Source organism: Triticum dicoccoides, chromosome 1B, assembly GCF_002162155.2.
Source record: "Triticum dicoccoides isolate Atlit2015 ecotype Zavitan chromosome 1B, WEW_v2.0, whole genome shotgun sequence".
Classification (NCBI taxonomy): Eukaryota; Viridiplantae; Streptophyta; class Magnoliopsida; order Poales; family Poaceae; genus Triticum; species Triticum dicoccoides.
The window spans coordinates 200,824,575-200,886,379 of NC_041381.1; the positions used below are offsets into that span (position 1 = coordinate 200,824,575).

At 44.8% G+C, this 61,805-nt stretch overlaps 1 protein-coding gene, 1 long non-coding RNA gene and 1 pseudogene across 2 annotated transcripts; 1 reads left to right on the forward strand and 2 right to left on the reverse strand.

Annotated features, from left to right (window-relative positions):
* Positions 1 to 25,491: 25,491 nt before the first annotated feature.
* Positions 25,492 to 28,905, forward strand: LOC119328284 (annotated as a pseudogene).
* A 168-nt stretch (positions 28,906 to 29,073) lies between these two features.
* LOC119303719 (uncharacterized protein At2g34160-like) lies at positions 29,074 to 30,470 on the reverse strand. The gene is made up of 5 exons (XM_037580859.1): positions 30,145 to 30,470; positions 29,987 to 30,035; positions 29,591 to 29,653; positions 29,444 to 29,508; positions 29,074 to 29,335 (listed from the first exon to the last, which is right to left on the reverse strand). Exons 1-5 carry the CDS (start codon positions 30,271 to 30,273, stop codon positions 29,240 to 29,242), a joined length of 402 nt encoding a protein of 133 aa, XP_037436756.1. The 5' UTR covers positions 30,274 to 30,470; the 3' UTR covers positions 29,074 to 29,239.
* Positions 30,471 to 45,587: 15,117 nt separating this feature from the next.
* Positions 45,588 to 50,334, reverse strand: LOC119328295. The gene is made up of 7 exons (XR_005158912.1): positions 50,220 to 50,334; positions 50,053 to 50,149; positions 49,897 to 49,965; positions 49,728 to 49,817; positions 49,526 to 49,614; positions 45,886 to 45,983; positions 45,588 to 45,721 (listed from the first exon to the last, which is right to left on the reverse strand). It is a non-coding gene; the product is annotated as an uncharacterized LOC119328295 (long non-coding RNA).
* Between the last annotated feature and the right edge of the window lie 11,471 nt (positions 50,335 to 61,805).

Below are 61,805 nucleotides of genomic sequence, written 5' to 3' on the forward strand. Positions count from 1 at the left end.
CCTTTATATACGGAGGAGGGGGGCACCTCTAGAAACACAAGTTGATCTTCGTGATCGTTCCTTAGCCGTGTGCGGTGCCCCCCTCCACCATATTCCACCTCGGTCATATCGTTGCGGTGCTTAGGCGAAGCCCTGCGTCGGTAGAACATCATCATCGTCACCACGCCGTCGTGCTGACGAAACTCATCCCCGACACTCTGCTGGATCGGAGTCCGGGGATCGTCATCGAGCTGAACGTGTGCTGAACTCGGAGGTGCCGTACGTTTGGTACTTGGATCGGTCGGATCATGAAGACGTACGACTACATCAACCGCGTTGTCATAATGCTTCCGCTTACGGTCTACGAGGGTACGTTGACAACACTCTCCCCTCTCGTTGCTATGCATCACCATGATCTTGTGTGTGCGTAGGAAATTTTTTTAAATTACTATGTTCCCCAACATGTATCTTCACGCTTCAATAGTCCGGACAAAGTATATAGTCCGGCTGGCCGGATACCCCCTAATCCAGGACTCCCTCAGTAGCCCCTGAACCAAGCTTCAATGACGATGAGTCCGGCGTGCAGTTTTGTCTTCGGCATTACAAGGCGGGTTCCATCTCCGAATACTCCAAAGTAATGATTGAACACTTAGACCGTGTCCGGATCTGCAAGATGATCTTCACATACCACCATAGGGAGCATGATATTTCACAAGTGCTATCTGCTGACAACTTTAGACAAAGCGACGTGATACTACGGTCGAGTCATTATTCGAACCGTTTTTCCACAACCAGTCTTAGTGCATATCGTGAGGAGGTTTCCTCTGCATGTCTTGCCGAAGCAGAGATCGTGTCCCTTTATTGCGGGATTCTCATCAATACGGGTACGGGTAACCCAAACGCACCGCTAATTGCGGTGAGTGGAGAATGAGCAGGTTCCACCAGGCAAGTGGGGAGGGGCAAAAGCTTTTACCGCCCCTATAAAGAGATAAGATCTCTTCCTCTCTACCCATGCCTTTTCCCTCTGCTAGTCCATTCCCCTCTGCTCGAGCCCTAGCGCCCAAGCACTCTTCTTCTCCACCGAATAGAGGTTCTCCGAAGATGTCCAGATCTAGAGCAGGAGGCAAATGGATGGCCTCTACCGTCCAGGAGAAGGATATCAAGAGGCTCCGAGAGGCCGGGTACTTGGCCAAAAAGATCGACCACCATCTTCCGCCGGCGGGATAGATTCTCCCTACTCCGGAGCCCCACGAGAGGGTCGTGTTTCTTCCTCATTTTGTCCGTGGGCTCGGGTTTCCCCTTCAACCATTCGTTCGCGGTATCATGTATTACTACGGGATTGACTTTCATGATCTTTCCCCCAATTCTTTCCTTAACATCTCGACGTTCATCGTCGTGTGTGACGCTTTTCTCCGAATTTTGCCTCACTTTGGCCTGTGGCTGAAGATTTTCAATGTGAAGCCCAAGGTGGTGAGTGGCGAACACGCCGAGTGCGGTGGCACCATGGTGAGCAAGATGCCCAAGGTTATATGGCCGACGGGCACCTTCAATGACTCCGTCAAGGAGTGGCAGCAGCAGTGGTTCTATATCACCAAACTGCGCGGCAAAAAGTGGGCTGCGACTCCTGAGTTCAGATCCAGAGCCCCACTGCGACTCACGTCCTGGGCCGAGAAGGGCCTGAACTGGTCCTTGTCCGATGAGCTGTCACTGCTCTAGACGCGCGTCCAGAGTGTGGTCGACAAGGACGTCAAACTCGTCGACGTAGTCCAGGTGATGTTAGTTCGCCTGGTTCTCCCTTGCCAGCGTCGAGCCTGCAACTTGTGGGAATACGACCCAACCGAGCACCAGACCCTTCGGGAGCTCTATGGTTCCTCCCACAAGGATATCTGGAAGGTGCTCTTTAAGTCCGGCAAATCATGGCCGGGCTCCGCCGAGGACCGTGGGTATCAATTATCCCATTCTGCAAGTTCGGTAAGTTATTGCTTTGCTATGTCCATCCATTCTTCAGCTGGCATGTCCTGAGGGAGACACTTTTATCATGCTTTATCATAACCCCAGGGATGGATAAAAAAGGTGGAGCGGATACATTGTCCTGCCCCGCTGCCGGAGGAACCGACCGGACCTCTTTTAACGAAGATGCTGGTCCCGGCACCTTATGAGGCGCCAAAGAAAGAGGCCTCCAAGAAGGTCAAAAAGACCCGGAGCGGCCTCCGTCGTCGCGATGCTTCGGACGCAAAATCCGAAGACTCCAGCGACCATCCTTCTTCCGAAGACAAAGAGGAGGAGGCGGAGGAAGACGAGCCTCCCACAGGAGGTGGGAAGAAAAGGACGGCTTCCTCATCCCTGGAGGCCGAGTCGCCAAAGAGGGGGAGAGGTTCCCTCCCAGAGGTATCCACCACGGCTGCCGATAGCAGCCCGGAGTGGGATCCCATGGCCCAGCCCCTGGAAAAGTCGTAAGTATATGAAACCCGAACACGCGTACGCGCCCAGGGTTGTTTGAATGTTGTAGTTTTAACTGTTGCCATATTTCGTACAGCCCCGGGGGGGTCCCACGCCGGACAATCCTCATCGGAGGATTTACTGAGCTCAGATGCCCTGGCGAGCGAGACGCCTCTAGAGGCCCCTTCCCCGAAGCCTAGGCGCGACACCGAGGTGTCGTCTCAGCGGGACCTGGACCAGGGGGCATATCCCTAGGGCCGGACACACGGGAGCAGTGGCTCCTATGCGTGTCGATGGCGGGAGTGATCTTCGGTCCGGACCCCAGCCGGACACAGTCTTGGAGACCTTTAAAGCTCCAGGATCAGGTAAGCAGCCGCCTTTGGGGGGCTTGCCTGTTCCACCAGCGGCCTATGCCCAAGAAGGGCTGCCGGGCGGCCTATCGACAGCGCTAAGAAGCACGTCTATCATCGATGAACATCATGCCCTCATGGGCGCGGTGATTGAAAAGATTCAGTGCGCTGAGAGCGGACCGAACGAATCCTGCCTTAGTCTTATAAAGGGCTTGTATGTTTCTTAAGAGACCCTTGAGAGGTTGTCATAATATGAGTAGTAGCCCCTGATACACTGTCCGGCGAAAGAGAGCCGAACAGGGGATCAAATTTTTCCATTTGTGCAGGAGACTCAGCTAATGACGTGTATCCCTTTGTTTGAAAACAGGCATCTGCAGGAACGACCGCCGCGCATAGTGCGAAGGTGTCCGAACTAAAGCAGCGTCTGGAACGGGCCGAAAGGGAATTTGACCACATGAAGAAGCAGTTGGAGGACAAGCAAGGTATGTCGGAACCTTGCTCTAAGTAGAGCATAAATTAGAAGTTGTGCCTAATTAAGATATTCGCATTGTATGCTCTAGGGGTGAGTGCCGAGATTGAGGCACTGAAAAAGGCTGTGGCCGAAGATGATAATAAGGCCGCCGCCGAATAGGCTCTTCGTGAGAAGCACGAGGCTAGGGTCATTGAAGCTGAGCGAGAGCTCCTGGAGGCCGTGAAGAAAAGCAAGGGCTTGGAGCAGAGTCTAGTAGGGAAAGAATCTGAACTCGCCCAAGCTCTCCAAGCCGCGGAGGATGCTCGGGAGGTGCTTTGAGGGACATTCAGGAGGCTCGGAAGGTTGCGGCTAGTAAGGCCTTTTGTATTCATGGCCATTTTTACATGATAATGGGGGGAACTCTAAGCGATAAGCTGAATTCTTGTTTTTCCAGGGGCGTTTGCGGATCTGCCTTGCAGCATATCAGATGCCGCCCAATTCTACCGGATCGAGGAGAAGAAGTCTGCGGAGAGGGATTTCTGGTCGCAGTATTTGGCGCCGAATTATACGGTGCCCTTTATCGATCAGCCGAACAGCTGGTCGAACTGCACCAGGCGGCCGAACTAGCCATGAAGGACTTGGTCGTCCGGCTGTGGCCTGTGGAGCCAATTCCAAGCAGTTACTTCAGACTCATGAAGCGGATTGTTGGCGCTTGCCCTCGGCTTGATGTCATTAAGCGGTCGGTCTGCATAGAAGGTACGCACATGGCGTTTGCCCATGCGAAGGTGCATTGGGGGAAGCTTGATGCTGAGAAGCTGATGACTGAGGGGCCGCCGGAGGGTAAGGAGCATTGCAAGACCGAGTTGTACTATGAAGGTGTACTAAAAGGAGCCCGCCTTGTGGTGGATAAGTGTACCAAAGACATTATATTTCCCTGAGGGCAGTCTTGCCCTTCTTTGTAATGTGGGATAATGGCACTTTTATTATATGTTGCCTGTTTTGTTTGAACGTTTGTTCTTCCTGTGCGGCTGTTTAGTGTATGTAAATCCTGAGAGTTGGCCACTCGTCGGCTTCTGCCTCCACGTAAAAAGTACGGGGGTGTTCGGGACATACCTGAACACTCTTTATCCCATTGTTGGGTCCTTTTAAGGAGGTGTTCCTCACCACGAACCAGGCCATCAGACTATAGGGCTTTATCACTCTCACTTAGCCATAGGAATTCGAGTATGGTGGGCGCAGCCCCTAGTGTTCGGAAGGCCGAACTAGGGGCTCTATCGGCGCCTGATCGGAAGACCGATTCGTCGCACTTTGCATTGATAATGGCATTATGCGGAATAAATCTTTAAAGATTTTACAACCTCTTGAACAGCTGACCAGCTCTCGTTGTATCGTGACAGTTAGTTTTCGGCTTTCTCTACTGAGGTGCTCGTCCGGAAGAATCGGGACACAATCGCAGTAGTTCTTCCAGCGCTACCTTAGCCGATGGGGTGGAACGTAAGGTACCAAAACATGGGAGCCGGGCAAACCCAACTAATGACCCGAGACATGATTCAGAGCTGATGCATATAGTTCTATAAGTTCGGGGTGCCGAGCGACCGAAAAGGTGGTCGGACTTTATTGCCGTACTATGAAGCCCCTGGCATAATCGGGCGTAACATAAGGCGTGGGTGCCGTTTGTGACAAAGAGGCGTCAATGAGAAAAGACGGCCGATAAGTGTTATTTAAGTCTACGCATTGTAGTAAAATGACATGTCTATGCATATGAGTGCGGTGTATGCTTATGAAAAGGAGTATTTTTGGCGGAACCTATCATGGCCGGACTGGAGGAGGCTGTGTGTGGATCTGAGGTGTATCCGGACTGCCTGCCTTGTGCGTCCGAGCTGATTCCACATCGCCAGTCCTGTTCTGCGCCAAAGTTAGTCTGTAAAGACAAATGCTTAATGGCAGCTGCATATACCGTTGTGGTTGAACTGCGGGTGCCTGAGCGGAGCCTGGCTGAACCACGCCATAAAGTAGTTCAGATTCCTCAATTGGTGTCCGGGTGTTTGGCTGCCGAATCAAAATTTGATAAACGGGCACGACTCGCTATTTCAGCGGTGGTATGATTTCCACTCTAAGGGCGGGGTTCGACCTTGCCCATGGCTGTGACTATGTCACGCGGGACTGGCCTGATGTTGTACCTCGTTGAATCTAGACGACGTGGTTCGTCCCGATAGTATGTGGTAATTACTATATAAGGGGATAAGGCCAAAGACTTATTCTTCGGTGTGGTATTTGTTTGGTGATCCGAAAACAACCATTAGTATGGTGGGTCGGTTAAAACTTGGCCTTTGCACCTTGCATCTTTGAGGAGATGTTATTGATAGTTTTATGCCTGTGGGGGCTCATGTAAAATGGAGCCCCCAAGCTACTGGGTAGATAGTGAGTGCAATAAAATTGCTATGGCTGGTGTTATCTGGACGGTCAATGTGATTAGAGACGATCGGCCATATTTTTGTGCTGTGAGGGGATCTTCCGCACCATGTTTGACTGGTCCTTTGTCGTTCGAGACCTCCCTTCATTGTTTCCGGCGCAAGATCGGCCGTTTTGTTTGGAAGATCCTGCATTCTCTATTGGTATGCTTGGCCGCCCTTCTGGGGGTACCATGAATTTCACATGGTTGATCGAGTATGCTGCCTGGGCCGGATGGGCCTGGGCTGTTCTTGTTCCGTTGACCGGGCTGGGGACTGCTGAATTCGGCACCAACTTCCCTGACTTGACGTTTATAACGATTGCGCCGAGGCTTGAGGATGCCTCCTCGTGTATTCTTCGTATTGTCTTGGACCGTGGTGGTATGTTGACGTCGGGGTATGTGCCTTAGGTTCTCCTTCTTAGGTTGAGGTAGCAAATTATGCTGTGTGTGCCCTTTGTCGGGGCGGTCGAGTCCGCATTCCTCGGTGGCCAGGACCTTGGTCCATCTGTCCACGAGCAAATCTTGGTCAGCTTTGAGCTGCTATTGCTTCCTTTGCAGGCTCCTCGCAGTGGCCATGAGCCGTTGCTTGAAGCGAACTTGTTCCACGGGATCTTCAGGCACGCCGAATTCGGCATCGCTGAGGCTTACCTCGTCTTCGGAGGGGGCATATAGTTGTTCCTCTCCAAGTATCCAACCGTGGCCAGTCCGGCCTTCTTGAAGGTAGGCTGATCAGGGTTGCATTCATCTTTGGCACCATCCGGATTGTTTTCGTCTCTTGTGCCGGTATTGCTGTGGCGGGGCTTGGAGCGGTGCCAACGACGCCCATGCTTTGCTTTCTTCCCTGAGGTGTTATCCTCCGTTGCCTCGTCGCCATTGGTTTCCTTCGGAGTGTCCACCATATATATATCATATGAGGAGGTGGTTGTCCACTGCCCCGTGAGCGGTGGTTCCTGTTCTTCTCCTGCATCGTCGTCCATACCGTTGATGTCTTCGGAGTCGAAGTCAAGCACATCGGTTAAATCATTGACCGTGGCAATGAAGTGGGTGGTGGGTGGGCAATGAATTCCTTCGTCGCCTGCTTCCCACTCGAGCCGGACATAGTTCGGCCATGAGTCTCCTGACAAAGAGAGAGACTTTAACTAGTTCAGCACGTCGCCAAGGGGCGAGTGCTGGAAGATATCCGCAGCGGTGAACTCCATTACCGGAGCCCAACCAGGCTCGACAGGCTCGGGAGCGCGCGGACTGGAACCTACAGCCGGATACGAGTTCGGGGGTCCGGCGTCACGGGCTTCTTTAGGGGTGAGGCCTGTGTTCGGCTCTACCACCGATGAGTGTGCGGCCTGCGGGACGGGGTCCATCCACCCATCCTTGGGCAACGCAGTCTGCTCCGGATTTAGGTCCGGGGCTACTGGAGGAGTGATATCCCGAGCATTATCCGACAGCAGGTCTAAGCCGCGCTCATCGTGACTGTCCGGCGCTCCTGGCACAGGCCCGAATCCGTTGAAGATCAAGTCTCCGCGGATATCCGCCTTGTAGTTCAGGTTTCCGAACCTGACCTGGTGGCCAGGGGCGTAGCTGTTGATCTACTCCAGTTGGCCAAGCGAATTGGCCCGCAGCGTGAAGCCGCCGAACACGAAGATCTGTCCGGGGAGAAAAGTCTCACCCTGGACCGTGTTGTTGACGATTGAAGGATCCATCAAGCCTTGCAACGACGACACAGAGGAACTCTCGATGAAAGCACCAATGTCGGTGTCAAAACCGGCGGATCTCGGGTAGGGGTCCCGATCTGTGTGTCTTAGGCTAATGGTAACAGGAGGCAAGGGACACAATGTTTATCCAGGTTCGGGCCCTCTCGATGGAGGTAAAACCCTACTTCATGCTTGATTGATATTGATGATATGAGTAGTACAAGAGTTGATCTACCACAAGATCATAGAGGCTAAGCCCTAGAAGCTAGCCTATGATGATTATGATTGCGATCGTCCCTCTAAGGACTAAACCCTCCGGTTTATATAGACACCGGAGGGGGCTAGGGTTTACATGGAGTCAGTTACAAGGAAGGAAATATAATATCCGGATTGCCAAGCTTGTCTTCCACGCAAAGGAAAGTCCCATCCGGACACGGGACAGAGTCTTGAGTCTTGTATCTTCAGGCTTCAATAATCCGGACAAAGTATATAGTCCGGCTGCCCGGATACCCCCTAATCCAGGACTCCCTCGGCTGCTTCATCTAACAATACCGCTGAATCAAAGTATGACATGCTGGTAAGCAGTATGACTTGTATCGCCCACAAGTCACTTGTGTTCTACTCGTGCATATAACATCTACGCATAAACCTGGCTCTGATACCACTGTTGGGGAACTTAGTAATTTCAAAAAAATTCCTACGCACACACAAGATCATGGTGATGCATAGCAACGAGAGGGAAGAGTGTCATCCATGTACCCTCATAGACCATAAGCGGAAGCATTATTTCAACGCGGTTGATGTAGTCGTACGTCTTCACGATCGACCGATCCAAGTACTGAACGCATGACACCTCCGTGATCTGCACACGTTCAGCTCGGTGACGTCCCACGAACTCACGATCCAGTAGATCTTCGAGGGAGAGTTCCGTCAGCACGACGACGTGATGACGGTGTTGATGAAGCTACCGACTCAGGGCTTCGCCTAAGCACCGCTACGATATGATCGAGGTGGATTATGGTGGAGGGGGGCACTGATACGTCTCCAACGTATCTATAATTTATGAAGCATTCATGCTATTATATTATCTGTTTTGAATGTTTATGGGCTTTATTATACACTTTTATATTATTTTTGGGACTAACCTATTAACCGGAGGCCCAACCCATATTGATGTTTTATTGCCTATTTCAGTGTTTCGAAGAAAAGGAATATCCAACGGAGTCCAAACGGAATGAAACCTTCGGAAAAGTTATTTTTGGAACAGAAGCAATCCCAGGAACTTGGAGTGCAAGCCAGGGAAGCGTCGAGGAAGCCACGAGATAGGGGGGCGCACCCACCCCCTGGGCGTGCCCTCCACCCTCGTGGGCGCCTCGAGGCTCCCCCGACCGACTTCTTTCGCCTATATATTCCGATATACCCTAAAAACATCGAAGAACAAGATAGATCAGGAGTTCCGCCGCCGCAAGCCTCTGTAGCCACAAAAAACCTCTCGGGAGCCCATTCAGGCACCCTGCCGGAGGGGGGATCCCTCACCGGTGGCCATCTTCATCATCCCGGCGCTCTCCATGACGAGGAGGGAGTAGTTCACCCTCGGGGCTGAGGGTATGTACCAGTAGCTATGTGTTTGATCTCTCTCTCTCTCTCTCTCTCTCTCTCTCTCTCTCGTGTTCTCTCTATGGCATGATCTTGATGTATCGCGAGCTTTGCTATTATAGTTGGATCTTATGATGTTTCTCCCCCTCTATTCTCTTGTAATGGATTGAGTTTTCCCTTTGAAGTTATCTTATCGAATTGAGTCTTTAAGGATTTGAGAACACTTGATGTATGTCTTGTCGTGCTTATCTGTGGTGACAAGGGGATATTCACGTGATTCACTTGATGTATGTTTTGGTGATCAACTTGCAGGTTCCGCCCATGAACCTATGCATGGGGGTTGGCAAACGTTTTCGTCTTGACTCTCCGGTAGAAACTTTGGGGCACTCTTTGAAGTACTTTGTGTTGGTTCAATAGATGAATCTAAGATTGTGTGATGCATATCGTATAATCATGCCCACGGATACTTGAGGTGACAATGGAGTATCTAGGTGACATTAGGGTTTTGGTTGATTTGTGTCTTAAGGTGTTATTCTAGTATGAACTCTATGATAGATCGAATGGAAAGAATAGCTTCATGTTATTTTACTACGGACTCTTGAATAGATCGAGCAGAAAGAATAACTTTGAGGTGGTTTCGTACCCTACCATAATCTCTTTGTTTGTTCTCCGCTATTAGCACTTTGGAGTGACTCTTTGTTGCATGTTGAGGGATAGTTATATGATCCAATTATGTTATTATTGTTGAGAGAACTTGCACTAGTGAAAGTATGAACCCTATGCCTTGTTTCCTACCATTGCAATACCGTTTGTGCTCACTTTTATCATTAGTTACCTTGCTGTTTTTATATTTTCAGATTACAAAAACCTATATCTACTATCCATATTGCACTTGTATCACCATCTCTTTGCCGAACTAGTGCACCTATACAATTTACCATTGTATTGGGTGTGTTGGGGACACAAGAGACTCTTTGTTATTTGGTTGCAGGGTTGTTTGAGAGAGACCATCTTCATCCTACGCCTCCCACGGATTGATAAACCTTAGGTCATCCACTTGAGGGAAATTTGCTACTGTCCTACAAACCTGTGCACTTGCAGGCCCAACAACGTCTACAAGAAGAAGGTTGTGTAGTAGACATTAGGCAGCGCACACGGCTAAAGATCAATGATTTACTTGTGTGTCTTGGGGTCCCCCCTCGCCCCCGTATATAAAGGATCTAGGGGGGGAGGCGCCCGACCAGGAGGAGGGTGCGCCAAGGGGGGAGTCCTACTCCAACCGGGAGTAGGACTCCTCCTTTCCTAGTAGGAGTAGGAGAAGGGGGAAGGAGGAGAGAGGGGGGAAGGAAAGGGGGACGCCGCCCTCCCCCTCCTTGTCCAATTCGGACTAGAGGGGGAGGGGGTGCGAGGCCCTGCCTTGGCCGCCCCTCCTCTTCTCCACTAAGGCCCAATAGGCCCAGTACACTCCCCGGGGGGTTCCGGTAACCCCCCGGTACTCCGATATATGCCCGAACTTGCCCGAAACACTTCCGAAGTCCAAACATAGTCATCCAATATATCGATCTTTATGTCTTGATCATTTCGAGATTCCTCATCATGTCCGTGATAATATCTGGGACTCTGAACTACCTTTGTTACATCAAAACTCATAAACTCATAATACCGATCGTCACCGAACGTTAAGCGTGCGGACCCTACGGGTTCGATAACTATGTAGACATGATCGAGACACGTCTCTGGTCAATAACCAATAGCGGAACCTGGATGCTCATATTGGCTCCTACATATTCTACGAAGATCTTTATCGGTCAAACCGCATAACAACATACGTTGTTCCCTTTGTCATCGGTATGTTACTTGCCCGAGATTCGATCGTCGGTATCTCAATACCTAGCTCAATCTCATTACCGTCAAGTCTCTTTACTCGTTCCGAATGCATCATCCCACAACTAACTCATTAGTCACATTGCTTGCAAGGCTTATAGTGATGTGCATTACCGAGAGGGCCCAGAGATACCTCTCCGACAATCGGAGTGACAAATCCTAATTTCGATCTATGCCAACTCAACAAGTACCATCGGAAACACATGTAGAGCACCTTTATAATCACCCAGTTACGTTGTGACGTTTGGTAGCACACAAAGTGTTCCTCCGGTAATCGGGAGTTGCATAATCTCATAGTCATAGGAACATGTATAAGTCATGAAGAAAGCAACAGAAACAAACTAAACGATCAAGTGCTAAGCTAATGGAATGGGTCAAGTCAATCACATCGTTCTCTAATGATGTGATCCCGTTAATCAAATGACAACTCATGTCTATGGCTAGGAAACTTAACCATCTTTGATTCAACGAGCTAGTCAAGTAGAGGCATACTAGTGACATTATGTTTGTCTATGTATTCACACATGTACTAAGTTTCTGGTTAATACAATTCTAGCATGAATAATAAACATTTATCATGATATAAGGAAATATAAATAACAACTTTATTATTGCCTCTAGGGCATATTTCCTTCATAGGTGTCTTCAATCATCAGTATGCATGACCACTACGCGTCTCCCATTTGAAAGGGTTACATCTATAAATATGCATGCATTTGCATATTTATAACTGTGATTCTTTCATATTGTCCAACGTTATCTATGGACAGCCCAAGTATGTGTAGTTTGGGTTCGTTTTCACATATGCTCTACTCCGGATCCGATGCAGAATTTCGTCAGTGCCTCCCTGTTGTTCTCCGGGTACACGTCCTCTCTGCTTATTGCCGAGACATGTATCAGGAGAACAGCGGGGAGGTGCTGCCGAAATTTTGCGTCAGATCCGGAGCAGAGCATGGGATAACGAACCCAATCTACACATACTCAGGTGGGATTAGGACCTATCTTTACCTATTAGCGTCTAGGTTGCATGGACGTAATAAAAATGACAAACTCCATTAATTGATGAATATATACATGCTGATTAATTTATATATATATTTATTATGTGTCCAGTAGCTAGGCAAGCTGAGTGATCGTGCGTGGATGTACACCGGTCACACTAGTCAAAAAGACATGACCATTGAATGGTTAACAAAAACCAAGGGGTTTCTGAGAGCCGCATTTGCAAATGGCCAGAGGACAACCTGGTGCCCCTATGCCGGGTGCAACAATTAGCACAAGAGGACAGAGGATGAAATGGGCAAACACTTGCAGAAGAGGGGTTTTATGCTAGATTATATGGTGTGGACATTTCATGGCGAGTCTAGCCAACGTGCCAGAGTTGAGGTGCTTCGTCGTTGCACCGACGAGCATGGTACCAGGATGCAAGACATGGTTCAAGACTTTGATGATGCTCGGGACTCGGACGATGAGATGGAGGAATCTGCAAAGGCCTTCAATGAAATGTTGGAGTTTTCAAAACGTCCTCTCCACGAGCACACTGAGCTTTGTCAGCTGGATGCCATCTCACAAATAATGGCTCTGAAGGCTCAATTCAACTTGGGCGGAGAATGCTACGACACGATGATGCCAGTATTTGGACGTTTTCTACCCAAAGGCCATGTACTACCTGCAAACCTGTACCAATTAGACAAAATCCTCCGTGCTCTTAAGATGCCCTATGAGAAGATACATGCCTGTGAGAATGGATGTGCCTTATTTAGGCTTCAGTATGCGGACTTGAACTATTGTCCCATTTGCAAGTCATCCAGGTATGTTGTGGTAGACAACGGTATCGGTGAGAAGACGCGGACCAAAATCCTCGTTAATGTTCTTTGGTATATGCCAATTGTACCAAGACTTCAACGTCTTTTCATGGTCGAAGAGATGGCAAGACAGATGACATGGCACAAAACGAGCAAAAGAACCCAACTAGATGCAGATGGGAAGCTGATGATGGTGCACACATCCGACGGTGAAGCGTGTAAGCGCTTCGATGCATTACATGACGACAAAGCGGCAGATCCGAGGCATCCTCGAGTCGCCATCAGCACGGATGGGTTCAGTGTGTTTGGTCTGATGGCAACCCAATACAGTGGTTGGCCCATATTTGTCATTCCACTCAATCCCCCACCCCCTCGGGCAGATTATACAAAGAAAGAACATTTTCCTGACGTTGATAATTCCAGGGCCCAACTATCCGGGAAAAAAATGAATGTGTACATGCAGCCGCTGAAGGACGAATTGCAAGAAGCCTGGGATAATGGGTTCAAGACATACGACGCCTTTAGCAAAAAGAACTTCATAATGCGTGTGTGGTACATGTACTCGACGCATGACTTGCCGGCGTATGTGCTATTCGTTGGCTGGTGTATGCATGGAAGGTTCCCGTGCCCCACATGCAAGGGAGCTCTTCATTTTTGCTGGCTTCAGGCTGGTCGCAAGTTTTCTTGCTTCGACATGCATAGATCGTTCCTGCATCCTCGCCATAAGTTCAGGAAAGACAAGCAGAACTTCATCAAAGGTAGAGTTGTCAAAGACTCTACACCACCTCCGTTGACAGGCCAAGAGATCATGGATCACTTAAACGCTCTTGAGCCAGATCCAGAGCGTCCAGGGTATTTCATGGGGTATAATTCGCAACACGCCTGGACTCACGAGACATGCTTGTGGGATCTGTCTTACTTCAAAGACCTCCTTTGCCCACACAACATCGACGTGATGCACACTGAGAAGAATATCGCCGAGGCACTTTTTGATACACTGTTTGGCATAGATGGGAAGTCAAAGGATAATCCCAAGGGAAGAGTCGATCAGGAGGCACTATGTCATAGACCGTTACAAAAAATGCAACCACCAAAAGGAAAGAAGAACTGGACAAAGCCAAAGGCATGGTTCAATCTTGGAAGGCCAGCTATGAGGGAAATTGTTGGGGAACGTAGTAATTTCAAAAAAATTCCTACGCACATGCAAGATCATGGTGATGCATAGCAACGAGAGGGGAGAGTGTGTCCACGTACCCTCGTAGACCGGAAGCGGAAGCGTTAGCACAACACGGTTGATGTAGTCGTACGTCTTCACAATCCGAAAGATCAAGCACCGAAAGCACGGCACCTCCGAGTTCTTGCACACGTTCAGCTCGATGACGTCCCTCAAGATCCGATCCAGCCGAGCTTTGAGGGAGAGTTCCGTCAGCACGACGGCGTGGTGACTATGATGATGTTCTACCGACATAGGGCTTCGCCTAAGCACCGCTACGATATTATCAAGGAGGACTATGGTAGAGGGGGGCACCGCACACGGCTAAGAGATCAATGATCAATTGTTGTGTCTATGGGGTGCCCCCTGCCCCCGTATATAAAGGAGCAAGGGGGGAGGCGGCCGGCCTAGGAGGAGGGCGCGCAAAGGGGGGAGTCCTACTCCCACCGGGAGTAGGACTCCTCCTTTCCTTGTGGGAGTAGGAGAAGGGAAGGGAGAAGGAGAAGGAAGGAAGGGGGTGCCCCCCCCCCCTCCCTAGTCCAATTCAAACTAGTCCATGGGGAGGGGTGCAGCCACCCTTTGGGGCCTTTCTCTCCTTTCCCGTATGGCCCATTAAGGCCTAATACGAATTCCCATAACTCTCCGGTACTCCGAAAAATACCCGAATCACTCGGAACCTTTCCGATGTCCGAATATAGTCGTCCAATATATCGATCTTTACGTCTCGACCATTTCGAGACTCCTCGTCATGTCCCCGATTTCATCCGGGACTCCAAACTCTTTTGGTACATCAAAACACATAAACTCATAATATAACCATCATCGGACTTTAAGCGTGCGGACCCTACAGGTTCGAGAACTATGTAGACATGACCGAGACACTTCTCCGGTCAATAACCAATAGCGGAACCTGGATGCTCATATTGGCTCCCACATATTCGATGAAGATATTTATCGGTCAAACCGCATAACAACATACGTTGTTCCCTTTGTCATCGGTATGTTACTTGCCCGAGATTCGATCATCGGTATCTCAATATCTAGTTCAATCTCGTTACCGGCAAGTTTCTTTACTCATTACGTAATGCATCACCCCGTAACTAACTCATTAGCTACATTGCATGCAAGGCTTATAGTGATGTGCATTACCGAGAGGGCCCAGAGATACCTCTCCGACAATCGGAGTGACAAATCCTAATCTCGAAATAAGTCAACTCAACAAGTACCTTCGGAGACACCTGTAGAGCACCTTTATAATCACCCAGTTATGTTGTGGTATTTGATAGCACACAAAGTGTTCCTCCGGTAAACGGGAGTTACATAATCTCATAGTCATAGGAACATGTATAAGTCATGAAGAAAGCAATAGCAAAATACTAAACAATCAAATGCTAAGCTAACGGAATGGGTCAAGTCAATCACATCATTCTCCTAATGATGTGATCCCGTTAATCAAATGACAACTCGTGTCTATGGTTAGGAAACTTAACCATCTTTGATTCACGAGCTAGTCAAGTAGAGGCATACTAGTGACACCCTGTTTGTCTATGTATTCACACATGTATTATGTTTCCGGTTAATACAATTCTAGCATGAATAATAAACATTTATCATGATATAAGGAAATAAATAATAACTTTATTATTGCCTCTAGGGCATATTTCCTTCAGTCTCCCACTTTCACTAGAGTCAATAATCTAGTTCACATCGCCATGTGATTTAACACCAATATTCACATCTGTATGTGATTAATACCCATAGTTCACATTGTCATGTGATCAACACCCAAAGGGTTTACTAGAGTCAATAATCTAGTTCATATCGCTATGTGATTAACACCAAAAGAGTACTAAGGTATGATCATGTTTTGCTTGTGAGACAAGTTTAGTCAACGGGTCTGTCACATTCAGAGCAGTATGTATTTTGCAAATATTCTATGTCTACAATGCTCTGCAAGGAGCTACTCTAGCTAATTGCTCCCACTTTCAATATGTATCCAGATTAAGACTTAGAATCATCTGGATCAGTGCCAAAACTTGTATCAACGTAACCCTTTACGACGAACCTTTTGTCACCTTCATAATCGAGAAATATATCCTTATTCCACTAAGGATAATTTTGACCAATGTCCAGTGATCTACTCCTAGATCACTATTGTACTCCCTTGCCAAACCAGGGCAGAGTATACAATAGGTCTGGTCCATAACATGACATACTTTTATAGAACCTATGACTGATGAATAGGGAATGACTTTCATTCTCTTTCTATTTTCTACCGTGGTCGGGATTTGAGTCTTACTCAATTTCACACCTTTGCAACACAGGCAAGAACTCTTTCTTTGACTGTTCCATTTTGAACTACTTCAAAATCTTGTCAAGGTATGTACTCATTGAAAATCTTATCAAGAGTCTTGATCTATCTCAATAGATCTTGATGCTCAATATGTAAGTAGCTTCAATGAGGTCTTTCTTTTAAAGAACTCCTTTCAAACACTTCTTTATGCTTTCCAGAAAAATTCTACATCATTTTTGATCAACAATATGTCACTCACATATACTTATCAAAAAGTTTGTAGTGCTCCCACTCACTTTATTGTAAATACAGGCTTCACTGCAAGTCCGTATAAAACTATATGCTTTGATCAACTTATCAAAGCGGATATTCCAACTCCGAGATGCTTGCACCAGTCCATAGATGGATCGCTGGAGCTTGCACATTTTGTTAGCACCTTTAGGATTGTCAAAACCTTCCGGTTGCATCATATACAAACTCTTCTTTAAGAAAACCATTAAGGAAAGCAGTTTTGACATCCATTTGCCAGATTTCATAAAATGTGGCAATTGCTAACATGATTCGGACAGACTTAAGCATCGCTACAGTTGGGAAAATCTCATTGTAGTCAACACCTTGAACTTGTCGAAAACCTTTTTTTTCCGACAAGTCAAGCTTTGTAGATAGTAACACTACTATCAACGTCCGTCTTCCTCTTGAGGATCCATTTATTTTCTATGGCTTGCCGATCATCGGGCAAGTCCACCAAAGTCCACACTTTGTTCTCATACATGGATCCTATCTCAGATTTCATGGCCTTCAAGCCATTTCGCGGAATCTTGGCTCATCATCGCTTCCTCATAGTTCATAAGTTCATCATGGTCTACTAACATGACTTCCAGAACAGGATTACCATACCACTCTGGTGCGGACCGTACTCTGGAAGACCTACGAGGTTCTGTAGTAACTTGATCTGAAGTTTCATCATCATCATCATTAGCTTCCTCACTAATTGGTGTAGTAATCACTCGAACTTATTTCAATGATGAACTATTTTCCAATTCAGGAGAAGGTACTATTACCTTATCAAGTTCTACTTTTCCCCCACTCACTTCTTTCGAGAGAAACTCCTTCTCTAGAAAGGATCCATCTTAACAACGAATATCTTGCTTTCGGATCTGTGATAGAAGGTGTACCCAATAGTTTCCTTTGGGTATTCCATGAAGACGCACTTGTTCGATTTGGGTTCAAGCTTATCAGATTGAAACTTTTTCACATAAGCATCACAGTCCCAAACTTTAAGAAACAACAACTTTGGTTTCTTGCCAAACCACAGTTCATAAGGCGTCGTCTCAAACGGATTTTGATGGTGCCCTATTTAAAGTGAATGCAACTGTCTCTAATGCATAACCCCAAAACGATAGTGGTAAATCGGTAAGATACATTATAGATCGCACCATATCCAATAAAGTGCGGTTATGACGTTTGGACACACCATTACGTTGTGGTGTTCCATGTGGCGTGAGCTGTGAAACTATCCCACATTGTTTTATATGAAGGCCAAAACTCGTAACTCAAATATTCTCCTCCACTATCAGATCATAGAAACTTTATTTTCTTGTTACGATGATTCTCCACTTCACTCTGAAATTCTTTGAACTTTTCAAATGTTTCAGACTTGTGTTTCATTAAGTAGATATACCCATATCTGCTCAAATCATCTGTGAAGGTCAGAAAATAACGATACTTGCCACGAGCATCAACACTCATTGGATCGCATACATCGGTATGTATTATTTTCAATAAGTCAGTAGCTCGTTCCATTGTTCCAGAGAATGGAGTTTTAGTCATCTTGCCCATAAGGCATGGTTCGCAAGCATCAAATGGTTCATAATCAGGTGATTCCAAAAGTCCATTTTTATGGAGTTTCTTCATGCACTTTACACCGATATGACCCAAACGACAGTGCCACAAATATGTTGCACTATCATTATCAACTTCGCATCTTTTGGCATCAATATTATGAATATGTGTATCACTACGATCGAGATCCAACAAACTATTTTCATTGGGTGTATGACCATTGAAGGTTTTATTCATGTAAATAGAACAACAATTATTCTCTTACTTTAAATGAATAACTGTTTTGCAATAAACATGATCAAATCATATTCATGCTCAACGCAAACGCCAAATAACATTTATTTAGGTTTAACACTAATCCCGAAAGTATAGGGAGTGTGCGATGATGATCATATCAATCTTGGAACCACTTCCAACACACATCATCACTTCACCCTCAACTAGTCTTTGTTTATTCTATAACTCCTGTTTTGAGTTAATAATTTTTAGCAACCGAACAATTATCAAATACTCAGGGGCTACTATAAACACTAGTAAGGTACACATCAATAACCTGTATATCAAATATACCCTTGTTCACTTTGCCATCCTTCTTATCCACCAAATATTTAGGGCATTTCCGCTTCTAGTGACCATTTCCTTTGCAGTGTAAGCACTCAATTTCATGCTTTGGTCCAGCTTTGGGCTTCTTCGCGGGAGTGACAACTTGCTTGTCATTCTACTTGAAGTTCCCTTTCTTTCCCTTTGCCCTTTTCTTGAAACTAGTGGTCTTGTCAATCATCAACACTTGATGCTCTTTCTTGATTTCTACCTTCGTCGATTTCAATATCACGAAGAGCTTGAGAATCATTTTTGTCATCCCTTGCATACTATAGTTCATCACGAAGTTCCAGTAACTTGGTGATGGTGACTAGAGAACTCTGTCAATCACTATCTTATCTGGAAGATTAACTCCCACTTGATTCAAGCGATTGTAGTACCCAGACAATCTGAGCACATGCTCACTAGTTGAGCAATTCTCCTCCGTCTTTTAGCTATAGAACTTGTTGGAGACTTCATATCTCTCAATTCGGGTTTTTGCTTGAAATATTAACTTCAACTCCTGGAAGATCTCATATGGTCCATGATGTTCAAAAACGTCTTTGAAGTCCCGATTCTAAGCCGTTAAGCATGGTGCACTAAACTATTAAGTAGTCATCATATTGAGCTAGCCAAATGTTCATAACGTCTGTATCTACTCCTGCAATAGGTCTGTCACCTAGCGGTGCATCAAGGACATAATTCTTATGTGCAGCAATGAGGACAATCCTCAGATCATGGATCCAATCCGCATCATTGCTACTAACATCTTTCAACACAGTTTTCTCTAGGAACATATCAAAATTAACATATGAAAACAACAACGCGAGCTATTGATCTACAACATAATTTGCAAAATACTACCAGGACTAAGTTCATGATAAATTTAAGTTCAATTAATCATATTACTTAAGAACTCCCACTTAGATAGACATCCCTCTAGTCATATAAGTCATCACATGATCCAAATCAACTAAACCATAATCGATCATCACGTGAGATGGAGTAGTTTTCAATGGTGAACATCACTATGTTGATCATATCTACTATATGATTCATGCTCGACCTTTCGGTCTCTAGCGTTCCGAGGCCATATCTGCATATGCTAGGCTCGTCAAGTTTAACCTGAGTATTCCGCGTGTGCAAAACTGGCTTGCACCCGTCTTAGATGGACGTAGAGCTTATTACACCCGATCATCACGTGGTGTCTGGGCACGACGAACTTTGGCAACGGTGCATACTCAGGGAGAACACTTTTATCTTGAAACTTAGTGAGAGATCATCTTATAATGCTACCATCAGTCAAAACAAAATAAGATGTATAAAAGATAAACATCATATGCAATCAAAAATATGTGACATGATATGGCCATCATCATCTTGTGCCTTTGATCTCCATCTCCAAAGCATCGTCATGATCTCAATCGTCAGCGGCATGACACCATGATCTCCATCATCTTGATCTATATCAATGTGTCGTCACATGGTCGTCTCGCCAACTATTGCTCTTATAACTATTCCTATCGCATAGCGATAAAGTAAAGCAATTATTTGGCGCTTGCATCTTATGCAATAAAGAGACAACCATAAGGCTTCTGCCATTTGCCGATAACTTCAAAAAAACATGATCATCTCATACAACAACTTATATCTCATCACGTCTTGACCAAATCACATCACAACATGCCCTGCAAAAACAAGTTAGACGTCCTCTACTTTGTTGTTGCAAGTTTTACATGGCTGCTACGGGCTGAGCAAGAACCGTTCTTACCTACGCATCAAAACCACAATGATAGTTCATCAAGTTAGTGCTGCTTTAACCTTCTCAAGGACCGGGCGTAGCCACACTTAGTTCAACTAAAGTTGGAGAAAGTGACACCTGCCAGCCACCTGTGTGCAAAGCACGTCGGTAGAACCAGTCTCGCGTAAGCGTACGCGTAATGTCGGTCCGGGCCGCTTCATCCAACAATACCGCCTAACCAAAGTATGACATGCTGGTAAGCAGTATGACTTGTATCGACCACAACTCACTTGTGTTCTACTCATGCATATAACATCAACGCATAAAACCTAGGCTCGGATGCCACTGTTGGCGAACGTAGTAATTTCAAAAAAAATCCTACACACACGCAAGATCATGGTGATGCATAGCAACGAGAGGGGAGAGTGTGTCCACGTACCCTCGTAGACCGAAAGCGGAAGCGTTAGCACAACGCGGTTGATGTAGTCGTATGTCTTCACGATCCAAAAGATCAAGCACCGAAAGCACGGCACCTCCGAGTTCTTGCACACGTTCAGCTTGATGATGTCCCTCGAACTCCGATCCAGCCGAGCTTTGAGGGAGAGTTCCGTCAGCATGACGACGTGGTGACGATGATGATGTTCTACCGACGCAGGGCTTCGCCTAAGCACCGCTACAATATTATCGAGGAGGACTATGGTGGTGGGGGCACCGCACACGGCTAAGAGATCAATGATCAAGTGTTGTTTCTATGTGGTTCCCCCTGCCCCCGTATATAAAGGAGCAAGGGGGGAGGCGGCCGGCCTAGGAGGAGGGCACGCCAAGGGGGGAGTCCTACTCCCACCGGGAGTAGGACTCCTCCTTTCCTTGTGGGAGTAGGAGAAGGGAAGGGAGAAGGAGAAGGAAGGAAGGGGGCGCCCCCCCTCCCTAGTCCAATTCGGACTAGTCCATGGGAGGGGTGCGGCCACCCTTTGGGGCCTTTCTCTCCTTTCCTGTATGGCCCATTAAGGCCCAATATGAATTCCCGTAACTCTCTGGTACTCCAAGAAATACCCAAATCACTCGGAACCTTTCCGATGACCGAATATAGTCGTCAAATATATCAATCTTTACGTCTCGACCATTTTGAGACTCCTCGTCATGTCCCCGATTTCATCTGGGACTCCGAACTCCTTCGGTACATCAAAACACATAAACTCATAATATAACCGTCATCAAACTTTAAGCGTGCGGACCCTACGGGTTCGAGAACTATGTAGACATGACCGAGACACGTCTCCGGTCAATAACCAATAGCGGAACCTGGATGCTCATATTGGCTCCCACATATTCTACGAAGATCTTTATCGGTCAAACTGCATAACAACATACGATGTTCCCTTTGTCATCGGTATGTTACTTGCCCGAGATTCGATCGTCGGTATCTCAATACCTAGTTCAATCTCATTACCGGCAAGTCTCTTTACTCGTTATGTAATGCATCATCCCGTAACTAACTCATTAGCTACATTGCTTGCAAGGCTTATAGTGATGTGCATTACCAAGAGGGCCCAAAGATACCTCTCCGACAATCAGAGTGACAAATCCTAATCTCAAAATATGTCAACTCAGCAAGTACCTTCGGAGACACCTGTAGAGAACCTTTATAATCACCCAGTTACGTTGTGAAGTTTGGTAGCACACAAAGTGTTCCACCGGTAAATGGGAGTTACATAATCTCATAGTCATAGAACACGTATAAGTCATGAAGAAAGCAATAGCAACATACTAAACGATCAAGTGCTAAGCTAACGAAATGGGTCAAGTCAATCACATCATTCTCCTAATGATGTGATCCTGTTAATCAAATGACAACTCATGTCTATGGTTAGGAAACTTAACCATCTTTGATTCACGAGCTAGTCAAGTAGAGGCATACTAGTGACACTCTGTTTGTCTATGTATTCACACATGTATTATGTTTCTGATTAATACAATTCTAGCATGAATAATAAACATTTATCATGATATAAGGAAATAAATAATAACTTTATTATTGCCTCTAGGGCATATTTCCTTCGGAAATTATCTTGTGGGTGAAAATGCAGTTGATATTCCCCGATGGGCATGCACTGAATCTAAAGAGGGGAGCGAGTCTTGAAAAATTGAAGATATTTTGTCTCAAGAGTCATGATTGGCACATATGGATTGATCGGATAATGCCCGTGATGTTGCATGGATTCATCCCTGAGGATGAATAGCTAATACTGGCAGAGTTGAGCTATTTCTTCCATGTTCTTTGTGCGAAAGAACTATCGCCTAACCTAGTAGAAGAAATGGAAGAGTTGGCGCCGGAGTTGATCTGCAAGTTAGGGAAGATATTTCCGCCGGGCTTCTTTAATCCAATGCAACACTTGATTTTGCATCTCCCGACCGAGGCACGATTGGGGGGGCCTGTGCAGAATCGTTGGTGCTGCGCAACTAAGAGGATGCAGAAGACGCTTCAAGCAAAATGTAAAAATAAACGTAGAATTGAAGCATCGATAGCCAAGGCATTCATTACTGAGGAAGTGGCAAACTTCGTGACAGCACACTACGAAGCCAAAAATCGTCATTTGCATAATCCGAAGCCTCGGTACAATGCTGGTGACCCTAAAAAGGGTCGATCCAACCTTAGCCTATTCAAAGGGGATCTGGCACCAGTCGATGCTTCTAATTCCTTAACGTTGGATTTCGAAGAATGGCAGACCATTTCGTTGTATATCTTCAACAACCTAACAGAAGTGCGGCCGTACATCGAGTAAGTTCTCGGTACATTGTTTCACAACTTCTAATTCCTTTGAACTGCCCTTATTCCCGGATAAATTTGATACAGTTGATACGTCGCCAAATTCTCGTATGGAGCGGTGATCTAAAAGGATTCCATCGAAGAGTATGAGTTTCTGGCAAAGCATGGAGGCGGCTATCCCGGTTTCATCTCTTGGTTCAAACAAACGGTAATTTCCATTAAACCATTTCATTTCTTCGTCTAATTTGTGGCTAGTGCAACAATCCCTTTTGTATTAAACTTGTAGGCTAATTCAGAGCTTATGGACGCCGAATTGAGACAAGTCATTAATGATTTTGACTTTAAGGTCCGTTCATTTGACAAATACGACATCAACGGATAACGCTTCATACCTATGGCAAAGAGCTATCTATGGACGACCAAAAGTCTACAAATTGTTGTGTCTCTGCTATCGGCGAAGGAGATACCGAGTATTATGGAAGAGTTGAAGCAATTTATGAACTTCAAGCTCAAAAGGGATTCTTGCGGCCAAGTTTCTTTCTCTGGTAAGCAAAAGTGCATGACTGCTCTAAGAATGCTTGTACTTGGTACTGCCGCAGATGCGTTGATGAGATGGTCAGAATGGGGGAGAACACATGCCTGAAGACTACTGTCAAGTTTTCACGTGCCGTGGTGCAAGTGTTTAGAGCAAAGTATGTGAGAGAACCAAATGTGCACGACATAGAAAAGTTGTTGGCTATTGGAGACGCCAGAGGGTCTTTAGGAATGCTTGGATCAATTGATTGCATAGATTAGCAATGGAAAATCTGCCCGCCTTCTACATGCCGAGGGGCCTATAGAACCGGGTGTAGTGGTCGCCGCCGCCGTCATCGTCGTCGTCATCGTCGCCGCTGCCCTGCGTCCCGCTGGCGCCACTGTCGTCCGTGCTGCACCCCTGACCAGGGTCGTTGACGCGCGGGGGGTAGGACGACCCGGGCCCGTCCTCGTCATCGCTGCCGAAGACGACGACACCGCCCACCTCGCGTCCGCGACACCAAGCTTTGATCTTCACGTAGGCCCCGCGCTGGCGCTCCACCTGCTCGCGGACGTAGTCCGCCTTCGCCCACTTGATGGACGTCTCGTCGGCGGCGGCCATGTCCTCGTGCTCCTTCTTCATGTGGAGCAACCCCGTCTCGGTCTTTGGCCGGACGAGGCGGTAGGAACGAGGGGAGGGGCGGCCGCCCTCATTGATGACGAGGGCGCCGATGCGGGTGCGGCGCCCAAGTGGCGTCTCCTGCGTCTCCGGCTTGACAGGGCGGAGCGCCGGCGAACCGGAGGAAAGAGAGCCAAACCCCGATGATGAGGAGGTCACCGCCTCCATTCGCCGTGGCGTCCAGGAACTATCGCGGCGGCGAGAGAAGGACGGGGGGCGCCGGGTACTACAGGCGCGGCGTGTTGCCGGCCTCAATGTGGTCCAGGACGGCTTCAAGGGTGCGCCCGGGCACGCCCCCCCCCCCCCATTCGCGTCGTCCGTCAGAGTTGAGGCGACTGCGGGGCACGACGCCGTTTGTGGAGGCGACCTGGTCGTCGTGGCGGCGGTCAAAGTACATTGTCCACAGCGTGTGGCTGTCAGTGGCGTACCTCGGCTCGTTCCGCTTCTCCTCCGACAGCGGCGAGCGGATGCGTGCTATCTCGGTGCGCTGTTCTGCACCGGTTGGCACCGAGGGCACCAGAACGCCACCGGCGCTCAGTCCCCACATGTCCGGGGGCGTCGGGTAGTCGGCCTCGTAGAGGAGGCGTGCCTCGTTCTCGCGCAGATGGCTTTGGCCGACGCCATTCGCCGCCGCTGCGTCGCCTGGGTAATGCTCGGCCATCGCTCGTTGGCGGGGGAAGACCAGGGAAAGGGGCTTCAGTGGCGAGAAGGGCCTCGACGGCGAGTTGTGGCGAGAGAGGCGTCAGTGGAGTTTGTGGCGTTTACCGGCGGGGAGGCCGGCTTTTATAGCCGAGGATGGGCGGTGGAGAGGCTGCCCGCCGGTGCCGCGTGGCGGGAGTGGGCGGGACGCGCCACGCGTCCCGCGTGGCTTCACTGCGCCGTCCGTGATGCATCAATGAAAGGCTGACCGGCGCGGTAGCCTTGACATTGATTCTTGCGGGAACCGAGGCGATGAGGACGACGAAGCGGCGAGTCACTGATACGGCGGGCCCATTCCCGTTCGCGCCAAAATCTGTTTCCCGGCGCCCCAGCGTGCCGGATTCGGCCTGGGTTTGCGGGCGTGAAAATAGGACCGAACAGGCGAAAATTGGGCTTTTGAAACGCGGTTGGGCCGAATTTTCGGTACCGGCGACCAAAAGAAAAAGGCCCGGCGGGGCATGACCGGAGATGCTCTAACGGGAGAAGTAAGTAGGAGGGAGGGTAGGTACAACGTCGCGAGAGGGAAAAGTGCAGCCTTGTTGCCGTGCTGCCCATTTTGACTCCTTTCCTCACCCGCCACCCTGCATCTTCACCTCCCGCGGCGGCGACCAAGAAGCGCGTGGTCGGGACAGTAACGCGGCGAGTTAAATGCGTGCTCCCAGGTAACCGCTCCCGTTCCTCCGGCTCCAAATCGCGCCGTGGAGAAAGGGCCTCCGAATCTTTATTTATTGAATTGCGTTTTTCTCTCCCAACATGCAGATTCCTTTGACTGCTCTGCCGCCATCACCGGGGCCAATTGATCCGTCCGGCGAGCCGCTGAAAATCGCGCCCTTTATCCGCCACCAAGATTCCCCTAGCCTTTCCGCGTCTCTTCCACGCCCGGCCGGTTGAACCCCCGCTTGATATCCGTCGCTGTCGGCTTTCATTCCTTTGGGACAAGTGCCAGCCCCTTTTGGTTCTTGGGGTTGAGGAGGGCCGGAGCCCTACCGAGACCACCGTAGGCGGCAATCCCTCCCTGGAGACCAGCCGAGGCGATGAGCAACAAGAGCGGCGGCGTGCTGTTGCAATGCGCGGAGGCGACGGCAGCGGATTGGGGCTGCTGCTTCCTCTCCCTCTCCGTGCCACCACCTCCACCTGCTGCGCCCTGTGATGCAGATAGCAATGGTGGATTCAACCTGGCATGGACCCTCCACCAGTCCTTCCACCCACCCGCTGGTCTCTTTGCCAGCGTCGGCCACAAGGTGGGGGTGGGCCTCTCGGCCTCCTCCTCCGGCGCCACATCGTCGGGAAAACCCCCAGACCCGTACAGAAAATACGTTTCACCGCAGGCCGTCGAAACATCCCTGCCGGTGCCGGGTGACGGAGTGGGGTTCTGGGGGAAGGGGAAGAAGAAAGCGGTGAAGATCAAGATAAAGGTTGGGAATTCCCACCTCAAGAGGCTCATCAGCGGGGGGATTGCAGGTGCAGTGTCAAGGACAGTTGTCGCGCCTTTGGAGACGATTAGGACACATCTGATGGTCGGCAGTAATGGGAATTCATCCACGGAGGTGTTTGAGTCCATCATGAAGAATGAAGGATGGACTGGATTGTTCCGCGGCAACTTTGTTAATGTCATTCGAGTCGCCCCGAGCAAAGCAATCGAGGTAACTAATTGATCCATGGCTGCCCTGTTTTCTTTATTGTGCACCATGGTTCCCTTGTTTTGGATATTGATTCTATTATTGTAATTTTTTGTGATGTACTAGCAGGAAACTTATTTACCATAATGTTAAGAGTCCTTGCCTATGTTTTTTCTTTTGATTAGCATATAAATGCACATACCAACTCACATACAAAAATTAAGCGTCACTTGTTCTAGATCAGTGCCCGTTTCTGTCCAAGTTTCGGCTTTTTTACTATTGTCTTAGGTCCTTTTCGGCAAAGTGCCTACATATATTCTTCAACTAAGTTTACTATTTAACCCTGGCTAACTTCTTCTTTTTTGTTTACAACTGAAGTACTATTAGTCGTATTAGTGATCACTGAGAAGTCCAAGAGCTTATAAGCTGAATTTACCCGAACATATATTAAGAGCTTTCCTGAGCTAGGCCACTCATGACTAATCCTTCAATCTAGTTCAGAAGAGATCTCGGGCTTTGATGTCTTCATATATATTATTTGATTCAGTATTTGTTTCAGAAGAGCTTTCGTGATACCAGAATTTTTATTTCAGTTTGATTCTTCTTAATATATTATTGTTCTCATTTCGTCATTAGGGACCCATTATGTTACCAGAATGAAATTATAGGTTTATATAACAAGGAATCGTTGTAGTTTACCCAATGAAAACAGTTGATTTTGGCAGTTGCCAACTTGCCTGTCCTCTGCTCAAGCTGGTCTACAATATAAGTAGGTTGAAGTCTTAAACAAGGTTTCGAACCACTGGTTCCTTTTTTTGTACAAGATCAGTCAAGATAACATATCAGTGCCTATTCCAGTTTCCACAGACCATAATCCATATACAAGAAACTTCGCATTGCCGTTTTATTGCCATGCACCTGCCAAAGTCTCCGGATTATGTTCATCATTTAAATATTTTCATGCCTGAAGTGTTATATGTGAGCAGGGATTGAAACTTCAATCATGTCTTGACCATCGCAGTCTAATCAATCTGTTCATTTAATTATAGTGCTTTACAACCTCTAATGCTATTTACCTTTTCAATCAGTATTTTATTGAGAATATTTCTGTGCTAGCTTATCTCTTATGCAGTTATTTCCATAAGGTTTATCCTCTTCCTTAATGCTTGTTTTGACCCTTTTTTCCTCTTGTTGCAGCCTTTTGCCTTTGATACAGCTAAGAAGTTCCTAACCCCCAAATCTGGGGAAGAACAGAAGATCCCAATCCCTCCTTCACTAGTGGCAGGGGCTTTTGTTGGTGTCAGCTCAACTCTGTGTACATACCCTCTGGAACTAATTAAGACTCGATTAACCATACAGGTTAGTGGTATTACGCAAGAACTGTCTGGATGCCAGAAAAACACTTCTGTTAAGAGTTTTATAACAACACATGAAGTGCATATGATGAATGCCATCTAATTGTGCAGAGAGGTGTGTATGATAACTTCCTCCATGCATTTGTGAAAATTGTCCGTGAATAAGGCCCTGCTGAGCTGTATAGAGGCTTAACCCCAAGTCTAATCGGAGTAGTGCCATATGCAGCAACCAACTACTTTGCGTATGACACCCTTAAGAAGGTGTACAAGAAAATGTTCAAGACAAATGAAATCGGCAACGTTCCAACCCTCATTGGGTCTGCTGCAGGAGCCATCTCAAGCACTGCCACATTTCCTCTTGAGGTTGCCCGCAAGCACATGCAAGTCGGAGCTGTTGGCGGCCGGAAGGTATACAAGAACATGCTTCACGCTCTCCTGACCATTCTCGAGGACGAAGGGGTTGGGGGCCTCTACAGAGGACTGGGGCCTAGTTGCATGAAGCTGGTGCCTGCTGCTGGGATTTCGTTTATGTGCTACGAAGCTTGCAAGAAGATACTGATTGAGGAAGAGGACGAATGAAGCGTTCCTCGACAGCGGCGTCATAAAGGGGTAGTGGCTTGAATTTTGTTTGCCGATCCTATTAAGGATCTGAATCTGATCCTGGGGCCTTCCCCCCAAGATACGAGGGCTCGGTTTCGCGACGGACAGCGGGGAAACTTTTGGCCTCCTGTGAATGAAGTTACCTGACTAAGCTCAATAATTGTTGCTACAAGATTTCAAACTCTTTCTGTAGTCTCAGCTTGCCCTGACGAAAAGTTACATAAGTTTCCAGTTTGCTTTGGGATACTATATGCATGAATGAAGCGTGTGTTTTTCAGATTGTTAGGGGGTATGAAACCAGTGAAATTAACTCCGGAGACATCAAATTTTACATGAGTGGCATCAAGATTTATCTTTTTCAGTTCATTGTGTTATGGACTTCTGATTTTGACTCCAACTCATGGCAAGTCTGGTATGGACTTTTGATTTGATGCCAACTCGTAGCGAGTCTTCCAGAGTGACACTTAAATTCTCAGCTCTTGCCACAATTGCATTGCAAAATTAACATTACCAACAGCTGCAGCATGCATTTTTGAATCAAAATATCAAATATGTATATGTTTAATAAATTCTAGAGGTTCGCATTGATCAAGAACTGAACACATATTCATCCTCTCTCTCGCCCTGCTCCCGCTGTAACCAAAAGTAATAACAAAAGAAAACAGAAGCCATCCTCTCTACATGACTAGCAATTTCTAGGTCTGCTCCTCCTCGTCTTCTGCTGCCTCCTCCGCCGCAGCCGTGGCCATCAACTCATCAAACTTGTCGCTCTTCCGCAGCACTATCTCAATCTGCGCAAAATGTTCAACGTAAATATTTCCCGGGCAAGAGAACAATATCTGAATGATATCCTGCTAAAAACAACATTCTGATGATATGACAATATGAATTATTCTGACCTTGGCCTTTTGGATTGGCCGCCCTCTCATCTCATCCTTGATTTCCACAGTGGATGTCCTAATCCCTGCACATATTGTTCTTGGTTAGACAAACTTTGTACGAGGGGAAAAAGTGTATAATGTCGGGCGAGGGGAAAAAGTTCTTACTTGTCTCGAACGCCAAACCATTGTTCTTCAGAATCTCTGCCACTGTCACGACCGTTGCTATGGCTGCAAGCATATTGGGCAGACATGTTAATGAGCCCTGATCGATTGTGGTGTTCATGGTTTAAATTGTCTCATGAAAATACTATGGCAGTACTGATCTTTATCCAACACTATATACATATCATAATGTGAAGCCGCAGTTGCTTTTTATTCCCTATTCAATCCTTGAAGTAGTGGCTTATTAGAAATTAAAAAAAAGTCAATCAGAATCATACTAAGGCCTATTCAATCCTCAAAAGTAGTGGTTTAGAAATTTAAAAAAGGCCAATCCAAATCATGCGGCAATCGCAGTCGCAGACATATTTGTCAGGGTGCAAGGAAGGATAGACGACGTACCCATGCCGAGTGCGGAGAGCTCGACCTCGCCGTGCTGCTGCATGTACCTCTGCACGCGATGCAAGGGAAAGAATCAGCGCCCACCCGGCCATGGCCTAACAACGAGACCCGCAGGCGATCGATCGATTGATCGACGCGTGAACAGATATATTGAATACCTTGGCGAGGTTGACGTAGAAGAAGAGGGGTTTCTTGGTGTTGGACACCTGAATCCGGTTGCTGCTCCCGCCGCCGCCGCTGCCGTTGGCGGCCCTCGCTCTCTGCGCCTCCGCCGCGTCGCCCGACATTGGTGACGCCGCTGCTAATAGCAAGATCGAACGGTCGGCCGGCGGTGATTCGCTGCTCGTCTCGATCGTGCGCAGGACGGGTTCGTGGCTCGTGGCTTCAGGTTGGAGGGAGGAAGAGGGGGCGTGGCGATATTAATGGCTGTATGAGACGATCGGATGAGAAGGCGAGTCGGATCGGGAGCGGGTCGTGCGAGGAGTCGGGTACCGAGTCCGTGCCCAGCTCCAACTCAAATAGTTTACGAGTGTTTCTCTCAAAACAAAGATATCCTTCTAATTTCCTAATTTTACAAGATGTCCGGACCTCTAAAAACAAAAATATACGACCTCTGTACCAAAATAGAAGACCTTTTTTTCTGCGAAAATTCTTGTATTACTCAAAACTCAGAATTACAATCACGACGTACAATATCAAGGACTTCTCCGGGTCCTGACCCAAGCCATACCGCAGTACGAACTTCAACACTACCAAAGTTGGCCATAAAATGACTAGCTAAATTTTGACTACGTCGAATATGAGTAATACAAGAACCACGTTCCTCTAGATTATCCTTGATCTCTTTGACTAAGAAAGCAAATTTAGATCTATTCATAACAACACTCTGCACCATCGTTACGGCTTCCAGACAATCAGATTCAACTTGGATAGGTAGATTGCTCCATTGGGAGGCCAACATTAGGCCTTCCTTTATTGCAAAAATCTCCGTCTCTAGAACATCATCATAGGAGAATAGATGCCGACATGAGGTGAAAAAAATGCTCCCATCATGAGCTCTGAGAATCATACCTGCTCCGGCAATTCCATTTAGGACCGACCCATCGGTGTTAAGTTGGGTTACCAAAAGGGGTGTTGTTATTGCATGTATCAGCCATGAGTGGGCAACAAGTTGAGACGGGAGTCTTTCCTATATGCATGTTCACATTTGGGTCGATGGCAATGGATTGAAGAGATTCAAGATAGCTAGCTAAGAATCTGCACGAGACTTCCACGGGTGGTGCTGGTTTTGCATGGATTATTTCGTTGCGAACATACTGATACGTCCATTTTGCATCAAGCTTTTATATCAATATTTATTGCATTATGGGCTATTATTACACATTATATCTCAATACTTATGGTTATTCTTTCTTATTTTACAAGGTTTACCATGAAGAGGGGGAATGCCGGCAGCTGGAATTCTGGCTGGAAAAGGAGCAAACGTTGAAAACCTATTCTGCACAACTCCAAAAGTCCTGAAACTCCACGAAACATCTTTTTGGATTTAATAAGAATTTTTGAGCGAAAGAAATACATCAGGGGTCCCACACCCTGTCCAGGAGAGAGGAGGGCGCCCCCCTATAGGGCGCGCCCCCTATCTCCTGGGCCCCCTGGTGGGCCCCCGGTGTCCATCTTCTGCTATATCAGAGCTTTTACCCTGGAAAAAATCGTGGGCAAGCTTACGGGACGAAACTCCGCCGTCACGAGGCGGAACCTTGGCGGAATCAATCTAGGGCTCTGGCGGAGCTGTTCTGTCGGGAACACTTCTCTCCGGGAGTGGGAAATCATCACCAACGTCATCACCAACGATCTTCTCATCGGGAGGGGGTCAATCTCCATCAACATCTTCACCATCACCATCTCCTCTCAAAACCCTAGTCCATCTCTTGTATCCAATCTTATATCAAAACCACAAATTGGTACCTGTAGGTTGCTAGTACTGTTGATTACTCCTTGTAGTTGATGCTAATTGGTTTATTTGGTGGAAGATCGTATGTTCAGATCCTTTATGCATATTATTGCTCCTCCGATTATGAACATGAATATGCTTTGTGAGTAGTTACGTTTGTTCCTGAGGACATGGGTGAAGTCTTGCTATTAGTAGTCATGTGAATTTGGTATTCGTTCAATATTTTGATGAGACGTATGTTGTCTTTTTCTCTAGTGGTGTTATGTGAACGTCGACTACATGACACTTCACCATTATTTGGGCCTAGAGGAAGGCATGGGGAAGTAATAAGTAGATGATGGATTGCTAGAGTGACAGAAGCTTAAACCCTAGTTTATGCGTTGCTTCGTTAGGGACTGATATGGATCCATATGTTTAATGCTGTGGTTAGGTTTACCTTAATACTTCTTTTATAGTTGCGGAAGCTTGCAATAGGGGTTAATCATAAGTGGGATGCTTGACCAAGTTAGGGCAATACCCAAGTACCGGTCCACCCACATATCAAATTATCAAAGTACCGAACGCGAATCATATGAACGTGATGAAAACTAGCTTGACGATAATTCCCAATGTGTCCTCGGGAGCTCCTTTCTCATTATTAGAAATTGTCCAGGCTTATCCTTTGCTACATAAAGGATTGGGCCACCTTGCTGCACTTTATTTACTATATTTACTTTTTACTCGTTACCATTTATCTTATCACAAAATTATCTATCACCTACAATTTCAGTGCTTGCAGAGAAAACCTTACCGAAAACCGCTTATCATTTCCTTCCGCTCCTCGTTGGGTTCGACACTCTTACTTATCGAAAGGACTACGATTGATCTCCTACACTTATGGGTCATCAAGACTCTTTTCTAGCACCGTTGCCGGGGAGTGTAGCGCTTTTGGTGAGTGGAACTTGGTAAGGAAACATTTATATAGTGTGCTGAAATTTTCTGTTACTTATCACTATGGAAACTAATCCTTTGAGGGGCTTGTTCGGGGTATCTTCACCCCAACCAGAAGAGCAAAGAGTTGTTTCTCAACCTACTGAACTTTATGAAAATATTTACTTTGAGATCCCTTCGGGTATGATAGAAAAATTGTTAGCTAATCCATTTGCAGGAGACGGAACATTGCATCCCGATTTACACCTTATCTTTGTGGATGAAGTTTGTGGATTATTTAAGCTTGCAGGTATTCCCGATGATGTTGTCAAAAGGAAGGTCTTCCCTTTATCTTTGAAGGGAGATGCATTGACATGGTATAGGTTATGTGATGATACGAGATCTTGGAATTATAAGCGATTGAAGTTGGAATTTTACCAGAAGTTCTATCATATGCACCTTGTTCATCGTGATCGTAATTACATATATAATTTATGGCCTCGCGAAGGAGAAAGCATCGCTCAAGCTTGGGGGAGGCTTAAGTCAATGTTATATTCATGCCCCAATCATGAGCTCTCTCGGGAAATGATTATTTGGAACTTTTATGCTCGGCTTTCTCTTGATAATCGCAACCTGCTCGATACTTCCTGTGCTGGTTCTTATATGCTAAAAACTATTGATTTCAAATGGGACTTATTGGAAAGAATTAAATGCAACTCTGAAGATTGGGGTTCCGACGATGGTAAGGAGTCAGGTATGACACCCAAGTTCGATTGTGTTAAATCTTTTATGGATACCGATGCTTTTCGTGGATTTAGCGCTAAGTATGGACTTGACTCTGAGATAGTAGCTTCTTTCTATGAATCTTTTGCTACTCACGTTGATCTCCCTAAAGAGAAGTGGTTTAAATATAATCCTCCTGTTGAAGTGAAAGTAGTTGCACCTATTACAGTCGAAGAAAATACTATTACCTATAGTGATCCTATTATTCCTACTGCTTATGTTGAAAAACCTCCTTTTCCTGTTAGGATAAAGGATCATGCTAAAGCTTCGATTGTTGTTCGTAAGAGTAATACTAGGACTTATACACCTCCTGAGCAAATTAATGTTGAACCTAGTATTTCTATGGTTAAAGATCTCTTGGACGAGGATTTAGATGGGCATGTTATTTCTTTCTGTGGTGAGACTGCTAATATTGCTAGGCCAGATACTAAGACACGTAGACCTGTCGTAGGCATGCCTATTATTTCTGTTAAAATAGGAAATCATTGTTATCATGGCCTATGTGATATGGGTGCTAGTGCTAGTGCAATACCTTATACTTTATATCAAGAAATTATGCATGACATTGCACCCATTAAATTAGAAGACATTGATGTTACCATTAAGCTTGCTAATAGGGATACCATTAAACCCTTTGGGGTTGTTAGAGATGTTGAAGTTTTGTGTGGGAAGGTTAAATACCCTACTGATTTTCTTGTTCTTGGTTCCCCACAAGATGATTTTTGTCCCATTATTTTTGGTAGACCCTTCTTGAATACAGCGAGTGCTAAGATTAATTGTGAAAAGAATATTGTCACTGTTGGCGTAGATGGTATGTCTCATGAGTTTAATTTTGCTAAGTTTAGTAGACAACCTCGTGATAGGGAACCACCTAGTAAGGATGAAATTATTGGTCTTGCTTCCATTGCTGTTCCTCCAACTGATCCGTTAGAACAATATTTGCTAGACCATGAAAACGATATGTTTATGAAGGAAAGAGAGGAAATAGATGAAGTGTTCCTTAAACAAGAACCTATGCTGAAACATAACCTTGCCGTTGAAATTCTTGGGGATCCCCCTCAACCCAAGGGTGATACCGTGTTTGAACTCAAACCATTACCTGATAGTCTTAAGTATGCTTATCTTGATGAAACGAAAATATATCATGTTATTATTAGTGCTAACCTTTCAGAGCAAGAAGAAGAAAGATTATTGAAAACTCTGAAGAAGCATCGAGCTGCTATTGGATATACTCTGGATGATCTTAAGGGCGTTAGTCACACATTATGACAACACAAGATTACATTGGAGGACGATGCCAAACCAGTTAGAGATCCTCAACGACGACTAAATCCCAAGATGAAGGAAGTGGTAAGAAAGGAGATACTAAAGCTCCTTGAGGCAGGTATTATTTATCCCGTTGCTGATAGTGAATGGGTAAGCCCTGTCCATTGTGTTCCTAAAAAGGGAGGTATTACCGTTGTTCCTAATGATAAAGATGAATTGATCCCGCAAAGAATTATTACAGGTTATAGGATGGTATTCCGTAAGTTAAATAAAGTTACTAAGAGAGATCATTACCCTTTACCTTTTATTGATCAAATGCTAGAAAGACTTTCCAAACACACTCATTTCTGCTTTCTAGATGGTTATTCTGGCTTCTCTCAAATACCTGTGTCAGCGAAGGATCAATCTAAAACTACTTTTACTTGCCCTTTTGGTACTTTTGCTTATAGATGTATGCCTTTTGGTTTATGTAATGCACCTGCTACCTTTCACAGATGCATGATGGCTATATTCTCTAATTTTTGTGAAAATATTTGTGAGGTATTCATGGATGATTCTCAGTTTATGGATCCTCTTTTGATGATTGTTTGAGCAACCTTGATCGAGTCTTGCAGAGATGCGAAGACACTAGTCTCGTCCTGAATTGGGAAAAGTGTTACTTTATGGTTAATGAAGGCATTGTCTTGGGGCACAAGATCTCCGAGAGAGGTATTGAAGTTGATAAAGCCAAAGTTGATTCTATTGAAAAGATGCCATGTCCCAAGGACATAAAAGGTATAAGAAGTTTCCTTGGTCATGCCGGTTTTTATAGGAGGTTCATTAAGGACTTTTCTAAAATCTCTAGGCCTCTTACTAATTTATTGCAAAAAGATATTCCTTTTGTCTTTGATGATGATTGTGTAGAAGCATTTGAAACACTTAATAAAGCTTTGATCACTGCACCTATTGTTCAGCCACCTGATTGGAATTTACCTTTTGAAATTATGTGCGATGCTAGTGATTATGCTGTAGGTGCTGTTCTAGGGTAAAGAGTCGATAAGAAATTGAATGTTATCCAGTATGCTAGTAAGACTCTTGATACTGCCTAGAGAAATTATGCTACTACTGAAAAAGAGTTCTTAGCAGTTGTGTTTGCATGTGATAAGTTTAGACCTTATATTGTTGATTCCAAAGTTACTATTCACACTGATCATGCTGCTATTAAATATCTTATTAAAAGAAAGATGCTAAGCCTAGACTCATTAGATGGGTTCTCTTGCTCCAAGAATTTGACTTGCATATTATTGATAGAAAGGGAGCTGAGAACCCCGTTGCAGATAACTTGTCTAGGTTAGAGAATGTTCTTGATGACCCATTGCCTATTAATGATAGCTTTCCTGATGAACAATTAGCGGTCGTTAATGCTTCTCGTACTGCTCCTTGGTATGTTGATTATGCTAATTACATTGTTGCTAAATTTATACCGCCTAGTTTCACATACCAGCAAAAGAAAAAGTTCTTTTATGATTTAAGACATTACTTCTGGGATGATCCACACCTTTATAAAGGAGTAGATGGTGTTATTAGACGTTGTGTGCCTGAGCATGAACAGGAACAGATTCTACGCAAGTGTCACTCTGAATCCTTTGGAGGACACCACGCTGGAGATAGAACTGCACACAAGGTACTACAATCTGGTTTTTATTGGCCTACTCTCTTCAAAGATGCTCGTAAGTTTGTCTTATCTTGTGATGAATGTCAAAGAATAGGTAACATTAGTAGACGTCAAGAAATGCCTATGAATTATTCTCTTGTTATTGAACCGTTTGATGTTTGGGGCTTTGATTATATGGGACCTTTTCCTGCCTCTAATGGTTATACACATATTTTAGTTGTTGTGATTATGTTACTAAGTGGGTAGAAGCTATTCCAACTAGTAGTGCTGATCATAACACCTCTATTAAAATGCTTAAAGAAGTTATTTTTCCGAGGTTTGGAGTCCCTAGATATCTTATGACTGATGGTGGTTCACATTTTATTCATGGTGCTTTTCGTAAGATGCTTGCTAAGTATGATGTCAATCATAGAATAGCATCTCCTTATCATCCGCAGTCTAGTGGTCAAGTAGAGTTGAGCAATAGAGAGCTCAAATTAATTTTGCAAAAGACTGTGAATAGATCTAGAAAGAACTGCTCCAAAAAACTTGATGATGCATTATGGGCCTATAGAACTACATACAAAAATCCTATGGGTATGTCTCCATATAAGATGGTTTATGGAAAAGCGTGTCATTTACCTCTTGAACTTGAACATAAAGCATATTGCGCTATTAAGGAGCTCAATTATGACTTCAAACTTGCCGGTGAGAAGAGGTTATTTGATATTAGCTCACTTGATGAATGGAGGACTCAAGCGTATGAGAATGCCAAGCTATTCAAAGAAAAAGTTAAACGCTGGCATGATAAGAGGATACAAAAGCGTGAGTTTAACGTAGGAGACTATGTATTATTATTCAACTCTCGTTTAAGATTTTTTGCAGGAAAACTCCTCTCAAAATGGGAAGGTCCTTACGTTATCGAGGAGGTCTATCGTTCTGGTGCCATAAAAATCAACAACTTCGAAGGCACGAGTCCGAGGGTGGTAAACGGTCAAAGAATTAAACATTATATTTCAGGTAATCCTATCAATGTTGAAACTAGTATTATTGAAATCGTAACTCCTGAGGAATACATAAGGGACACTTTCCAGAACGTTCCAGACTCCAAAAACGAATAGGTATGTGGTGCGGTAAGTAAACTGACTCCAAAACAACTCCAATGGCAATTTTTATCAGTTTTGGAATATTTGAGAATTTTAGGAAGAAAGAAGTAGTCCGAAAGGGACACAAGGCCCCCACGAGAGTGGAGGGCCCCCCCCTATAGGGCGCCCCCCCCTATAGGGCGCGCCCCCTGTCTCATGGGCACCTCGTGTGCCTCCTGGACTCCGTTTTCTTGCACGTTACGTATTTTGGTCGGTAAAAATTCATTATATATACCCTCGAAGGTTCTAACCACCGTATCACGCAAATATCCTCTGTTTTCGTTTCGAGTTGTTCCTGTTGCAGATTTGGAGCAAGATGTCGTCCCAAGATTCGGAGGAGAGAGCTACATGGCTGATTATATCGCAAACCCAAAAGCATATGGGGATGTGGAACAATATGGCTGGACCACGGAGGAAGAAGAAGACTATGATCCAAAGGAGAAGGAGGAGACAAGCTCCAATGAAGAGGACGATCCACTACCTCAACCTGGCGATATGCATGTGGAGTTCAAGAAGTCAAGCCTCCCTAAGGTCCAATCTATCCCACCACGTTTTTTGCAGGATAGCAAGGCGGCGTTATGCAAAAAGATAATGAAACTTGAGCTCGAGAATGAGGATCTGAGTGAGGAAAATTTTAGCCTCAGACGCAAGCTAGAGAAGAAAAATGTAGCAACTCCACCATCACCACTTCCGAAGAAGGAGAAATAATCACATGGGTATGGGCACTCCCCTTGGCAACTGCCAAGCTTGGGGGAGGTGCCCCGGTATCGTACTCCTATCTTTTCCGCTTTATCTAGTTCGATCCTTTTAGTAGTATCTTGATCTAGTAGTTTGAAGTTTTGATATCAAGTAGTTTGAGTTTTGCATTGTGATCTCTTTTTGTAATCGTGTCTGTGAGCTATCTATAATAAAGATTAGTGTTGAGTCAAGGGATTTGCTATGTTGCTATGATCTTGAGGAAAGTAGAAAGAATAAAAGAGTTCATATTGATCTTATGGATAGTGATGACTTCACACATAGAAAGTATGAGCATAAAAATTGTTGAGAGTTGATAAACTTAGCCTTGGTCATCGTTGCAATTAATAGGAAGTGATGAGGAAAGAGGGGTTTACATATAAATATATTATCTTGGACACCTTTTATAATTGGGAGCACTCATTAAGTATGACATGCTAAAAGAGTTGACGTTGGACAAGGAAGACAACATAATGGTTTATGTTTTCCGACATCTCAGTTAAAGTATATTGCCATTGGCATTCCAAACATGTTGAGCTTGCCTTTCCCCCTCATGCTAGCCAAATTCCTTGCACCAAGTAGAGATACTATTTGTGCTTCCAAATATCCTTAAACCCAGTTTTGCCATGAGAGTCCACCATACCTACCAATGGATTGAGTAAGATCCTTCAAGTAAGTTGTCATGTTGCAAGCAATAAAAATTGCTATCTAAATATGTATGAATTATTAGTGCAGAGAAAATAAGCTTTGTACGAACTTGTTGTGGAAGTAATAAAAGCGACGGACTGCATAATAAAGGTCCACATACAAGGGGCAATATAAAGTGACGTTCTTTTGCATTAAGATTTTGTGCATCAACCCTAAACACACATGACAACCTCTGCTTCCCTCTGCGAAGGGCCTGTCTTTTACTTTATGTTTTTACTTTATGCTTGAGTCAAGGTGATCCTCACCTTTCCCTTTTTCATTTTATCCTTTGGCAAGCTCCTCTTGTTTGAAAGATCATGATATATATATCCAATTGGATGTAAGTTAGCATGGGCTATTATTGTTGACATCACCTAAAGGTGAATACATTGGGAGGCAACGCAATAAGCCCCTATCTTTCTCAGTGTACGGCTGAAACTCAATAACCACAAGTATTGCGTGAGTGTTAGCAATTATAGAAGACTACAAGATAGTTGAGTATGTGAACTTGCTGAAAATCTCTATTGTTGACTCTTTTTGATGTTATGATAAATTGCAATTGCTTCAATGACTGAGATTATAGTTTGTTAGTTCCCAATGAAGTTTTTTGAACCATACTTGACATTGTGAATTGTTTGTTACTTGAGCATAAGAAATCATATGATAAAATCTATATATGTTGTTGTTATAAGAATGATCATGATGCCCTCATGTCCGTATTTTATTTTTATCGACACCTCTATCTCTAAACATGTGGACATATTTTTCAATTTCGGCTTCCGCTTGAGGACAAGCGAGGTCTAAGCTTGGGGGAGTTGATACATCCATTTTGCATCATGCTTTTATATCAATATTTATTGCATTATGGGCTATTATTACACATTATATCTCAATACTTATGGCTATTCTCTCTTATTTTACAAGGTTTACCATGAAGAGGGGGAATGCCGGCAGCTGAAATTCTGGCTGGAAAAGGAGCAAACATTGGAAACCTATTCTGCACAACTCCAAAAGTCCTGAAACTCCACGAAACATCCTTTTGGATTTAATAAGAATTTTTGAGCGAAAGAAATAGACCAGGGGTCCCACACCCTGTCCAGGAGAGAGGAGGGCGCGCCCGCCCCCTATAGGGCGCGCCCCTATCTCCTGGGCCCCCTGGTGGGCCTCCGGTGTCCATCTTCTGCTATATCAGAGATTTTACCCTGGAAAAAATTGTGGGCAAGCTTACGGGACGAAACTCCGCCGCCACGAGGCAGAACCTTGGCGGAATCAATCTAGGGCTCCGGAGCTGTTCTGCCGGGGACACTTCCCTCCGGGAGGGGGAACTCATCACCAACGTCATCACCAACGATCCTCTCATCGGGAGGGGGTCAATCTCCATCAACATCTTCACCAGCACCATCTCCTCTCAAAACCCTAGTTCATCTCTTGTATCCAATCTTGTATCAAAACCACAAATTGGTACCTGTGGGTTGCTAGTAGTGTTGATTACTCCTTGTAGTTGATGCTAATTGGTTTACTTGGTGGAAGATCATATGTTCAGATCCTTTATGCATATTATTACTCCTATGATTATGAACATGAATATGCTTTGTGAGTAGTTACGTTTGTTCCTGAGGACATGGGTGAAGTCTTGCTATTAGTAGTCATGTGAATTTGGTATTCGTTCGATATTTTGATGAGATGCATGTTGTCTTTTCCTCTAGTGGTGTTATGTGAAGGTCGACTACATGACACTTCACCATTATTTGGGCCTAGAGGAAGGCACGGGGAAGTAATAAGTAGATGATGGGTTGCTAGAGTGACAGAAGCTTAAACCCTAGTTTATGCGTTGCTTCGTTAGAGAGTGATATGGATCCATATGTTTAATGTTGTGGTTAGGTTTACCTTAATACTCTTTTGTAGTCGCGGACGCTTGCAATAGGGGTTAATCATAAGTGGGATACTTGTCCAAGTTAGGGCAGTACCCAAGTACCGGTCCACCCACATATCAAATTATCAAAGTACCGAACGCGAATCATATGAACGTGATGAAAACTAGCTTGACGATAATTCCCAATGTGTCCTCGGGAGCTCCTTTCTCATTATTAGAAATTGTCCAGGCTTATCCTTTGCTACATAAAGGATTGGGCCACCTTGCTGCATTTTATTTACTTTATTTACTTTTTACTCGTTACCATTTATCTTATCACAAAACTATTTATCACCTACAATTTCAGTGCTTGCAGAGAAAACCTTACCGAAAACCGCTTATTATTTCCTTCTGCTCCTCGTTGGGTTGGACACTCTTACTTATCGAAAGGACTACGATTGATCCCCTACACTTGTGGGTCATCACATACCAGATGCATCATAGCAACATCATTAGCCTGACCCTCATAGACTCCTCGAGACTGGCAGCCAGCTGAATGAACCATTCCTCACCAGAAGGAAGGGTCAAATAAATCTCAGGGAGGTCCCGAACTACTGCCATAGCGTGCCAAAGTCGCCGAGCATTAATACAAAAACAGAATGCATGGAATGTGTCCTCATCAACGCAGCCACAGACGGGACAAGTTGCAACCACTTCCAAGTTTCTTTCCTGTTTGTTGCACCAGTGAGTAAACAATTAGTGGCCAAACGCCAAGCAAAGTTCGGAACTTTGGGCGGGGCAGGGGCTAGACTAGACCGCATTCCACCCATCGCGTGAACCAGACCGAGAGCTAGTCGAAGCAATCAGCGTGTTCTGCTGTTCATCTGCAGCAAGCCGGTATGCACTTTTTACAATAAACATGCCTGACTTTTTCAGAGCCCAAGCAATGAAATCTTCTCCCAGTGTAGGTGACAGACGGATTTTTGTTATCTCGCAGATATCAATTGGGAGAAAGAATTGGTGCAGTTTCGTGAGATTCCATGCACCATTATGATCCAAAAGTTTAGAAACCCACTTGAATCTGCAACGCCCTTTCTGAGAAATAAGCCTGCCAGTAGGTTCACGAACTAACCATCGATCTCGCCAAATGCGCACATTTTGTCCATTAGCAATTCTCCATACGAGTCTTTTTTTAACAACTCCAACCCATAACTAACAGCTTGCCACGTAGAAGACCTTTTTTTTAACTATTCCAGTCTACAAAAATGTCTTATATTTTGAACGGGAGAACAACTAATGAGCGAGTACTCCTTCGGGAGCCCCCGCAAGGGTCACTTTGGGTGGGCTGAGAGCGCGTCAATTGACGCGCTCTCATCCGCCACCACGTGTCATGCACTGCGCGTTCCCTCTAGATTTTATTTTTTCTTTTATTTCTCTCTACGCGTTTTCGGCTTTTAGATGACTTTTTTCAGAGTTTTTTTCTTTAGCTTTTTGGATTTCCTCTAGTCTTTTTTAGATTTTCGACAAAGAAAATTTTGCGTGAAAAAATGTGTTTTTTTCTTTTCGCGTGAGGTACGGATTTACTTTTCATGAAGGCACAGATTTGCTTCCACTAGAGGCACATCCGTACCGCTCGCAAAAGGAAAAACAATCGTGTTTTTTTTTCACAAGAGGCACGGATTTACTTTTTATGGATGCACAAATTTGCTTCTGCGAGATGCACAGCCACAGCTCTCGGAAAGGAAAAATATACGTTATTTTCCCTTCCGCGAGAGGCACGGATTTACTTCTCGTGGAGGCATGAATCTGCTTCCGCGACGTGCCTCTCGTAAAAAAACATGTTTTTGAAGGAAATATACCCTAGAGGCAATAATAAAGTTATTATTTATTTCCTCATATCATGATAAATGTTTATTATTCATGCTAGAATTGTATTAACCGGAAACATAATACATGTGTGAATACATAGACAAACATAGTGTCACTAGTATGCCTCTACTTGACTACCTCGTTGATCAAAGATGGTTGTGTTTCCTAACCATAGACATGAGTTGTCATTTGATTAACGGGATCACGTTATTAGGAGAATGATGTGATTGACTTGACCCATTCTGTTAGCTTAGCACTTGATCGTTTAGTATGTTGCTATTGCTTTCTTCATGACTTATACATGTTCCTATGACTCTGAGATTATGCAACTCCCGTTTACCGGAGGAACACTTTGTGTGTTACCAAATGTCACAACGTAACTGGGTGATTATAAAGGAGCTCTACAGGTGTCTCCGAAGGTACATGTTGAGTTGGCGTATTTCGATATTAGGATTTGTCACTCCGATTGCCGGAGAGGTATCTCTGGGCCCTCTCGGTAATGCACATCACTATAAGCCTTGCAAGCAATGTGACTAATGAGTTAGTTGCGGGATGATGCATTACATAACGAATAAAGAGACTTGCCGGTAACGAGATTGAACTAGGTATTGAGATACCAATGATCGAATCTCGGGCAAGTAACATACCGATGACAAAGGGAACAACGTATGTAGTTATGCGGTTTGACCGATAAAGATCTTCGTAGAATATGTGGGAACCAATATGAGCATCCAGGTTTTTCTATTGGTTATTGACCGGAAACGAGTCTCGGTCATGTCTACATAGTTCTCGAACCAGTAGGGTCCGCACGCTTAAAGTTTGGTGACGATCGGTATTATGAGTTTTTGTGTTTTGATGTACCGAAAGTGGTTCGGAGTCCCGGATATGATCACGGACATGATGAGGAGTCTTGAATGGTCGAGACGTAAAGATCGATATATTGGATGACTATGTTCGGACACCGGAATGGTTTCAGAAGGTTTCGGGCATATACCGGAGTACCGGGGGGGTTACCGGAACCCCCCGGGGGGTTTATTGGGCCTCATGGGCCCTATTGGAGAAGAGGAGGGGCGGCCAGGGCAGGCCGCACGCCCCTCCCCCTCTAGTCCGAATTGGACAAGGAGGGGAGGGGCAACGCCCCCCTTTCCTTCCTCTCTCTCCTTCCCTTCCTTTCCCCCTCCTACTCCAACTAGGAAAAGAGGGACTCCTACTCCCGGTGGGAGTAGGACTCCTCCCTGGCGCGCCCTCCTCCTGGCCGACCGCCCCCTCCCCCTGCTCCTTTATATACGGGGGTAGGGGGACACCTCTTGACACAACAATTGATCTCTTGATCTCTTAGCCATGTGCGGTGCCCCCCTCCACCATATTCCACCTCGGTAATATCGTAGCGGTGCTTAGGCGAAGCCCTACGTCGGTAGCATCATCAACACCGTCATCACGCCGTCTTGCTGACGGAACTCTCTCGCAAAGCTCTGCTGGATCGTAGTTTGCGGGACATCATCGAGCTGAACGTGTGTTGAACTCGGAGGTGCCGTACGTTCGGTACTTGATCAGTCGGATCGTGAAGACGTACGACTACATCAACCGCGTTGTGCTAACTCTTCCGCTTTCGGTCTATGAGGGTACGTGGACGACACTCTTCCCTCTCGTTGCCATGCATCACCATGATCTTGCGTGTGCGTAGGAATTTTTTTGAAATTACTACGTTCCCCAACAGTTTTTCCTTCCGAGAGAGGCACATATTTAGTTATCGTGGAGGCAGGCATGGATTTATTGGCACGAATTTGCTTTCGCGAGAGAATGAATTTACTTGTCGTGGAGGCATGGATTTGCTTCTGCCCTTCGGTAAGGGAAAAATGCTGGGTTTTTTGTCCGACTTTTTCATAAAAAGTTCATCGAAACCTATCAACATGAGATCTAGTTTTGAATATCTCGATGTGAGGAATCCAATAATGAAAACGGTTCGAGATTGGATGCACGGTTTAAATGGTAAAACATTTTGAATAAACAAATATGCGATTAAAGAGAAAACTCCCAGTCTATGGTAAGTGGCGCACTGCATGCGCCAGTGCGCCATTTGTCGCAACCTGAGAAGGTGGGTGTGATCTTTGCAAAAAAAGGTAGTCCTTAATTAGTGATTTCGTTGATATGGAGGGGGTAATTCACAAGTGTTAGGCTATTGGCACGTGTGGTTCTTGCCACAATGGGTTTTTGACTAATGAGTCAGTGAGAGCTCCTAAATGGCACGAAGGCTATATCTCGTTTATAATGATTACTAGTAGAATGCCCGTGCGTTGCCACGGGCTGTTGAAATATTTTGCTGAAGTTATATAAAGATAATGCATGTTAAATTTCACAGGTAGAGATAATATGACACGGTCACAATTGCATAATAATTGAAGTCCACTTCACTTGTAATTTAAACCAATAACAAAATGGCAAATTGACAATGTATACATCTAAAATGATGACCCAACTAAAAATATGTTATAAATTATTAAGATCTACTTGACGCGCTTAAGAAATTCCCGCACAATATCATAAAAGTGCTCTTTAACTTCATTCACATGATGTTTGAGCAAGTATAATAAAAACTACTTCCTCAATTCATATCTATCATGCAAAAGAAATATATGTAGTTAACACGAATACTTCACGTGGAAGGTCTAAAAATGTCTGTAATGGACAATACTCACTGCGCAAACCAGCTTCACTAGTTTTTTACCGTTCCGCGAGAGCATAAAATGAAAAACAAAATAGCTAGACAAATCCCTGCAATTTCAATGTCATTGTGTTGTAAAAAACTTCGAAACCTTTCGTCCCCTTCCAACGACATCGTCTCAGAACCCTTGTCGATGTATTCTTTTTCAACGTCGCTAGAATACATCTTTATCTCTCCCATGTCCTGAAAAAATAATCATATAAAAATACACCTTTTGGATAACATAATCGGAATGCGCCCCCAAAGGGGAGGAGCATCGCTGAATCTAACTTTCTTCTTTTAGAACAAAAGAATGAAGAGGAATTCATTTCATTTCATATATATAAAGAAGAATTAGTGGTATGCACCTCTTCTCGTTGTGTCTCAATTCAACCCGTCATCGTTACGTCAGTGCTGATGTGCATGATATTTCTAAAACATCATTGAAAGCCATCACTTTTTATCTCTGATGAACAAAAGTGGAACATATAAAAATACAAAGAATATTTTATACTGCATTAAATAAATATATATAATATCTTAGAACAAAAGTCAGACTAACACATTTTTCATTTGCAATAAAAAACTGGATACTGCTGATTTCATATAAATATATGAACATACACTCCCTCCGTAAAGTTTTTATAAGAGCGTTTAGAATCCACGTACATTTCTCGTCACATATACATATATTTCGGAACAAAGGTAATAGAAACTTCGTCCGTTTTCAATTTTGCCCCTCATTGGCTCACTCGCTTCACTCACTCGTTCCCCACTCTCTGGTCCAAATCCCTAGCTCGCCTCGCTCCGCTGCTCGCGTCGCCGCCGCTCGCCTCTCTCTTGCTCGCTCGCCGCCGCCATCTCGCCCGCGTCGACGTCGATGCTCGCCTCCACCCCACACGCGTCGCCGCCGCCGCCTTCCTGTGACGTCTTCGCCGCTCCCTCTCACCCGCGTCGCCTACACCAGCGAAGTCGCCACAAGATTGTTTTTGTTACCAAAGCGGAGGCGAGGAGCAGCTGGAGAGTTGTACCCATGGCTGGATCTGAAGTGTCTGGACGTCCCCGCGATGATGATGAGTGGGAGGAGCAAGAGCACATCTGAAGATGGTGAGGAGTGGAGGCGGCGGTTCTGAATTTGAAGATGGTGCTGTGAGGAGTAGCGGGAGGAGCAGTCGCCGACGGCCTGGCTGCATGGGGTACGCCCTCCCCTTCATCTCCTACGGCATCGTGGACATCCTGCTCGACGACGTACATCTGCTCGAGGACATCATGCTCGATGATGCTCCTCTTCGCCAGCATCTCTAGCGCGTGGTGAGCTTCCCCTGTCCCCTCCCTTCACTCATGGTTGCCCGTGCGTTTTGGTTCAGATTTGGTTCAGATTAGGAATAGGGTACAATTTATTTGTATGCGTATGGGTACAGATTAGGAGTAGGAGATGTAGTTGTGGGAACAGTTTTTAGTAAAATTTCAGTAAACATAGTGAGCGTGTTTTACTCCAGTAATCTTGCTTGAAGTAAATTTCAGTAACTTTAGTAATCTTGCTTAAAGTACTCTGAAAATATGAAAATATACTCAGAAAATGTATTGCTTGTACTGCTGATCTTGCAGATAGGAGGAGAGTTCTTGTACTCACAGCAGCTGTTGATCTGCAACAACTCTAGGAGTGGGATTGACATTGTCATTGTGGTTTCAGTAGAAATGACCTTCTTTTCAGGTGTGAAACCAATAAATGAGACGACTAAGGTAAGCATCCATGTCGTCTGCTCAGGTGCGAAACCAATAAATGAGGGTTTAGTCTCAAGGGACGCAAGGAGAGTAAGGATGGGAGTGTTACCTTCACTTCTGATCGTGTACTCCGGCGTGCTAGATGAGGTCGAGGCACCGTGTGCTTCCACTACGGTAGGTTGTCCAGTTGAGCTCATTTCCGGTATGGAGATGGACCTGACAGTTGGGGTCATCACCCTACCTGCAAACCTTTCATTACGCCGATCGCGTAGAGCATTCCTCTCACCACGCGGTACCTGCGTACATGTTTTTTGCTTGCCAATTTTCTGTTGATGCTTGTTTGCCGCCATACCTCCATTGCAAGCTCGCTCTCTCCTCCCACGCGCTGCTCTGGACTCATGACTCTGCTCGTCCACTCCATTATCCGCTATTGTTACCGGATCACTGGCTTGCTGGTCGACATTTTGTAGGTGCACATTGATTTCGATGAGGTTGCCATGTACAGCACCATCACCGAAGGTTCTGCTTAGGTATGCACCTACAACATCATCGAATCATTATTTATATATCATGAATGATTACATGATGAAAGATGATGGTTGATAGGATATGTACCATAGGTTTCGGTGTTGCGAATGTATGTGGGGGCCACATTGACCGTAGGAGCATGATCTATTTGTTCACTGTCGAATTGTTGCGTGAGGGCTGAAAGTGCGAGAGTTGGACAATGTGTGTGAGGGCTGGCCCACCCGTACACGACGGAATCAGTGGCGCAGGTGTTCTTCGCCGAGATTGTTCGTCTCCATGGCGTTCCGCGGTCCATGGTCTCTGACCGCGACCCCGTCTTCACCTCGGCTTTTTGGCGGGAGCTCATGCGCCTCACCGGGACAAAGCTGCACATGACGTCAGCGTTTCATCCACAGTCGGATGGCCAAACGGAGGCTGCTAACAAGATCATTGTGATGTACCTACCTTGTCTCACCGGGGATCGTCCCAGGCAGTGGCTCCGGTGGCTTCCCTGGGCCGAGTACATCTACAACACCGCCTACCAGACAGCGACCCAAGAAACTCCGTTCAAGCTTGTGTATGGCCGTGACCCTCCCACTATTCGCTCTTACGAGCCGGGCGACACGCGGGTAGCCGCAGTGGCCAGGAGCATAGCGGAGCGCGACGAGCTACTCGGGGACGTCCGCTATCGTCTACAACAGGCACAGGCGGTCTACAAGTCCTACTATGACAGACGCCATCGGGACATTCGGCATGACGTGGGCGATTGGGTCTGGCTTCGCCTTCGCCAGCGCACCGCGTCCTCTCTCAACTTGCCAACCAGGGGCAAGCTCAAGCCACGCTTCTATGGGCCGTACCGCATTTCAGAGGTCGTCAACGACGTGGTTTACCGCCTTGAGCTTCCGGCACGCTCGCGCCTCCATGACGTGTTCCACGTGGGCCTCCTCAAGAAGTTCTTCGGCACGCCTCCAACTGCACCGCCGGGTTTGCCTCCGATCCACAACAGGGCGGCTGTTCCAGAACCGGAGCGCGTGACTCGTGCGCGCCTAGCACGCGGCGTTTGCCAGCTACTCGTCCACTGGAAGGGTGAAGCAGCATCATCAGCTACATGGGAGGATCTTGACAGTTTCGTCGAGCGCTACCCCGCTTTTCAGCTCGAGGACGAGCTGCTCGTCGAGGGGGGAGAGATGTCATGTGGGGCACTTCCTACAGGCGTGGGCCACGCGACCAGGAGCAACAGCCGCCTGTCGCAATAGGCGAGGCGTAGTCCGGGCAGGAGTCCTGGTCCTTATACATTAGTTCCTAGAATAAAAGAGTAGTTTGCTAGGCATAGGTTTCTAGTTTGTTAGCAGCCCATGGGGCCTTTATATATCGTATAATCAGCACCCTTTGAGGGCAAGCAATAAAGTTATTATCTCCTACCTCTCCCTCTACTCCTATCCTCTCCTTCCGCACCATTGAGCAGCCAGGCAAAAACCCTAGCGCTCCTATCCATCGAGACTACGAACTACGTAGTCGAGGCCCTGCTGTCTTGGGCACCGAGGCCCTTGACAATGGCGTGGAACATTATGCGACCTCTCTTCCCAACTGTCACGTTGCATGCTACCTAGTTATTTTGTCAGATTACCGAGAGCTGGCAAGGAATCTACATTATATAGGAATGATATTGGAGGGTTGTCTGCATCATGTTAACATAAATATATATTGGACCGAAATAAGGCAAAGTTGTAGCCTTGTAGGCACATGGTCTTAACCTTTCGGCAACATAATACTTACCCGAAATCAGATGGGAAGGTTGATGAACATATGTCCTTTCACAATGGCCTGTTCAAGAAACATCCAGTCCGAGTGAGTAATATGGGCTCCTACAGGTCATACGCTTGATCCTTTAGAATCGGTTCTGCCCAAGTCTGTTAGGTATGATTTATCACATAAAAAGCATAAAAGCAATATCAGTATATATGCACAGCCTTAATACCTGGACTACTTGGGTAATTCTTGTGAACATCGTCGACTCCAGGTATAACCCCTTCGTTAGAGTCGTCACCATTTGGCCCCTCCATCAGGCCTGCAACATCTCCTGTGATGGTGTTTGACATGTATAACAAAATATGTAGCTGAACATATATATGGAGGTAGATATATACCTGGAGTATCATATGTGCTATCACCATCGGTCTCAAGTATCATCCGTTCGGAGGGAGTAATATGGACTCCTAGAAGTCAAGATGTTGATACATTAGAATCAGTTGTGCCCAAGTCTGTTAGGTATGATTTTTCAACTAAAAAGGATAAAAATAAACCTTATGCCTGGACTACATGGGTAAATTTTGTCAACATCATCGGCTACGGGTATAATCCCTTCGTTAGAGTCGTCAACACTTGTCCCCTCCATCGGGACTGCAACACATATATAGTTGAACATATATATGTTTGACTTGTGTAGCACAATTTATAGGTGAACATATACCTGGAGGTACATGTGATGAAGTCGTCTGTTCCGTTGGCTTGCTGTGTGGAGTCCCCATATGTAACTACTAAAAAAAGACATGTCCAACAGACTCGGGTATATAGCAAAAACTTGTAAACTGACTCTGCAAGCAGATCACGTGAAATACCAACAGTACTAAACGCCCGTTCCCATTGTACAGAAATCCAGTCCATACGGGCAGATTGTTACAGATTTATGAGTTTTGCTATATATATGAAAATAGAAAGACATGTCCAACGGACTTTGCTACTTTCCATTTTTTTTTGTAAACTGACTCTGCTGGATACATGTTAAGAATTCAAGATGCTAAGATGTCCTGTTCATCTGACTGCAGTAGATGAAGGCCGTCGAAGATCACAAGCGCAACTTGCTATTGTACAGGTTTAGAATTTAGAAAGGTGGCCTATTTTTTCATGTGAACTTACCTATTCTTTGCTATTCAGAATAATTATTTATCTTCCCATTGCTGTGTTAGTTGATTCATATGCGGTTGTGCTATTCTGACAAGGATATCCATCAAGGTTGTTTGGAGGGACATAATGAAACGTCACAAGTTCTACTTTGCTGATTCTTTCAGAGAATTGTTTCATTACTAATGCGCTGTCGCGGACATGTATTAATCCCAAATTCCAAATCACTCTGGAATCCAGTCAAAATCCAGTCAAAATCACTCTGGAATCCTTCTCCGTAATTGATTCGCAAACTACTCTCAAGGGCTGCTCTGAAACTCAAATATCGTGGGCACATGAAGTTGTGGTGTAATTTTTACAGAAACAAGTGATCCAGGCAGCAAGGTATTGATTGATGCAACTATGTTGTAATGTTTCAGTGACTGTTAATATTTTTTTTAGGAAGGATAACCAATTCAGATGGTACCCAAGGAGTTCTGGATGGGAGATTGTTTATTTCTATGTCGTGCAATTCAACATTTCAGTACTAAAAGTATTTTTCATGTTATCTAGATTGGAGGTACATCCTTTGTAAACTAATATGAGGCCTTTTAGGTCACGGAAGTAGTGACCTAAAAGGTCTTGTATTAGTTACAGAGGGGTTTGATTTGTGAGGTCCCGCGGGCAGCTACCGGCAGCGGAGGTGGAAAAAGAAGTCTGGCATGGCTTGATTTAGTTTGAACACGAGTCCATCAGGATCGCCCTGACCGTACACGTAGACATAACAAACAAACAAAACATGTGTGTTCATACCTGGGGTTGAAACCGTACAGCGTCGCCGGTCGCACGTTCCGTGGCGGCGCGTGACCCAGAAACTGCCAGCGGCGGCGGCACTGTCAAGTCGTTCCGCGGCGGCGGTGCTGTGGAGTGCGCAGATCGCACGACGGCTGTGCAGATCTGATCGGCAGTGGGGTATGGGGATTGGCGACGGGGTATGGGGCATGGGGATCGGCGTCAGGGCGATCCTGATGGGCGGCAGGGCGCTGTTTCTTTGGCTACCTACATGGGTGGGGTTTGGTGGGCGGGGTTCGGTGGGTGGCGTGGGGTGGGGGTAATTTGATGGAAAAAACCAGACGAAAAAAACCGGTTGAAAAAAAAACCAGACGAAAGTGGGGGGACTATTCAACCAACTCGTCCATTAAGAGTAGAGATACGTCCTGGCTAGGTGGATCGCTCACTGTAGCTTCGTTGGTTTGTTTGGTTTTTTTGTCACTGATATGTGTTCGCTCGTTTGTCGGTGGTTTGTTGGTGTGTCCTTTCAATTATTTTTATTTTTATTTCTTTTGTGTCATTTTTATTTTTTTACTACTTCCTTAGTTTCCTTTATTTCGTTGTTGTATTTTGGTCTTTCTTTTCTTTCGTTATTCTTTGGTTACTCTTTCGTTTAACATTTTTACACATTATTGATAAAATTATTTTCAATAAATGATCAAAGAATTTCATACATATTTTATATTTTTTTCTATATATTTTTCGAATACATGAGAAGCATATTTTTATATAAATTTAACAGTTTTCAAATTCTTGATAACATTTTTTCAAATATTATGTTTGCAATACATTTACTTAGGATATTTGAAATTATTTATGAAATTAAGCAACAAAAAAGGAAAAGATGTGAAAACAAAAACAAAATGGGCTCGAGGTTGAAAATTGCAAAAAAAGGCGTTTCTTGGATTCAAACTCAGGTCGATGACTTCTTCTCTAAGTTTATCTAAGCACTAGAGCCAAGGGATATACATGACAGAAACAGCGACAACTTTATAAGAACAGCATGGCTGCGCTATTTATTTGCATAATACCGTCTGTTATATCACTTTGATTTTTGAATTATTCTGAAAAATGTCGTGAATTTGCAAACACTCGTCATTTTTGAAGAAAAGTTCACAAACTAAAAAACGTTCATCGATTTTGAAAAAAGTTCGTGAAAAAATTTCATCCATTTTGAAAAAAGACCATCGAATTTGAAGAAAAATTCATCAAATTTGGAAAAACTTTATAGAATTCGAAAAAAAGTTCGCTGGATTTTAAAAAAGTTCATTAAAGTTGAATAAGAGTTCATCAAATTTATAAAAGTTCATCAAATTTGAAAACAGTTCATAGAATTTGAAAAAAGTTCATCGAATCTGAAGCAAAAGTTCATCTATTTTGTGAGATGTAGAAAAAAGTTCATCGAATTTGTAAAGAAGTTCATCGGATATTAAAGAAGTTCATTGAATTTGAAAATAGTTTATCGAATTTGAAAAAAGTTCATCAAAGTTGAAATAAAGTTCATCGAATTTGAAAAAAGTTCATCGTATTTGAAAAAAATTCATAAAATTTTGTTCAAATTTGAGAAAAAGTTCATCTATTTTAAATTAAATCACGAATTTTCCGAAAAGTTTGTAGAACCAGGAGGAAGAAAAAAAATACGAAAAAGGGGGAAAAGAAAAAGGAAACGAAGACTACCAAGAAGAAACGAGAGGAATAGAGCAAAGTTGTCACGTGGTGCTGATTGGCGTAGTGGTTAGTGCGTAGTACTGTTAACCAGTACTTCTGCGCTCTTTTTGCGTTTTGAAAAAAGAAACACAAATAGGCAGATGGGCCGGCCCAGCGCGGAGGTGGGTGTGCGCCCGTTTGCGAGAACACTTGTAACGGGCGCTTAAGGCGTCGAATAGGAACCAGCCTAAATGGCACCTTTGCGCCGAGTGCTCCTCCTCAGCGCCCGAAGTGCTGGAGAGCCAAACCAGCACCCATGCGCCTCGCGGTTGTGGGCCAGCCCGTCCAAAAACAACGCGGTTGCTGGCCAGAGCGCAACACCCCGTACTTGGTTCGCTCGGTCAACATTGCCCCGCCGAAGGATGATTAGTTAACCGGTAAACCATTGACTTTTGGGAAAAAAAAATCAGAAATTCGAAAAAGACCACGAGTTCAAAAAAGTACATGATTTAAAATTTTCAAAAAATACAGGACTTCAAAAAATTATGGATTTGAAAAAAAATCATCGATGCTGAAAAAAAGTTCATGGATATAGAAAAAGTTCTAAAAAAAGTTCACATATTTGATTAAAGTTCTTGGATTTTGGAAGAAAAAGGTTCACAGATTTGGAAAAAGTTCATCATTTTGAAAAAAAAGTTCTTGAATTTGGGGAAAAAGTTGGCGAATTCAATAAACTTCATGAATTAAAAAAAATCATAAATTCGAATTAAGTATTCAAATTTGAAAAGCTTGTGTATTTATTAAAATGGAAAAGGAAAGTACAAGGGGAGAGAAAAGAAAAAGGAAAAAAAATAAAAAGGAAAAGAAAAAATGTCTGGGACTAGGAGGGGTGTGCGCCAGGCGTGAATGAAGGTATAACTAGTGCAGCAGGAGCCGAATAGGGTTTGAGTTTGGCGCCAGCTGAGATAATTGGTGCTCATGCGCGGGAATATATGAGTCGGCCCACCTGAGTAGTATTTTTTAAATCGGCTAACTGATGGACCTGCAACCATGAGCAATGACCGGTCTACTAGCAACCGTTGACTATGAAGAACTAGCCGTTGACTTTTCCTAATAAAGAAAAACTTGATTTTCTTTTTTAGAAAAAAAGGTCAACACAATTGAATAAAGTTCATGAAACTTGGGGAAAAATCATGCCTTCGAGAAGTGCGTAAGCTAATTTTTTTTTGTGAAAATGAAAAAAGACCATAAATTTTAAAAAAACAATCATAATTTTAGAAACAACTCACTAATTTGAGAAAAATTCATGTATTCAATAAAAGTTCAGAAAAAATTGGACAAAGAAATACCGAATTTGAATTGTTTTTTCTGAATTTGATATTAACTAAAATTTAAAAAGAAATAACAAAATAAGTAAATAAATAATTAATTAAAAATAAAATGAAAAAGAAAAAGAAACGACAAGATAAAAATGAAAAGAAAATGGGAAAACGGCAAAACCCGTGCCGAGGGGGAAACAACGCAGAAGAACCTTTAGAACAATCAAGGAAAGGTTAACAAACTAATGAAAACCAAGATGTACATGAGCTAACCCATTTACGCACACAATGCGTGGGGAGGTGCGCCAGTTTGCATATTGCACTATAACCAACGCTTAAGACACCAAATAGGAGTTAGATGAGTTAGCGGTTTGGGAGAATAACCAACACTTACGAAGATAGATCGAGTCTTGGTCTCGGTGGACTGGGAGCTGGAATGTCCAGATTGTCTCCTGCAGGCCCTTTCCACGGGCGTATCTGACCATGCCCCGTTGCATCTTACCACGAGAGCCATGTTCTGGCCTAAGAAAAGATTTCGTTTTGACTCCATCTGGATAAAACTTGAAGGTTTTGAGCAAACAGCAAGGGAGGCGTGGGTGTGTGACCCTGCGATCGTGGATCCTTTTAAGAGGTTGGACATGTTACTTAGGAACACAGGTGCCGCGTTGCAAGCCTGGGGCCAGAGGAAACTGGGCAACATCAAGCTGCAAATGGCAGTCGCAACTCTGGTCATCTTTCGACTAGATCAAGCCATGGACACAAGAGTTCTCACAGAGTTGGAAAGCTGGCTGAGAAGGACCCTAAAACATGCGCTGCTGGGATTAGCTTCCTTGGAGAGGACAATCGAGCGCCAGAGGTCCAGATACAGATGGTTGCATGAGGGGGACGCCAACACTAAAATTTTCCAAGCTATTGCTAATGGCAGAAGAGCGAAAAACTTCATTCCAAAAGTTAAACAGGGAAGCGAGATTGCAACCGAGCAAGAACAGAAAGAGCAAATTTTTACGGAGGCCTTTCAAAACCTGCTAGGTACTGCGCGAGCAAGACAACTCACACTTGATCTAGGTTACTTGGGCATGGAGGAACTCGACCCGGCGGAGCTGGAAGTGCCATTCTCAGAACAGGAAGTGTGGCAAGTCATCAAAGAGATGCACCCGGATCGTGCACCTGGACCGGACGGATTCACGACAACCTTCCATCAGCATTCCTGGCAGATCATCAAATATGACATCATGGCTGCACTATCCAAGCTCGCTGTGGGTGATCACCGCGGATTCACCAAGCTAAATAGAGCGCTCATTGTGCTAATTCCTAAGAAGTCAGACGTCATCGAAGTAGGAGATTACATGCCAATAAGTTTGCCACACAGCTTTTCCAAGTTGTTTGCGAAGTTGCTGGCCAATAGAGTGCGAAGGCGCATGCCCGATCTGGTCAGTGCTAACCAATCGGCTTTTATCAGAGGGAGGAATCTGCATGACAACTATCTGCTTGTGAGGCAAGTGGCAAGGAAAATTCATGCTAGGAAGAATCCAGGAGTGTTCCTGAAGCTCGATATCACGCGTGCTTTTGATTCGCTATTGTGGCCGTTCTTGTTCGAAGTGCTCAGAGCGAAGGGATTTCGAACCACTTGCCTGAACTGGATCGCAACCCTGCTGCAGACTGCGAGCACAAAGGTGTTGGTGAATGGGTCACCTGGGAGCAGGATATGGCCTGCCAAAGGGCTTCGGCAAGGTGATCCGGTTTCACCTCTGCTGTTCGTCATTGCCATGGAGGCACTCACTGCAATCATTATGAAAGCACTGTAAGTAGGAGTCCTAAGCAACTACACCGGGATATCGGCCATGCAACGATTATCAGTCTACGTCGACGATGTGACATTCTTTGTAAGGCCATCGACGCAAGATTTGGAGTTTGTAAGGTGTGCCTTGGAAATCTTTGGAGAAGCTTCCGGATTGAGAGTAAATTACAGCAAATCCTCCGCCATTCTCATCACAAATGATGCCGATGATAGAGCACGCGTGCAGAGCCTCCTCCAATGCCCCATTGGCGAGTTCCCCAGTCGCTACCTAGGACTCCAGTTGGCTATCAAAAATCTGACTAAAGCTCAATGGCAACCTCTTCTTGATCAAGTTCGGCACTTTATTCCTGCATGGCAGAGAGGGCTCATGCAGCGGCCAGGTCGGCTCATTCTGGTCAAATCCGTCATCGCAACAAGGCCAGTGCACCAACTGCTCGTGATGAAGCCGCCAATTTGGGTGCTCGAGGATATGGATAGCTGGATGCGCGCTTTCTTCTGGGCGGGCAAAGATCGGGCTCATGGAGGTCAGTGCCTTGTAGCGTGGAATGCAATATGTAAACCTCTGACACTTGGAGGGCTTGGAGTGAAGAACTTGGGGTTGCAAGCCATCGCCCTGAGGGTGCGTTGGGAGTGGCTGCGGTGCACAGATGATCGGAGACCGTGGCAGGGACTTCAGTTCTTGGTGGATGAGGACGCGAGGATGGTGTTTGATAGCTTGGTCAAGATCGAAGTAGAAAGGGGGACAAGGTTCTATTTTGGAGAGATAGATAGATCCATGGTTTTGCAGTACAAGACATTGCCCCTACACTGGCTAGTGTGGTTGACACCAAAACGAGGAACGCAAGAACGGTAGAGCAGGCCATGACTGGAGAAAGATGGATACATGATGTGCCACCGCAATACTCCATGGGTGCCCTGCTGCAAACTGTGCATCTTAGGCATGCTATTTCCATGTGCAAAGAGACGAGCTGGTAAATGATAAGTTCATTTGGCCTCATGAAATTAGGAGAATACGCTGCAAAATCCACCTATAAGCAAATATGCCAAGGGGGATCCGTGCCTCGATGGCAGAGGCGATTTGGAGGAGTTGGGCGCCTCTGAAATGTAAGATCTTTGCTTGGTTGGCCGGACAGCATCGGTTGTGGACCTCTGACAGACGTGCGCGACACGGCTTACATGATGAGACGTCCGAGTGCTTTCTTTGTTCGCAGGAGGAGGATAACGTTGAGCACATCTTGGTGCAATGCGTATATGCGAGGGAAGTTTGGCATACCTGCTTCGACACACTACGTTTAAACAATCATGCATCGGAAGCCCAAGATACCTGGGAGGCTTGGTGGAGCACTACAAGAACAGATTACCAGGGGAAGGACAGGAGGGGGTTCGATTCTCTCGTCATTGGAGTGGCTTGGTCCTTATGGAAGCAGAGGAATGCCAAAGTGTTCAACCGGCCAGAGCAATGCAAAGGACCAAGGGAACTAGTTAGCTGGATCTTAGAGGACATTTTCGATTGGAGGCAAGCGGGTGTAGGAGTAGGAGGACTAGATAGATTTGTGAGACATTGATCTATGTGTAATGGTTGGTGTAGGAGCTCCGGAGGTTGATGTTCGCATCGACCAACGGATTCTTGTAAATATCTTGCTCTCTTCTATAAAAACTAGAACATGATAGCGCACGTTGCCGCGCCCGTTCATCTTAAGAATGAAATAACATAAAAATTTGAAAATAAAAATCTTGACATTATACATATTTGCTCCATCTAAATTAGAGTACATTGGATGAAAGGCCATAGCAAATAATGGCATCACCCGTTAGTACAAAGGATAATTCATAAGATAAGGAGGTGTTGCTATATGTTCTCATCGAAGCAAATTAAAATTAATGACAACACACCGTCCCCATGTTTAGCCTACTGCCATTGAAGATTTAAGTGCACAACCATCGTTGTTCAAGTTAATGGTAACAACTAAATTAACAATGGAGAAATCCAAGCAAAAATATATTTTTTGTTAAACATAGCCAAATGTACAAATATTTTCTAAAAAAAAAGAAAAAAGAACCGTCATTAATCCTCATCGAATGGCAAAAAAAGATTGAATGCCTAGCTAACCTAAACCTGGCACATCCCACGAACAAATGAACATCTGGATTGGATCCCATGCATGGTACAATCCTCGCAACAATTCATAACGAAATAGATGTTGCAGCCAGAGCATGCAACGGTGGACACCTGGATTGAATCCCATGTCTTCTTCAACCCCTCATCACCTCCTAAGCAGCTGCGTTAGACGGATGGGCGGGGGTGGCGTGGCAACGATTGGATCAAGCGCTCCTCCTCTTTCTTCGTCCTCTCGTGTCGTTGGTATTTTTTTTTTCTCTTTTTGAGATAACCGTGTCGTTTTTTTGAGTAACCAACCGTGTCGTTGGTGGTGCCGCACCTCCACCTTCCCCACATCGCCTGCCACCGCCCACGAGAGAAACTGGGGGCCCGTTGACGGTTCCTCAGCCCGTTTAACGTGAGGACGTCCAAGTCGGTCAACGGAGCAGCAGCCCATATACGTGGCCAGTTATGACGCTCGGGGCTGGCGAGATAAAAAAGGCTCATCGTGCACTGTGGGATAATTGAGTGATCTGGTACGTTAGTATGCAAAATCCAACGGCTGATGAAGTCAAAACGCTGTGGAGGGACGTAGCTCGCCCCGTTTTAGTGTTTCTCAATATGGTACGCCATTGGCGTACTCTCGAAAAAAAGTTAGCGGTTTGGTCGCTTATAGCAACCGTTAACTATAACGCTCGCCCATTGCATTCCTCTCTTGGACCAGCCCATTAGCAGTTTTCTTGTGCATCTTCTATTTCTAAATAGCTAGTACAATCCATTACCAGTTCTAACTACAACTCACTACCTATTTGTTCTAATCATGCAAACATGACACATAAGCAAATCGCAAGCCATAAATTAATTTTTTGCACTATTCTATGCATGCAAAAGTGATGTCACAACATTAATTCATGCATATTATTCAAAGATAATTTTTTGCATTAGAGTTCATCCTTCGCATTTTGTTATAAATGACATTCTTTTAACTACAAATTATTTTCTCTTTTTATATGCTTCATTTTTTAAAGTTTACATTTGACTTCCATCTGTTTTAGAAGTTTTGTGGCAATTATTTAGACATTTCTTAGCAAGGTTTCTGCAGCAACACGGGGCATCACCTAGTTCTCGGAAACGGGTCGCTCGTAGCGAGTGGGTCTCCCTCGTTGACAAAAATTAGTATGTATCGTTCCTTGCGATACATATCATGGCGATCGCCCAAGGCATCCATATCTCGGCCGACCCGTTAGAGTTGAGCGAGCGATGCGGGAGCGGCTTTCGTCAGCCGATTTTAGGAAACTTTTGCAGCCTTTCACCTGGTTTTGGGAAGATTACAGAAGGTTCATTCTTTCTGTTTTCTTACTTTGATTTTTTTCCGGTTTTTCCTTTTCGTGTTTCTTTTATACGCCCTTTTGTTTATTTTTATTTTTCATATTTATCTCCCTTTTCTGTTTTCTTTTATATCCCTTTTGAATCCGTGAATATTATTCTAATCCATGAACCTTTTTTCAATTCTCAATTTTTAATCCATGAATATTTTTGAATTCACAAACTAATTTGAATCCACGAACATTTTTTCTAATCCATGTTTTTTTTTGAATTTGTGAACACTTTTAAATATGGGAACATTTATTAAACCCTTAATCATTTTCTCAGTTGTGATCAGTTTTTGCAATCTGTTGACATTTTACAAATTCAAGGACATCTTTTTAATTTGTGAACATTTCTTTATTTCATGACCATTTAAGAATTTGCGAACATTTTTCCAAATTCGTGAACATTTTTTTCACATTCACGAACATTTTTCAAATTGACGAATATTTTTCTATTTCTGGAACATTGTTTCCACATGATGAACATTTTTGAAGTTCACGACCATTTTTTTCCAATCGACGACTTTTTTGAATTCGTGAACAGTTCTTAATTGAGGAACACTTTTTGTAACTCGTGAAAATTTTAAAAAGCCTGAATAGTTTTTGAATTCTAGGAATATTTTTTCGACTTTGCGAACATTTTCAAGGTCATGAACTTTTTTCCAATTCGTGAACAATTTTTTGAATTCAAAAGAATGTTTAAAAATGTCGACTTTTCCTACGAACGTAGCGCTTTTTTCAGGTAAGCAGTCTTTGCACGTGCATCAGCAGACCAAGCAAGCGTTGTAGGTGAGAGGGAACGATTCATCGCATGGGCCTGCCCAACAACGAAAGAAGAAGGACCTCGCTCGAGGGTATTTCCTAAAGGGCGACCACGACACCCGTTCCTTCATCATTTTCCAAATGACACACACTCCCTCGTAACGTTGGGCCGGCTCATTTCACTTTTCTTTTCTGTTTCCTAAACTGCAAAAAACGCGCAGCAGCTGTGATTACATACATGTTTTTTCATCATTTCTTCTTTCTTCATATTTTTACTTTTTACTTTTTTTTCTGTCCTTATTTACTTTATTTTTTCGAATTTGCAATTTTTTTCCTCAAATAGATGAACTTTTTTTTTTCCAAATCGATTTTTTTTCAAACTCGTGAACGTTTTTTCAAACTCGTGATTTTTCTTTTCTAAATCGATGAAACTTTTTTCAAAATAGGTGAACGTTTTACAAATTCATGAACTTTTTTCCAAAATCGCTGAAGTTTTTCCAAATTAGAGATTTTTTTTGAAATTAGATGAACTTTTTTCCAAGTTCGATGAACTTTTTGAATAAACCGATGAACTTTTTTCATATTTGTGAACATTTGCTCAAAATAGATAAATTTTTTAAATCGATGAACTTTTCTTCAAATGTACTCGATGACACATCGTCTCCTGCGTGTGGTTAGCAACTCGCCCAGCGTGTCAAATTAAATATCTCCATGGCTTCCCAGTGGTTATCATCCAGGTCACCATCTTTCCCTTTGTAAGCTTTGGTTCAGATGATCCTAGTGTTAAGAGCTGCTTTCCTATGCACCAATCAACTGAGCAATTTTTGGACGGATGCAAATGTGGCGTTTCGACTTTGCTACTGAATCATCTAAAATATCAGTTCCTATCGTTGGAGGGTGCAGCCTGGGACAGCACTACAAACAAATTGTGTACCGCATTAAGAAAGATCATCCTCAAGCTAACGTTCTTTTGTATCATCCTCCAATTAAAGTTTTTTTGTATCATCATAATATAGTGAGGAACATGCCATCTTGCCAGCCCCTTCTTTCATCATGCGGTCAGCTTTTTCTTTTTTACGTCTATCTTTTTTTACATCCGTCATACAATTGAGTTTTTTTAACAGGGTACAGACGCAAATGCTCATATACATACACTTATATACTCACCGCACGCACACACTTTCCTTATGAGCGTTTCCGAGAGATCAAGCCGGTAGTGACGGAGTGTGAACATAATCTAAGGGGGCTAAGCAACATCACGCGCCAGAAACAACTAGGAAGATTAGAGTGGTCGGGTAATTAGAAGTGAGTTTAGCAGTATGATTAGTTTCTCTTTGCATTATTTTTTTTG

Coding starts and splice junctions, on each gene's coding strand:
- LOC119303719 (XM_037580859.1), bottom strand. CDS start 30,273: ATGTCGGGCGACGCGGCGGAGGCGCAGAGAGCGAGGGCCGCCAACGGC. Junction 29,509..29,590: donor TGGTTTGGCGTTCGAGACAA/GTAAGAACTTTT, acceptor CAATATGTGCAG/GGATTAGGACATCCACTGTG. Junction 29,336..29,443: donor GGCCAATCCAAAAGGCCAAG/GTCAGAATAATT, acceptor CATTTTGCGCAG/ATTGAGATAGTGCTGCGGAA.